Source organism: Lolium rigidum, chromosome 1, assembly GCF_022539505.1.
Source record: "Lolium rigidum isolate FL_2022 chromosome 1, APGP_CSIRO_Lrig_0.1, whole genome shotgun sequence".
Lineage (NCBI taxonomy): Eukaryota > Viridiplantae > Streptophyta > Magnoliopsida > Poales > Poaceae > Lolium > Lolium rigidum.
In genome coordinates, this window is record NC_061508.1 from 283,746,535 (window position 1) to 283,818,623 (window position 72,089).

Below are 72,089 nucleotides of genomic sequence, written 5' to 3' on the forward strand. Positions count from 1 at the left end.
GGGCGCCCCCTACTGTGTGGAGGCTCTGTGGCCCCTCCGACTCCGCATCTTCGCCTATTTAGGCCTCCCTGACCTAAAACATCGACACCGATTGACGAAACCCGAGAAAACCTTCCAGAGCCGCCGCCATCGCGAAACTCCAATTCGGGGGACGAAGTCTCTCGTTCCGCACCTGCTGGGACGGGGAATTGCCCCCGGAAGCCGTCTCCACCGCCATCTTCACCGCCATCGCTGTCTCCATGATGAGGAGGGAGTAATTCACCCCCGAGGCTGAGGGCTCCGCTGTAGCTATGTGGTTCATCTCTCTCTTTGTGATCTAGTTGAATATCATCTATGTGCTACTCTAGTGATGTTATTAAAGTAGTCTATTCCTCCTCCATGATGTAATGTTGACAGTGTGTGCATCATGAAGTACTTGGTATATGCTATGATTGTGATCTCTTGTAGATTATGAAGTTAACTATTACTATGATGGTATTGATGTGATCTATTCCTCCTTTCATAGCTTGTCGTTGACAGTGTGCATGCTATGTTAGTACTTGGTATAATTGTGTTGATCTATCATGCACTCTAAGGTTATTTAAATATGAATATCGAATGTTGTGGAGCTTGTTAACTCCGGCATTGAGGTGCTCTTGTAGCCCTACACAATTAGTGGTGTTCATCATCCAACAAGAGAGTGTAGAGTGGTTTTATTATGTGATCAATGGTTAGAGTGTCCACTAGTGAAAGTAGGATCCCTAGGCCTTGTTTCCAAACATCGAATCTCCGTTTGTTTATCGTTCCGTTGCATGTTTACTCGCTGCCATATTTTATTCAGATTGCTATTGCCACTCATATTCATCCATATCATTTGCATCTCACTATCTCTTCGCCGAACTAGTGCACCTATACATCCGACAAGTGTATTAGGTGTGTTGGGGACACAAGAGACTTCTTGCATTGTGATCGCAGGGTTGCTTGAGAGGGATATCTTTGACCTCTTCCTCCCCGAGTTCGATAAACCTTGGGTGATCCACTTAAGGGAAAACTTGCCGCCGTTCTGCAAACCTCTGCTCTTGGAGGCCCAACACTGTCTACAGGAAAAGGAGTGTGCGTAGACATCAAGCTATTTTCTGGCGCCGTTGCCGGGGAGGAAAGGTAAATGGTACTCACACTCCGGATCTCGGCTACTAAGCTATTTTCCGGCGCCGTTGTAAGTGCTCGAAGCTATTTCCTTTAGATCCTGCAATTGCATCTTTTTGTTTCTTGTTTATCACTAGTTAGGCATAATGGAAAACAACTATGAGCTTTTTAATTTATTTCCTAAGTTAAGACATGAATTATGTGATGCGAAAATTAAAGAACCTATGGAACCTCATTTGCATGCTAGTAGCAATGTTATTAGTATGAACGCAATCACTGCTAATGCTATGGAGAAGTCTAAGCTTGGGGAAGCTAGTTTTTATGATCTTTTTAGCTTCCCATCTTTAGGGGAGAAAATTTGCTGTGATAATTCTTTATCTCCCATATGCGATAACTCTAATGATGCTTGTGATATTTTAAATCCACCAACTGCAAGTACTGCATTCGAGATACCCATGAAAATTATTGAACGTGTTATTGATAACCGCTATGAAGGGGATGGAACTGTCCATCCTGGAGATCATTTACTGTTTTTGCATGAATTATGCGGGTTATTCAAGTGTGCAGGTATCTCTATGGATGAAGTGAGGAAGAAACTATTTTTCTATTTCGATGTCTGGTAAAGCGGCGCATTGGTATAAATTGCTGAAGAATAGTCATTCTCTTGGTTGGGAGGGAATTGTATCTCTCTTTTATTCTAAATTTTATCCTCCTCATGAAGTGCATATTGATAGGAATTACATTTATAACTTTTATCCTCGTGATGGAGAGAGTATTTCTCAAGCATGGGGGAGATTGAAGTCACTAATGCTCAAATGTCCCATTCATGAGCTTCCCGTAATGTTATTATTAATAATTTTTATGCAAGGCTTTCAGGACATCACAAGGACTATCTAGATGCCTGTTCGGAGGGATCTTTCACAAGCAAGGAGGTTGAAGCTAGGTGGGATCTTCTTGATCGGATTGAGGAGAATGCTGAAGATTGGGAGAACAACAGGGGTAAAGATTTAGGTATAAATTATGATTATGACTGCATTGAAGCTTTTATGGATACTGATAAATTTCGAAATATGAGCGCTACTTATGGTCTTGACTCTCAAGTTCTGCAAATCTTTATAAAGCCTTTGCTTCTCATTTCGAATTGCCTAAGAAGAATTTTGATAAGTATCATGAACCTTTTAAAGATGCTTGCATGAAGGATGAAATTGTTGTTAATGATTGCAATAAACATGCTCAAACTCCTAAGAATGCTATTTCCTATAAGCATGTTAATTTTTGTGGAATGAATAGACCTTGTGGAATCAATAAAATCAAAGATGAATATTGTATCCATCATATTAATGAAAAAACTAGAAAGTGGTCTAGGGCTCTAGATGATCTTGGTAAAAAAGTTTGTGCCCTCTATCCTTTTATTTGTGAACTTTGCCATGGAGTGGGTCATTTTAATTTTCAATGCTCCTCCAATGATAATTTGAACTCCATGAGTGCTACAAATTTGTATTGTGATGATAAAATTACTCCTAATCAGCATGATGAACTTACTTTATTTTTGTGGTGTGAAGAGTTATCAAGAAAAATCTCTTTGTTACATATGAGTGATCTTGATATTGATGATGTCCTGCATGGGTATTTTTCTTATTGCATTGATAATTGCCATACAAATACTTACATACAAAATATTTTAGAAGATGACACCTTGCCAAAATATGATAGGACCGCTGTGTGTTTTGAACTTATTAATGAAAAGGAGGAATCCTCCCAAGTTTCTTCTATTGTTTCTAGAAATAAATCAGGTTATGTGGAAAAGCCTCCCTTCAAGCCTCTTCCTCCTAAAGAAGGGAACGAGGAGAAGGAAGAGAAGAAGAAAAAGAAGAAGGGAGCGAAGAAGAAGCGAACGAAGAAGGAGAAGAAGAAGGGAAATAAAGAGAAAAAGGTAACAGCATATCCCCGCGTGAATGAGATAACGATAGGTAACCGTAAGTATGTTGCTCCTAATGACTATTATGATAATGAATCTGAATACAATGATCTTCCTATGCCCTTTACATACATTAGTGATCATGATTTGAAAGAGCACACTACTTTTGATATTGCAAATCTCTGGGAAACTAATTCTGAAAATGATGATGTTAATAATTGCCATAGTATCAGTACTATCCATGCTTCCTCCCATAATGATATAGAAAGCTCTAAGCTTGGGGATGAGGTGTTTGAGAATCCTTTTGCTACTGATCATTATATGCTTGATACATCTCCTTCTAGTAATAATGATGGTATGGTCGCAGATGAACATACTGTGAAAGATAACTATTCTATTTCTTATGATGATACTATGCCTCCAATCTTTGATGATTATTATAAAGAATGCTATGATATAGGTTATAACTATCCTTATGAAACTTGTCATAGTTATGATTGGATTGCCAAAAACAATTCCCTTAATATGCAACTTGTTTACCATGTTCAAATTCTTGATAATAATCTTGCTCCAATTACTATTAATGAGAAGAACTCTTCTTATGCCAAAATTAATGATACTTTTATACATATGAACCATGATAAGAATGTTTTAAGTGATGGGTATATTGTGGATTTCATCAATGATGCTACTGAAAGTTATTATGAGAGAGGGAAAAATGGTTATATGCATCTTAATAATATTAAGTTTCCCCTCTTTGTGTTGAGAATCTTGAAGTTGCGCTTGTGCTGTCTTTCTATGCTTGTCACTTTGTTCTTCATGAATTCATTTGTGTACAAGATTCCTTTGCATAGGAAGTGGGTTAGACTTAAATGTGTTTTGAATTTGCTTCTTGATGCTCTCTTTCGCTTCAACTCTTATTTCTTGTGAGTGCATCATTAAAACTGCTGAGCCCATCTTAATGGCTATAAAGAAAGAACTTCTTGGGAGATAACCCATGTGTTTATTTTACTACAGCAATTTTGTTTTATATTTGAGTCTTGGAAGTTGTTACTACTGTAGCAACCTCTCCTTATCTTTATTTTATTGCATTGTTGTGCCAAGTGAAGTCTTTGATAGTAAGGTTGATACTAGATTTGGATTACTGGCGTGTAAACAGATTTCACTCCGTCACGAATTTGGGTAGGGTTCTCTCGTAGATAACTCGAAAAATCTGCCAATTTACGTGAGTGATCCTCAGATATGTACGCAACTTTCATTCAATTTGAGCATTTTCATCTGAGCAAGTCTGGTGCCTCTAAGAAATTCGTCTTTACGGACCGTTCTGTTTTGACAGATTCTGCCTTTTATTTCGCATTGCCTCTTTTGCTATGTTGAATGGATTTCTTTGTTCCATTGACTTCCAGTAGCTTTGTGCAATGTCTAGAAGTGCTAAGAATGATTGTGTCAGCTCTGAACATGTGAAATTTTGATTCTGCACTAACCCTCTAATGAGTTTGTATCGAGTTTGGTGTGGAGGAAGTTTTCAAGGGTCAAGAGAGGAGGATGATACAATATGATCAAGAAGAGTGAAAGCTCTAAGCTTGGGGATGCCCCGGTGGTTCATCCCTGCATATTTCAAGAAGACTCAAGCATCTAAGCATGGGGATGCCCAAGGCATCCCCTTCTTCATCGACAAATTATCAGGTTCCTCCCTTGAAACTATATTTTTATTCGGTCACATCTTATGTACTTTACTTGGAGCGTCTGTGTGCTTTTATTTTCGTTTTGTTATTTTCATTCTCTCGAATAAATGCTTGTGTGGGAGAGAGACACGCTCCGCTGGTTCATATGAACACATGTGTTCTTAGCTTTTAGTGTTCATGGCGAAGGTTGAAACTGCTTCGTTCATTGTTATATGGTTGGAAACAGAAAATGCTACATGTAGTAATTGGTATGATGTCTTGAATAATTTGATACTTGGCAATTTTTGTGCTCATATAGATTATGTTTAAGCTCTTGCATCATATACCTTGCACCTATTAGTGAAGAAATACATAGAGCTTGCTAAAATTTGGTTTGCATGATTGGTCTCTCTAAGGTCTAGATATTTTCTGGTAAAGGTGTTTGAACAACAAGGAAGACAATGTAGAGTCTTATAATGCTTGCAATATGTTCTTATGTAAGTTTTGCTGTACCGATTCATACTTGTGTTTGTTTCAAACAACCTTGCTAGCCTAAGCCTTGTATTGAGAGGGAATACTTCTCATGCATCCAAATCCTTGAGCCAAAAACTATGCCACTTGTGTCCACCATACCTACCTACTACATGGTATTTCTCCGCCATTCCAAAGTAAATTGCTTGAGTGCTATCTTTAAACACTTCAAAAGTTATTACCTCTTATTTGTGTCAATGTTTTATAGCTCATGAGGAAGTATGTGGTGTTTATCTTTCAATCTTGTTGGGCAACTTTCACCAATGGACTAGTGGCTTCATCCGCTTATCCAATAATTTTGCAAAAAGAGCTGGCAATGGGGTTCTCAGCCCCAATTAATTAACTTTCATGATTTTACAAAAAAAAGACACTCCTTCATGGTATGAGATTGTTGGCAGGCACCCGAGGATTCGGTTAGCCATGGTTTGTGAAAGTAAAGGTTGGAAGGAGTGCCACCCAAAAATAAAAATGTTTCATGGGAGCCGCTCTTTGAAGGTCTGTCTGGCAAGGGGGTTAGAGTGCCCACTACCCTTCGTTGACAACAAAAAACACCTCTCAAAACTTTACTTTTATGCTCTCTTTATGTTTTCAAAATAAAAGCTCTAGCACAAATATAGCAATCAATGTTTCCCTCTTCGAAGGGCCTTTCTTCTACTTTTATGTTGAGTCAGTTCACCTACTTCTTTCTGTCTTAGAAGCAAACACTTGTGTTAACTGTGCATTGATTCTTACATACTTGCTTATTGCACTTATTATTTTACTTTATGTTGACAATTATCCATGAGATAAACATGTTGAAGTTGAAAGCAACCGTTGAAACTTAATCTTCCTTTGTGTTGCTCCAATGCCTTTACTTTGAATTTATTGCTTTATGAGTTAACTCTTATGCAAGACTTATTGATGCTTGTCTTGAAAGTACTATTCATGAAAAGTCTTTGCTATATGGTTCAGTTGTTTAATCATTGTCTTTACCATTGCTTTGAATCACTTCATTCATCTCATATGCTTTACAATAGTATGATTAAGATCATGTTGGTAGCATGTCACTTCAAAAATTATCTTTGTTATCGTTTACCTACTCGAGGACGAGTAGGAACTAAGCTTGGGGATGCTGATACGTCTCCAACGTATCTATAATTTCTGATGTTCCATGCTTGTCTTATGACAATACCTACATGTTTTGTTCACACTTTATGATGATTTTATGCATTTTCCGGAACTAACCTATTGACGAGATGCCGAAGGGCCAGTTGGTGCTTTCTGTTGTTTTTGGTTTCAGAAATCCTACAAAGGAAATATTCTCGGAATCGGACGAAATCAATGCCCAACATCTTATTTTTCCCGGAAGCTTCCAGAAAGTCAAAGGGGGACCCGAGGGGGGCCCTGGAGGCCCCACACGTGGCGGCGGCGCGCCCCCTACTGTGTGGAGGCTCCGTGGCCCCTCCGACTCCACCTCTTCGCCTATTTAGGCCTCCCTGACCTAAAACATCGACACCGATTGACGAAACCAGAGAAAACCTTCCAGAGCCGCCGCCATCGCGAAACTCCAATTCGGGGGACAGAAGTCTCTGTTCCGGCACCCTGCCGGGACGGGGAATTGCCCCCGGAAGCCGTCTCCACCGCCATCTTCACCGCCATCGCTGTCTCCATGATGAGGAGGGAGTAATTCACCCCCGAGGCTGAGGGCTCCGCTGTAGCTATGTGGTTCATCTCTCTCTCTCTCTCTTTGTGATCTAGTTGAATATCATCTATGTGCTACTCTAGTGATGTTATTAAAGTAGTCTATTCCTCCTCCATGATGTAATGTTGACAGTGTGTGCATCATGAAGTACTTGGTATATGCTATGATTGTGATCTCTTGTAGATTATGAAGTTAACTATTACTATGATGGTATTGATGTGATCTATTCCTCCTTTCATAGCTTGTCGTTGACAGTGTGCATGCTATGTTAGTACTTGGTATAATTGTGTTGATCTATCATGCACTCTAAGGTTATTTAAATATGAATATCGAATGTTGTGGAGCTTGTTAACTCCGGCATTGAGGTGCTCTTGTAGCCCTACACAATTAGTGGTGTTCATCATCCAACAAGAGAGTGTAGAGTGGTTTTATTATGTGATCAATGGTTAGAGTGTCCACTAGTGAAAGTAGGATCCCTAGGCCTTGTTTCCAAACATCGAATCTCCGTTTGTTTACTGTTCCGTTGCATGTTTACTCGCTGCCATATTTTATTCAGATTGCTATTGCCACTCATATTCATCCATATCATTTGCATCTCACTATCTCTTCGCCGAACTAGTGCACCTATACATCTGACAAGTGTATTAGGTGTGTTGGGGACACAAGAGACTTCTTGCATTGTGATCGCAGTGGTTGCTTGAGAGGGATATCTTTGACCTCTTCCTCCCTGAGTTCGATAAACCTTGGGTGATCCACTTAAGGGAAAACTTGCTGCTGTTCTGCAAACCTCTGCTCTTGGAGGCCCAACACTGTCTACAGGAAAAGGAGTGTGCGTAGACATCAGTTGACCCTACTTGATTATCTAGGTCTGATGAAGATGAGCACATGGGATACCCATATATTAGTGATAGGTCGTCTACATTTTATGTGGACATGACAAGTATCTAGGTTCTATATGGTTCTATGATTTAAAAGAAAGTAGGATGATCACATGGTATAACCTAGGGTTTAGGTTTAGGACCAATTAGGGTTCATATGGATTAATGGAGCTAGAGTTCCTAATGGCATTAGGGTTTTAAAATCTCACATAAAATTATGAACTACTATTTTATGTGTAATGAAACCAGGGTTTCCTAATTACTATTTAGTTCATAGGGTAATAACTTCATTATGAACTGAAGTTATTAATAACTTTAAAATTAAAACAATGTTTGATTTGTCTTTTTATTATTTTTAACTATTTTAATAATTAAGATAATTATTAATTAGGATTTATTTTCTAATAATAAGGATTTAATAAGTTATAAATAAAGAAAATTAGTTTTAATGTTTTCTTTATTTACTTTATTGGTTTTTATTTATTTTAGAAAATTTTCTTAATTTCTAAAATTTAAGCTCAATTAAGAATAATAGAAAATGCTTAAATAACAAGTATTAAATACTTAAATTTTGTTTACAAATAAAAATTTCATATTATATTTTTATTGGATAGATTTTTCTTTTCTAAGAATTTTGATATCTTATTTTCATTTTTCTGAGTTATTATGAATTTTATAAATTCATTTGAAGTTTCTGGAATAATGGGATTTAAATAAAAAGTAAATCTACTAAACCTACCCGGACAGAACACACCCACAGTCTATGACTGGTGGGGTCTGTCCACCTCATCCGCCACGGGGCATTTGACTAGGTCAAAATCGCCACTGTGGCGACGAGGCTGCTGGCCGGTGGCCAGGTGAGGTCGACGCCGGCGATTTGGGGCTCGCGCGGATGGGATACTAGATGGGCTCGACTCGGGGTGACTCAGTGAGTGACTTGGTGGCGGCGCCGCTCCGGTTTGGTCACCGGAGCGTGCTCGACGGCAAGGCCGAGTGGCAGCGCACACGGGGCTACGGTGCGAGCGCGGTACGGGGCACTAGAGAGGATGCTGGGATGCTCGGGAGGATCGCCGGCTCGCCGTGAGCACGTAGGGCGTGTCGGCGAGGCCGATGGAGGCTTGCATCGCCGGATTTAATGTCGCCGGCCGTCGAAGAGGCGAGCTCGACGGAGAAGCTCCGGGGCACTTCGGCTCAATTCCTTGTGCAGGAAGAGCAAGGAGAGGATGGCGATGAAGATGGCATCCTCGGCGAAGCTCGGGGAGGTCCCTACCGGCGGCGATAGTCGGAGACCGTACGGCTAGGGTTTCGGTTTGGGCGGAAATTGAGAAGAGAGAGAGGGAAACGGAGCTAGGGTTCGTCATTTAGGGGTTTTATACGGCTCCAGAAGCGAGCCTTGTCACACCGTCGAGCAAGGGGAGGCTGCCAGCGCGAGGGAGAAGATGATCACGGCGTCGTGCTGCTCTCCAGCTCACGGAGAGGATGAGGACGAGCTGGTTCTGAGATATTTCGGCGAAGGGGTATCTGGGCTAGGTTGGGCTGGTGCTATTGGGCCAATTGTTGGGCTGCTTGGTGGGCTACACGGCCAGGTAAGGTCCAGGTGAGATTTTCTCCTCTCTTTTCTTTTTCCATTTCTGTTTTTATTTTCTGTTTTCCTTTCCTAATTTGCATTCTGTTTTAAATTCAAATTTGAATCCTTTTCTATTTTGCAGGTGTTTGATAACTGAAATTTCTTGAGGACTAATAAGAAAATCATTATATTACTGCATTGTTCTTGAATAAACATTAATATATATATGTGGTCTTGCTACAATTTTTAATTAAGCAAGAATTTAGGTATTGATTTTAATTTCCTTTCTCATTTATGGTATAACTCCCTGTTGAATAATTAGAGTTGTTTATTCCTCTTCCAATTGTTTTGGAAGTTTTTATTAGGGCTTGATTTCATATTGGAGGAATTGGTCAATTGCACATGATTTTATGTGAGCTCCAATGTATGAGGGTTTTATAGTTTCTATCATAACCCCTCTTATTAAGGTTAATACTATCATTATATTTGTATCTAAGTAGGTATTGTTTCCATCATGGTTTATCTTGGTTACAAAGTTAAATGGTTGTTAACCACACAGGGGTTTAATTAAAGGACTTAGCATTAGGTGGCTCTTTTGTTTTATAATTGAAGCATAGAATTTGATTAATGAACCATTAGGGTTCAAATGCTCTTTACCTATTAACACATGGTTTAAACTTAAGTGTGGTTTAGGTTTTAGTTGTGATCACCCAAATGATTCACAAACTAGGGTTGAGATATAAGTCTAGGTTGTGGAGATAAGATGTCACCCTAATGCATGGACTAGGGTTTAATCTCCCCTATCCATGATAATATGATTACTTTCTTAATATTTTATGTTCTCCTCTAGTTACTAAGAACTTGAGAATTGGTTTAGTTTTATACAAATAGACTTCTAGTATTATCTTTAATCTATCATTAAAGTAACTATAATAGCTATGGTTCTTTTTATAGTTAACTTTGGTTATAATGATGAATGGTTTCTCACCATATAAAGCATAGAGTTTGACTCTAATGTTACTTATATTCTTTAGTTGGGGACTAAGTGAGATATAGATGTGGTAGGATTCTACTTGTAATCACCAAGTGATTCACAAGTTAGGATTGAGATATAAGCCTAAGGTTGATTACTAGTGATCTCCCTATAATTTCATGTGGTGAATGATATCTACTTATCATATAGGGTTCAACTTAGGGCTTATTCTTCTATTTCTCCTAAGCCTGATCATGGTATTGGCTTAAGAAATTTATTTTCAATGACTTCTACTCTCAATTCTTAGCTTATATGATTATTACCCAGTTTGTAATAATCAAAGGTTTGGCTTCCTAATTTATCTCCCATGAATTGGTTTCTCACTTCTAATATCAAATCTTTTCTTGATCAACTAGATATAGTACTTCTGTTACACTTTCTGGATGGACATGGCTATGGTTACCTCAATAGTTTATATCTCAGGAAAATGCCTGAGATAATTACTTAGAGTTCTTTTCAAGGAATGATGATTTATTCTTCTGGTTATATGGATAGTTCTCTCCCTTCAATTTCAAGTGTTGCCTCAACTATCTGGAGTATAACACCAAAGCTTGAGCTCTCTCATATAGGGATAGTTATTCTAAGGTTTATGGTTACTCACATGATCTCATTAGGTATGAAAGGGTTAAGTCTCCACCTGGATAACTTAGTTCAAAGGTTGTCCTGGATTCTTAGATAGGTAAAACTAGAATTGATATGGATGGTCTCTTATTTGGAAAGGACTTTAGTTCTAACCTAAGGTTAGGCTCCATAGGTAATGATGTGATCATCAACATCTATGTTTAACATAACTAGATCCTCTCTCTAGGAATTGTCTTGAATAATACCCTAGGGTTCTTCTTAAAGATAAGGATTTGGAGGCATGGATGTATATCCAAGGTTTAGCTCAAGGTTTGTTACTGCTTCTCTAATAATTATTATAGAACTCTCACCTCTCTAGGTTTTATGTATAATAATATGGAATAGAGAAGGATATATATTTCTAGAGTTGATCTCCTTGTTATGTTTACAAGAATGGAGTAAAATGAATACCATGAGGCTCATGGTAGGATCATGGATTAGTTTAAGACATGGAAAAGATAAGTCAAGAATGATTTCTCCATTTTATTGTTACTTGATTTTCAATTGAATTGGTGTTCATATGTTGTGACAAGGATAACCATATTATAATATTTTATAAGATCAAGCAATTGATCATTGAGTAAAGTGTTGTTGTGTTGATTATTAGTTCCATTTGATCTAACCCTTTAGATCAAATCATCTCTACCCAAAACAAGGTTTTAAACAAAGTCACATTGAGGTTTATAGCGCTTGACTTGATGTCCTACTATAGGGTCTCAACTTAGCAGTTGATGCATCTGTATAAGAGAGGGTTTGGCTAAAGCAACCACTCAAAGACGATTAGTCGTCAGGCTTTTCATGCATGCATCCGGGTAAAACCTGGGTATAACGCACACACGAATCAACTCTATAGAGATCTTACAAGGGACCAAGGTAAACAAGATGAAAGATCCATCAAGTTGCTTACTTTTTGCATCCATAAATATATGGCCATTATAAATTTGCTGAGAAGTCAAAACTTACTATACTCCTACAAAAGGGAATATCAAGTTGGTGCAGGTATGATCTTGCGTGACTCTCCGGGAGGGATCGTCTTCTCTTCTTGTATCTCTCTGAAGCATTGTCATTCAGTGCTGGAAACAGAGGCTTATGTGTGCATGAGAGTGTTGCTTTGGCGCTGTAGTGGAGTAGAGACCCGACAATGCGTATTTGGTGCGGTTGGTGGCTAGCCAACAGAAACATAGCTCCAAAGTGGGCCATTTCATCTCCAAGATTAAGACCTTGTTGCAATCTGATCGTCTCATAAGTGTTGTCAAAATTCCAGATCCCAGAATAAGGCTACTGATGCTCTAGCTTGTTTTAGCAGAACCTCTGATAAAAAAAGCCATGTGGTTGGGTCCTGGGTCAAATGGGACAATCAATTTCACCCTTACGGATTGTAATACTCATGTTTAAGTAATGCAATTCCTTTTCTCCCGCGAAAAAAATTGGTTGACGCTGGGATTCCACCTTGGGTGAGAGTTGCATACTTGCAATTCTCTTTCTCTACGGTTTTGTTTCGCTCGTAGCAAGGAAGAAAGCGCAGGAAATATGGAAGTGGCATTGCTCGCTAGATTGCTCGCTCCTAATTTGGTCGCCAACTTTTTGATGAACGATTTTTGCCTTGTTGTTCCGCCCACGTCTAAGCAAAAAGCAAGTAGGTGCACGAGTCCCCGCAGGTCGAGACAAAATCGGTGGCTAACCAAACGATACCTAAGAAACGTTGGCATGACCAGTATTCTAGGAGTGCTAACTTTGATGATGTCTCAAACGTAGCTTCTTACTTCTACACATGCAACCTCTATTCCCGATCCCTCTCACTCCTACCTACGTGACTTAAACTTTATTTCTCTTATTTTTCTCTCTCGTATTTCCGCTAGCTACATTTCTTGTATGAATGTGAAAGCATGGAAAGTGATTGGGGAAAGTTAGCAATGGTACATTGTTTTATATCATGATTTAATAGCAAGTGCAGCATGGTATACCATGCAAAAAAAGAAAATATCTAATGTATGATGTCAATTGAAAGCTAGATATCTTAGTATCTACTGAAGTAGATGGTAATAAAGTGTGGAGTAGCCACTCGTTTTAGATAATATTAGTTGTGACAGGGGAGGAGAGGGCAAAAATCTGTTTAAGCAATTAATCGGAATATTCAACATCAACGCCATAATATTTATGTATCCCTAAGAAATATGTATGAGTCAAGGCACTATATTGTGAGAGAGGAAGAAATTAGTTTGGTACCCAGAGCATGTATGAATTACAGTACTACACACTACTCCTTGATTTCACAAGAGAGCATGCCCATGTATCCTCCCACTGAAGCCTTTTTTAATGGGCCGCATTGGCAACACTGTTTTTTAATGGGCCTCGCTCACGAAAAGGTGGGCGTGGATCTAATAGCAGACCACCAAGTTCAACACCGTCTACGAGAAAATGAAGAAGCATAAAGTGAGTGGTTTTGGCGTCGTCGACTTGATGACCCAATCTTTGGGCCAATTCGAGATGTCCAATGAGCAAAAGAACTTCAACTTGGTCCACTGTTGGAGGGCGCTCAAGTATTGCCCCAAGTTGCACAACCTATATGTGTCCTACGATGCCAACGCGCATGGTCAATCCAATATCATCGATGTTGATTGTGAGGCTCCAAGTTCACCCATGAAGAGGCCGAGGGGGCGGACGAGTTCTAAGGTGGAGGCCAAGCGAAAGGCTTCCTAGCAAGCGATGATGGAGACGATCAAGACGCTCATTGTTGATAAGGAGGTGTCAAGTGAGAAGAGGGATGAGAGGAAGCGGCGGGAAAAGGAAGAGGTTGTCAAGAACTACTTCGAGATACAAACCAAGAAGCTCGACATTGAAGAGATCAATGCTCGTGCGGCCGCAAAGGAGGTGCGACAACAAGCAGAAGGAGCTGGAGATTGCCCTGCTCCGCGACAAGGCCAAGATCATGGCTGTTATAATCGAGATGAACAATAAATGAAGAACGAAAAGTAAAACACTGCAGGGGACACGAGATTTTAACGTGGAAAACCCTTGCAACACACAAGGGAAAACCACGGCGCCGACCATCAAAACTTCACTATTTCGGTGGTGTTTACAAACGCCGTGGGTGTACAATGATGCGACAAAACCCTAGCGGCGGCTTACAGGGAATATATATAGACGCTTCGGCCCAAGCCTCCGGCGACGGGCCTCGCTCCGCTCGTCAGAAGTTAGCCTCCCTTTAGTATATGAATTTGGATCACAATATAACAAACTCCACCTTGAGACAAATTCCTTGTAGCATGAACTTCAACAATCACCCGAATCAACAAAGAAAACACTTGTCGGCGCCAATAGCCACTTGGGCTAAACAATTATACCAACCAATCTTGAGCAAAGCTCAAACTTGGACACAGGGACAAAGCTTAGTCATCATATCGCCAGGATTGTCATGAGTACTAATCTTGCATACCTTCACTTTACCTTTTGCAACCACATCTCTCGATTGCGTGGTACTTAATATCAATGTGCTTTGTCCTCTCATGGAACATCTCGATCTTTAGTAAGATAAATAGCACTTTGACCGTCACCGAACAACTTAATGCAAGAATTATCTCCACAAAGCTCAAGCATATAAACCTTTCAGCCAAACAGACCTCTTTACCTCGCCTCAAGCAATAGCCATGTACTCAGCCTCGTAGTAGATTGTGCAACAACGATCCTACAAAGTAGCCTTCCAACTAACAAGACATCCACCAACAAGAAACACATAACCTCGTGAGGGACCTTCTCTTATCCAAATCGCCAAGCATAATCTGAATCCACATATCCGGCGAGCCCCTCACCAATCCTCGCCAAACCTCAAGCAAGCTTTTGATGTGCCGCGAAGGTACCGAAAATCCACCGAACAGACTTTCCAATGTTCTTTACCGGGATTAGCCATGTATCGACCGACCAAACTCATAGCATATGACATATCGGACGTGAACAAACCATGGCATACATCAAGGAACCAACGAGCACTAGAATAGGGAACTCGAGACATGTACTCAATATCATCTTCGTAGCTAGGACATTGCAAAGTCGACAACTTGAAATGAGAAGCAATAGGAGTAGTAACTCGACTTTGCATCATGCATATTAAAACGATGAAGAACTTTCTCAATGTACTTTTCCTGACTAAGAAACAACAAACTAGACTTTCTGTCCCTTTTAATTTCCATGCCTAGTATTTTCTTAGCAGGACCAAGATCCTTCATCTCAAACTCACTACTTAATTGATTCTTTAAAATAGCGATCTCTTTCATGCTCTTGGCAGCAATCAACATATCATCAACATATAGCAGCAAATAAATAGGTGATCCATTAACAAACTTGATATACACACAACTATCATACCGAGATCTCTCAAAACCATGTGTAAGCATAAATGAATCAAACCTTTTATACCACTCGTCGTGGCGACCGCTTTCTGACCATAAAGGGACCTCTTTAATTTGCAAACAAGATCCTCCTTACCAGTGCACAACATAACCTTCAAAGTTGGTCCATATATATCTCCTCCTCCAACTCACCATGCGAAAGCAGCTCTTTACATCTAGCTGCTCAAGCTCAAGATCATGCATAGCAACAATACCAAAGAAAGCACGAATAGAACTATGCTTCACAACCGGGGAGAATACATCATTATAATCAACACCTGGAATTTGATCGAAACCTTTTGCTACTAACCTTGCCTTAAACCGTGGAGGCTCATTAGGAGACAAACCTTCCTTTCTTTTAAATATCCACTTGCAACGTGACAGCCTTCTTTTCTTTAGGCAAGTGCACAACATCCCATGTGCCATTCTTCTCAAGCGATTGCATCTCTTCTTGCATCGCACCTACCCACTTCTCTTTATCAACCGAAGCAATGGCTTCAGTATATGTAGCTGGTTCAATATCATGCTCCACCTGTTCAACACAACTCAAAGCATAATCAACAATATCACATTCTTGAATTAATCGGGTAGGAGGTGTAATATTTCTCTTAGGGCGATCAGCAGCAATAGACCGTCCTTGTCGCTGAACAAAAAGGTGGTGAAGGTGGAACATCATTATCATCATTGTTGGTTTCAGGAACCACATTTTCATTCTCCTTTGCGTGCTCCACCTGCACGCCAATCTCGTGCCGCTCATCATCGAAACATTAGGAGAATCAATAGCATCGTAAATATCGTAGACGGACTATCATTAAACATAACCGCCTCATTAAAAACGACATTCCCGCTCAACACAATTTTCTTAGTTTCAAGATTCCATAATCTATATGCCTTAACTCCCCGAACCATAACCAAGGAAGATGCACTTAACAGCACTCTTGGCTCCAACTTTCCATTATCAACATGAGCGTAAGCAAGGCAACCAAAAACTCTCAAATCTGAATAATCAGCAGGCGAACTGCACCATACCTCAATTGGAGTTTTCTTATCAAGTGGAACGTAAGGTGACCTCGTTGATGAGATAACATGCGGTGGAGGCCGCTTCAGCCCAAAACTTCTATGCATCTTTGCATTAGACAACATGCAACGAGCCCTCGAAATAATGGTCCCTGTTCATGCGTTCAGCCACGCCATTCTCGTTGATGGGTGTACGGAATGGTATGATGTCTTACCATCCCATCATTGCTGCAAAACTCATCAAATTCATTTGAACAAAATTCCATACCATTGTCAGTACGGAGTATCTTAACCTTCTTTTCAGTTTGGGTTTCTACCATAATTTTCCACTTCTTGAAAGCATTAAAAACATCAGATTTATGTTTCAGGAAATATGGCCACACTTTTCTTGAGTAATCATCAATAATAGTAAGCATGTAATTAGCACCACCATTAGAAGTTCTACGGGACGGACCCCAAACATCAGCGTGTACATAATTTAAAATGCCTTTGGTGGTATGAACGGAAGCATTGAATTTTACTCTTTTATGCTTACTAAAGATGCAGTGCTCACAGAACTCAAGATTACCTAAATCGCAGCCATCAATTAGCTCTCTCTTTGCCAATTCTGCCATGCCAAGCTCACTCATATGTCCAAGACGCTTATGCCAAAGGTTAGTCTTACTAGTTTCATCGTAACTAACAGCAGACAGCAATACCGTGCAAAGTGCTACCTCTAAGGACATATAATTTCGCAGAATTCATATCACCAATCATAATAATGAGAGAACCCGATGATACCTTCAAAAGTTTGTTCCCACCTTTGTACTTGTACCCGTCACAATCAAGGGTACTCAAAGAGATCAAATTCCTCGCCATGGAGGGTATGTGTTTCACTCCCGTCAACATGCGTGTCATCCCATCATGGGTCTTGATCTCGAACAGTAACCAATGCTAACAATGCCGCACCGGTTGTCATTCCCCACACGCACAAAATCTCCACTCGCACGTACTCATAAGAACCGAACCAATCTTTGTTACAAGCAAATATGAAACGAACATGCAGTATCAAGAATCCATTCATCATCACGTGAAACACATGCAGCCAAGACAGCTAAGCAATCTCCATCGTAACTATTACTACCAAGAACAACAACAGCAACCTCACCCTTACCGGTGACAACGGCAGCCTTACCATTACCATCATTATTTTTCGGTTGGTAAGTTCCGTTCCTTTTCTCCTTGTTCTCGCAGCCTTCCAACAATCATCAATATTGTGGTTAGATTTCTTACAATACCTGCAGAACTTGTCACGTCCTTTGGACTTTGAGCGACCTCTGTCGCCCTTGCTCTTATCTCTGTTATTGTGGTAGTAGTTATCTCGCTGCTCAGGCCTGCCACGGACCTCTAATGCCTCCGCTTTGGAGGACGAACATTCAGCCTGCACCGTAGATTTCATTTTCTCCTTTTGTTGGAGAGCATCATAAACTTCCGCGAGAGTTAGTTTGTCGCGGCTCAATAATATGGTGTCACGAAAATTACTGAAAGAATTAGGCAACGAGCATAAAAGAAGAAGACCTAAATCCTCATCCTCATACTTAACTTCTATAGACTGCAAATCAGAAACAATCTCTTTCCAGGAAGATAGGTGATTCATTACCGAACCTCCCTCTTGCAACTAATGCGAGAACAGCTTCATCTTCACGTGCAATCTGCCCGTGAGATCCTTGGACAAACAGATCTCCTCTACTTTGACCCATAACTCGGCGGTGGTTTTCTCCTGCAGCACTTCCTGCAGAATATTATTGGACAGATGAAGTTGAATCAACGATAAAGCCTTACGGTCTTTCCGCTTCTCCGCATCGGTCCAGGTATCCTTCGCTTTCTCGCCAAAAGCATCGATCGCTTCATCCAGTATTCGAAGATTGGGCGAGAATCGCCCTCATCTTCACTTGCCACAAAGCAAATCTCGTGGTGTAGTCCAACTCGTCGTAGATCGAACTTCAGTGACGACATCTCGTAAACCCTAGATCCAAAGAACACGGGCTCTGATACCACTTGTTATAATCGAGATGAACAATAAATGAAGAACGAAAAGTAAAACACTGCAGGGGACACGAGATTTTAACGTGGAAAACCCTTGCAACACACAAGGGAAAAACCACGGGCGCCAGCCAGCAAAACTTCACTATTTCGGTGGTGTTTACAAACGCCGTGGGTGTACAATGATGCGACAAAACCCTAGCGGCGGCTTACAGGGAATATATATAGACGCTTCGGCCCAAGCCTCCGGCGACGGGCCTCGCTCCGCTCGTCAGAAGTTAGCCCTTTAGTATATGAATTTGGATCACAATATAACAATGGCGACCCCCTTTACCGACGACATGGACCCTACTCAGGGGGCATGGCTTGAAAAGAAGAAGAATATCATTTTAGCTCGAGAAATGTGATTTGTGTATCATGCTTTTAAAACTCTGGTGTGCGGGCTAGTTGTATCTGGACTTACGTATGTTGCAACTTTAATTTCTATCTTTTTAGCAAATTATTTGCTCAATATTCGTGGCCGGTAATGGCAACTATATATTTTAAAAAAAAAATCATATTGTGGCCACGGACATTTGGGGGCCACCATTGGAGCCACTGTCACCCGCATCAGGACTGCGGCCTTTTTCCTCTCCGTAGGCCGGCGCATCTGGACCTAGGCGGACCAAAAAGCGGTCCGGATTGTGACCCTCAGTTGGACATGGCCTAACCAAACAATGTCTAAGAAACATTGGCGCGACCAGTCTTCCGGGAGTGATAACCTTGGTGCTCATCCAAACGGACGGACGCTTCTCACTTCCAGACATGCAACCACTGTTTCCGATCCCTCTCACTCCTACCTACATGATTTTGAACTTTATTTCTCTTATTTTTCTCTCTCGTGTTTCCGCTGGCTAAATTTCTTGTATGATGTGAAAGCATGAAAAATGATTGGGGAAAGTAAGCAAGGCCACCCTAACTTATATCATGACCTAATAGTAAGCGCAACATATACCATGCAAACAAAAGAAAATATCTATTGTACTGTACGATGTCAATTGAAAGCTAGATATGCCATCCCAGCTTTCACGAGTACTGTACCATTGAACACCTATTGGTTGCTCATTTGTTGGAAGAATTAAGGATTTATGTACCATGCCATCCCAGCTTTATTATCACGCAAATGTTACTACTACCTTCTACAGAAGTATTCACAGAGTAGCCATAGGAATGATATTGATGCCACGATTTATTGTAGTAAGATAGGGAACACCGGGAGAACACGCTGCGATCTTGTTGATCCAATCCCTCTGCTTGTGACAAACAGAAGCCTAGATAGTGAGACAGATCCTTTTTAAAATGAATCATCCAGCCTCTTTATTAAATTGTTAAAGTGCATGGATACAAACACCCTCAAACGGATCAACAAATCAAACATATCGTCCAACCTGGGACGACAGCACAAGTCTAGATATTATGGGGGTTCTTTGTTGGATGATCGATTGTCATGCACAAAGGTCGCATTAGCAAGACCCTTTGCACCTGTCTTGCCTTTCTGAAGGATGTGGCAGTAACTCCCCGTGTTCTGCCCCTTAGTTTCCTTGATCACGAATATGCGGTCGCTAGCAAACAATGTCCTAGAAATATTGAGATCTTCTGATACGTTCAAGCTCTCTCTAACTGCGATTGCTTCCAAACCTTTCGGTGCATTAGACCTTCAAAAAGAACTAGGAACACCCCCAAATACGTGCCACTATGTATCTGACATGACCACCACGGCAACCGTGCCGGTCTATCAGTTCCCACCACGACAAAATCCTAGGGTGGGCTAAGATCCACAGTGATCACCTTCTAGATCCGCCCTACGAGTCAACACATAGAAAGCCGAGCTGCGGTAGCATCTACATAGTCGAAATTTGTTCCCGATTTCTCTAATTTCCATCAGCAAGACTCTAAACATGAATTATTCTCTTGTAGCCCAGCTAGCAAGATTTTCTATGAAAGTGAGAGGAAAAGTTACTACAAATTCAATGCAAGATTTCTGCTCTATCCCCTACTATTTATTATTTTGAATGGGTGTTAACCAGTACTACTACTAAAGAACATTTGTTGGAAGAACTAAGAACGTGATTGGTAGGCCGCGTATGGAGACCGGCCAGATCATGGCGATGCAAATTCTCGGTGATTGGATCTCCGCATGAGTTCCTAGACCAGACAACTATACGCATGAAGCTTAAAACACCTCTCAGCAAAGTTCAGTGAAAACTGCCGAATCAACCTTTTCGGTGGAGTGATTAAGTGGGAACAAGATCTGCGAGGCGAATGATTTCCCTTCTTTGCAGCAGGTTAGTCTGAATAATCTCATTCATGACCTAATTTTGTCATTGCACGTCACTAGTGATGCATTCCATGAAAGCTCTCAGATTATGATCTGACGAGCCATCTTTCCCAAGAGCCTCCACGACCGCACGCTTCCACTCCACCGCCGCGACCCGCACGTCCCCCTGCATCACCTCCTCTACTCGTCGCCTCACCTCCGCCGCGCGCAGCACGCCGTGGCTCCCCACCTCCGCGCGCGCTCCGATGCGCCACTCGCACTCGACGAGCCACGCGTTCATCCGCTGGTCGGACATCTGGGGCACGCACACCATGGGCACGCCGCACGCGACGGCCTCCAGCGCCGAGTTCCAGCCGCAGTGCGTGACGAAGCAGCCCACCGCCGCGTGCGAGAGCACGCGCACCTGGTCGCACCACTCCACCACCATGCCGTTCTTGATCCGCACCTCAGCCTCGGCGAGCTCCGCCTTGTTGTCCTTCCGGACGACGCAGAGGTACGGCCTCCCGCTCTCCTCGAGGCCCTGCAGCAGCTCGTCGAGCTGCTCCTTGGCCATCCTGGCCAGGCTCCCGAACGAGACGTACACCACGGAGCTGGCCGACTTGGCGTCCAGCCACTTGATGTATTTGGCGTCGTCCTGCTTGAAGAGGCCGGTCTCGTCGCCGGCGGGGAGCACCGGGCCGATCGGGAGCACGTCGTACGCTCCCAAGGCGGCGAGCGTGCAGGCCTCGAGTTCTTCGCATGTGTTTGCAAGAACCGTCGCTTTGGGGGTTTCACGGTCGAGGTCGTCGAACAGGTCGCGGGTGGTGGTGTAGATGGAGTGGAAGAAGTCGGAGGGGTCGGTGGAGTCGGTGATGAAGGACGGTAAGTCCCGGACGGCCAGCGGCGGGAGGCCCGGGAGCCGCACGAGGAAGGACGGGTCGTGGCGGTGGTCGGCCACGATGCCGGCGTGGCCGTGGAAGTAGTGGTAGTAGACGGCGAGCACGGCGGCAGGCTGGATCCAGTAGAGTGCGGACGGGACGCCCCGCTCGCGCGCGACGTCGGCGGCCCACGGCAGGAGCATCGTGTAGACGACCCGGGTCACGGGGCGGCCGCGCGCCGCGAGCGCGTCCACGAGCTCCCCGACGCTGCGCGCGCCCGCGACATGGAAGCCCGCCACGTAGGCGTTGAACGCGGCGTGGTCGCTGCTCGGCACGTACCCGGTCTCCGTGCCGTCGGAGAACGGGAGGAGCTCGAGGCGGCCGTCGTCGGCGCCGTCCGGCGCGTCCGCTGGGAACATGCGGCGGTGGGCGGCTTCGGTGGTGGAGAAGGTGACGAGCGCGTCGGGGGCGGCAGCGAGCAGGCGCCTGGCGAGGCGCAGCGCCGGCGCGATGTGGCCCTGGAGCGGGTAGGTGAGCACGAGGAAGTGCGGCCGCGGAGACATGGCCGGCTTCTCTTCTTGACCTGACCTGCGATGGAGTTCGTATGGCCGGCCTTCGCTGTAGCTCGAGATGGACAATCTCGATCAGAGATCGACACTCGATCAGCCTCTTCTCCTGGCCTGTTTGACTTGGAGTGTGGCTTTAGCTAGCTCGACATCGGCGCTCGATCAGCGACGACGGCAAGCAAGCCACTTGTGTGGAGGCGAGAGAGTGAGGTCCCGTCCGTGCTCGTGAGCAAGCAACTTATGTGGTCACTGCATACGACATCAGCTCACGTTGGCACGTGCTTACAGCCCACCAGTCTAGAGTACAGAAGATAACAAAGGAATTTGCTAGTTCTTATCTAGCTGATAACTAACTTTCGTGTTTAGTTAGGTTTTACACTATTTAATTTTTATCGTGATTCGTGTTAGTTATGGATTGCAACATAAGTTGTAACTGAAATTTGATGATATTATCTGACTTAGTCGACGGAGAAATAATCACACCTGATAACAAAACCAGCAGAAGGTTTGCTTGGTTGCGTTTCGTCCATTTATTCGTAGAGTCCAATTGTTACCGGGCGAAGTCAACATGCAATCAGGCACGACAAGGAGAAGGGACGGCGCCACGGCGGCCAGCCTGTTCGGCGATTGGTACTTGGTAGTGTTTTTTTTTTTACAAATCTGGCCCTAGATGAAACTAATTTCTCAGCTAATCCCTTGGCACTTCGGAGTCTGCCCCCTAGGTTCGGGGTAATCGAATGAACCAAGTCGGCGCCAAGCCAAATGACGCCGAGGTAAGGTTGATCCCAATTGCAATGACGATGAGCTACTAGGGGTGATTTTTTTGCTATTTTTCGTTGGCGCCGGCCTGCACAATTTCGGCTATGTTCTTGATGCCGTTGAACGCAGGGTCATATTTCGAAATAGATCCGTCAAGGGAGCAGACAAGGTATCGCCCAGGGGTTAGTGCATCTCCAACGGAGGCTCGCAAACGGATAGATGGTGTTCGAAGCTATCCATGTGGCCTAATGGGAAGGCCCAACGACGAAATTGGCCCCCCATTCCGAACCAAAAATTGGGATGGCTTTGTGGTGGACAGCGCGTGTCCTCCCTTGGTCTACCCGGGCTAGAGCGTCAGTGACCGAGGGAGAAGAAGCGACGCGGGTCTACGCGGTCTCCCACCTCCTGGTCCTTCTGAATGGGGACCCTTCATGCTCCCGAGGCCCCATTCACTTCCCATCTCCAATCCATCGAGGCCCACCTAGAGGGCCTCGACAACGACAACTTCGAGCGGTATGCGGAGCCATCGGAGCCGGAGGAGATGACGACAGAGAAGAAGGAGGAGCCAAAGTAGCTGTCGATGATGGAGTGGGCGGGGGTAAGCATTCCCTACCCCATAATGCAGGCAGCCCGATTGGTCGCAGTACCACGACGCGTTAATGCAATACGTGGACCTGCCGCTGCTGCTGCCGCCATGCCAGCACTAGATGGCGGTGGTGGACTAGTCGGAGGATGGCGGCGATTATGAGCCGAAGAAGGAGGACATCCAACGCACCATTGAGTTTTCCAGATAGGAGGAGCTCACAAAATGGGAGGGCCTTGATGAGCCCATCAAGCTGTCCATGATGCAGGCCGCGGCACCATCGGCTGCTCCCACCTCCACCCCAGCAGCGAATGTGGCCGCCACCGCATGCCTATATCGTCGTCAACGATGACTAGGGCCTAGTCGGCCAGAACCGCCCCCGCTGCCATTCTCCTATCTTTTTTCTAGTGTAATGTGGCCTTTTTGTGGCTCTATATATAAATTAATTTAACTGTTTTATTCCGTGCTTTTCTTTGCGGGCTACCGTTGGGTGCACGGCCACCCCAAATGCACATGGCATTTAAACTATCAACAGATCACCATGAATATAGCACCCGGGGGTGGCGTTTCGAATCTTGGGTCATGGCATTTAAACTCACTAGTAGAAAAAGGGGCAATAGGCCCGGTCCATTTGGGCCTTCAGTCCCGGTTCCCGAACCGGGACCAATTAGGCGGGACTAAAGGGGGTACCCTTTAGTCCCGGTTCAAAGATTAACCGGGCCTATAGGCCTCGACACGTGGTGCGGCCAGGGAGCTCGCGGTGGAAGGCCTTTGGTCCCGGTTCGTGGTACGAACCGGGCCTAGGTTTCTCTGTCGCGGCAGAGAATTGCTATTTCTCTGCCGCGGCACGGATTTAGGGCTGTACCAGCGTTTCTCGCCGCGGCGGATAAACAGGGAGTTTCTCTGCCGCGGCAGAGTTTCAGCAATGCATATATATCATTCAAGAAACCACAAAAAATCGTCATGAATATATATAGACATCGTCAACAGTACACGACATAGTCAACACAGTACACGTAATGCATGCAATTTACAATACAACATCTCCTCGACGAATATCCTCCCCCGTCACGATCTGCCGATAGTGCTCTCCACCTGGGGTAAGGGCCTCGGTAATAAAGAATCCCGCGATTTCCTCTTGAATTGCTTTTGTTTGATCCGCTGTTATGAGAGTGTCCCGCAGGCGTGTCATCTATATTTAAAAAAGGAGATCAATATATGAATGGAACTCAATACAATAGATGGTACTAATTAAGATTAATTGTGAAATTTTGTTATCGTACACGAGTGTGGTGTATACGGGCATCCCCACCCTTGGGACAGGCCATGTCACGCATGAAGGTGCAGACGTAGTATCCACATAAGTTATTCCCTTGTTCCTGCCTCATACACTTTACGAAAAAATAGTTCGATCAAACTAATAATCAAGCATCGTATTGAAAGTAAATATCATATATAAAGTTTCACGGACATAGCTATATATATAGTACTACTTACAGGGTAATCTTCAAATGTAAGCTCCGGTTTCCATTTACCCGGAACAGTATTGATGAACCGTTTCCAAGCCCTGCCCGGCAAAAAATAATGAGTAAATGAGTAATTGATTAGTTGATGATATCTTCGAATTAGAGCAGATGAAGATGCCAATACGAAATTGATTGAAACTACCTCTAGAGGATGGCAGCCATGTCCGCCCATTCCGCATATTCTTTACGTTTTGAGTCCATGACTTTTACGACTCCAAGGTGAAGATCAATGATTAGGAGAATAAAGTGGAAACTGCACAAGCATAGCTCAATGATTACGAGAATAAAGTGGAAGGTGCACAAGCATAATGTATGTTATATATAACACTCACTTGAAGTTGTAGGGAAAGAATATATCCTCTTTGTCTACTTGCTTCTCTAAAAACATTACGATGTTGTCCTCTCGTGTCCTTGGCGAAGTCTCGAACCGTAACTTCATGAACTGTGTTTGGGTCTATGAACCCCAGCGGTAGGAGCTTGCCTCTTTTGTATTCCAGCTTCTTCATTCCGCATAATTAAATGTATAGCGTACACAAAGAATATAATGAGGATAATTGTTAGTGCAAATGAATGAGCTACAAACTTAATTACACAAAAAAATCACTTACAGAGCAGTAGCAATCGATGACAGACTTTGTCGAGGGCGTCTTGATTAAATAACCGAAACGAGCTTCTTCTAACTCAAGGTTTATCTCGTCTTTCCCTGAAGTAATGCTCATCTCTAAGATACACCGTGAGGTAGGCATCACCTCTTCGACAGGCTTTCAGTACCATTCATGCAACCTTCGCATCCGAGTCCCTAGACGCGCGAGCTCGCCGGGTTTGACGAGATCAGATCCGTATCTATACTTGTTTACCACTTGAGCCGTTGGATAGTAATCTTCGTACTCAACCGATGCTCCCCGAGCTCTAGCCGCCCGTTCGATCATCGATGCCGTCTCCGGATCATGATAGGGCTCCACGATGAAGTGGGGTACGGCCTCGAATGTCCCGTCTGTCCAAGCCGGGCGACTTTTTTGCTTCTTTGCTCGCTCTAGAGGACTGTCCAAGAGAGCGGTCATAATCAGCTCTCAGCTCAGGTCTCTTCATTCTCGTCTCGGCAAAGTGCTTCACCGTCCGCGGTGGAATAAACATCTTCCTCGGCGCAAGAAACGCCTTTTGCTCTTCGGCCTGCTCATGTGGTAACAACTCCGGAGTCTCGTGCCCTCATTGGAGTTGATGATCTCTTTGGAGCTGTAGGAGGTGCCGCGGACCGCTTCCTCTTTTGCTTAGGTGGAGGTGGCGGAGTCTCCCGACGAGGAGGAGGAGGCGGCGGAGTATTTTCACGCGGAGGAGACCGGTCATGGATAGGGGAATCATCATCGCGCTGAGAGGAGAATCATCACGCGGAGGAGACCGCACGAGTGGCGGAGGAGGCGGAGGTGGCTCGCTTGTTGGCTTCTCACTCGGAAACACAATGTTCTCCTTCCGCCATTGCACGGTGGTTCTACGGGCTTCTCCCAGCTTCTTTGATTTCCCCATCTTCACCCGCAGCGGTGCTTGAAGCACCAACCCCTCATAATCTCTCAACACTTCATCCACCATCACAACAAAGCAAAGTCGTCTTGGACCGGATGGCAATGGTAAGACCTTGTAGGTAAGAGGATGCCGACCGCCGCCTTGAAGGATAGGTTGAAAACTTTAACATGCAGCTCACAAGGACGGCTCTCGGTGAGATCATCCACGGGGGGTAGCGAGGAGGCTCGACCACCCGGTCATCATCATCATCATTATCCACCTGCCGAGAGGAAGCCACGCCGCTTTTCCGGTGTGGTTGAGATTGCAGCGGGGCGAGGGCATTGAGCAATGCAGGATCTACAGCCTGCCCCCGAGCCATCCGAGATGTAAGTACTTGGGTTACCATGGTTAATTGGGCTTTCATGGTGCTCATACCCTCCTCTAAGTTAGCCGAGCGGTCCGTTTCCCTTGCCTTCCTCCTCTCATGGCTTTTATCGGAAATCTCTTCCTTTCCGCAGAAAGCCATACTTCCACGGAACGGAGCCTTCTGTGCCTCGTGTTCGTCCGGCGTGTTCTTTGTTCCCAAGGGCGCGTGTCAGCTCATCGTTCTCTCTTTCGGGCTGGAACAACCCCGCCTCCACGTCCCTATGTGCTCTTTCCAGGGCATCAATGGGAACCTTCAGATGAGCTTTCTTATAGATGCACTTCCCTGTTTCTGGATCCAACGTTCCCCCAATCCCGTAGAACCACTCCTTGCACCGTTCGATCCAACCGTGTGTCCCTAATCTGATCCCTTTACTCGGTCGGTTCCGCCTCAGCCGCTCGCCACTTAGGACGGTTAGCCCTGTATCCACCTGGACCCAGAATTTGGTGATATAGCTTCAACGCAGCATTTGCCTTATTTATTTCCGACCTTCTCTTAAATTCTTCTGACTCCGTGCTGTACTTCACGAATTCGTCCCAGTGATTTTTTACCTTCTCACTGTCCGGAGTCTTCTTTACCTTGATAAGGCGGCGCAATCTTTTCTTGTGGTGCTTGAATAGTTCAGTCATCTTCTTCTTGCCAAACTCGCGGAGGGCCTGCTCCATCTTGGCCTTTTCAGCGTCACCCCCCTCTTCGGGTACTATGTTGAAATGTGACATGAGCTTGTTCATAATGCTGTTTTTGGCTACATCATCGATATAAAGACCTTGAGCTTCTTCCTCTGCGTAGACGAGCACTAGTCCCTTCGGCTTGTGCCATTCTCGAACGGTGATCGGGACGTGGTCCCTAACAAGCACTCCGCATTGAGCTATAAATGCATTTGCACCTTTCTTCGGAGCAATCGGTTTACCATCCTTTTCGATGTGGGTGATGTCGTGCCTAACACCGTCATCCAACTTTTGGCCGGGCCTCGCTTCCTCGACTTTACGGAAGAAGTGCTCGATCCGGAGGGCTAAAAAAGAAATAATTCATAGTCGAGTACAATTTAATTAGTTAATGCATCTAGTCGATCAACGGCGGCTTAATTAATTTATATACCTCGGTGATAACTACGGTTCGGGAGCCATTATGATGATCTTGTTCCTCACCGGCGCCACTAGGATCTTCTTCCTCAATATTCTCCGCTCCCTCACCGGAGTCATTCAAATAAGTTGCGGTGACATCGTCACCGCCATCATCTGGAATAACTTCGTCGTCGCGATCATCCAGAGTACCGTTTGCTATGAGTTCCTTCATGAAATTTTCTTGAATTTCATCTCTGTCCATGCTTTCTACAACGACCTGCAAGCTATACATAGGAACCATCATATGATCAAATTAAGGATAATGCGTAAAACTGAAAATGGAGTTACATATGTAGTTCTTAACTAAGGATCGATAATATAGTGCTGAAAGCAGATACTGCAGTTACATGCATACATAGATAGGGTTCATGTTTATTTAACCCTAATACATATCTATCACTACTACAACCACTCAACCGCGCAGACCGGGTCCTAGAGGGCGCCGACCGGGTCCTGAGCCGCGCTGGGTGTACTCCCAAGCCACGGAACAACAACGGGAGCATAGCTAACATGAGATCCCCGCATAACGCTCCATCCGGTCCTATACATGTTGTCTAACGCGTACATGTAACGGCGAACGTGCTGGTCCTCCGCTTCAATGCGCTGAGCTACCTCCTCCGGCGGGGCCGGCTCCCTCTGAAACGACCGTGGCCCATAAGACCTCCACCAAAGAATATCCGGGTCGACAACGGAACCCGGATTCCGCACCAAGGTGCGCGACCCGGAAGCTAAGACCTCCCAGTGCCACCCCGGCGGAGCCCAGGTCCCGACCTCCCCATCTCGCTCCATCTCCTCTAGAAGAGTCGACCACGGCGCGGCGGCCGTCGCGGCATCGTAGCTACGAAAACAAATCATATATGTACTAATATAAATAAAAAACATGATATTGTGCTAAATAAAAAACTTCACTACTTTTGTACTAACGCCGCGTTCCACGACCCCGGATCGATCGATCCGGATCGGGGGTCGGAAACGACAGCGGGAGCGGTAGCGGGAATTGAATGACCTTGTTTTGGGGGCGTCGGCAGGGGCGCCGGCAGTACCGGCACCGCCACGGACTCGGCGCTCCTCCTCGCTCGCTCTTTCTCTATTTCGCGACCCTAAGTCTATGTCGCGGCGGCACCGCTACGGACTCGGCACCGCCACGGTCTAAGTCGTCGGCGCGCGCGGGGGGCGGCGCCGACATAAATGAATCTATTTTGTTAATTTTTTTGTAACTAATTTACTAACTATTTTTGTAACTAATTTACTAACTATTTTTGTAACTAATTTAAATCAAATTATGTACTAATTTACAATCATCTATTTTGTAACTAAACTAATTAACTATTTTACTAACTAATTTTCTAACTATTGTTTTAACTAATTTTTCTAACTTAACTATTGTTTCTAATTTTACTAACTAATTTTTCTAACTATATTGTTTCTAACTAATTAACCTAACAAACTAATCTAAAAAAATGACTAAAAAAGAAAAAAAAAGGGCCGGGTGGGGCGGCGGCTCTTACCGGCGGAGATGGCCGGCGCGGCGAGAGGAGGCGCGGTGGCGGGGCGCAGCCGGTGGCGCAAGCGGCGGCGGAGGCGACGTGCGCGGCGGCGGGACACGCAGGCGTGCGCGCGGCGGTGGAGGCCGGAAGAGGCGCGCGCGGTGGCGGCAGAGACGGCGCGCGGGCGCGGCAGAGACGGCGCGCGGGCGCGTGGGGAAGGAGGCGGAGGGCGGCGGCGCACGGCAACGGCGGAGACGGCGGGCGCGGGCGCGCGGTGGCGACGGCGACAGCGGCGGCGGCGATTTCGCGTGGGCTTGGCGGTTGGGCAGCCTGGCGGCGCTCGGCGCTTCGTCTCCGCGGGATTGATCGCCGCGGAGACGAAGTCCTTTCTTTATACTCCCTCTTTGGTCCCGGTTCAGTATTACAAACCGGGACCAAAGGCCCTTTGTCCCGGTTTGTAATACAAACCGGACTAAAGGCCATTTTTGCTCGCGTTTTCGCTGCGCGCGCAAAAGCGTTTTAGTCCCGGTTTGTAATACAAACCGGGTCCAAAGGCCACTTTTTTAAAAAGTTTCATTCCCGCCTTATTTCAAATGAAAAAAAGCCACCGCACCGCCACACGTGTCCACCGCCGCCACCGCCATGCATGTACTGTGCCACCGTCGCCACCGCCGTGTACCGGCCACCGTCGCCACCGCCACCTCCCGGCCACCACCGTCACCGCCATGTTCGGGCCACCGCCGTGTACCGCCCACCACCGCCACCGCCATGTACAGGCCACCGTCGCCACCGCCACCGCCTGGCCACCACCGTCACCGCCATGTACGGGCCACCGCCGTGTACTGCCCACCACCGCCACCGCCATGTACAGGCCACTGTCGCCACCGCCATGTCCGAACGGTAGGTTCTACGCCGAGATGCGCGCCGGTGGCTTCCGGCTCACCCTCGGTGGGACGACATTTGGACCGAGACAACCTCCGACGACGAGTAGATCGACTAGACTAGTTGTTTATCTATTTTAATTGTATTTTCAATAAAGTCGTTGTGGCGTACGCCGATGATGAGAAAAGTTTCCCGCCAGATTACATGTGGAATTAAAGTACGTAACTCAACCGAAAATTAATTAAGATACATGGCCAGATAGTACTCGTGCCTAGCCCTATAGTACTGCGTGCCTAGCTCAACTGAAAATTAATTAAGATACATGGCCGGATTCGACTCGTTCGAGTCATTCAGCTCATACTCGTGCCTAGCCCTATAGTACTCGCCACCGTAGTCGTCGTAGTCGCCGTCATCGTCGCCGGCATCGGGGTCGCGGTAGTCAAACCTCGGCGGGAGAGCACGCGTGGGCTGGGACCGAGGGTAGCGCAGGCGGGGGCCACGGTGGGCCATGACGCCCTGGGAGAGTCCGGTCGCGCCACCACAGCCGACGGCCGGCCTCGTTGAAGTTCGAAGGAGGCGGGCCGCCCTCCTCGTGCCTCGGCGAGCGCCCTCTCACGCCGATTGATGAAGAAGCTTTCCCAAGTCGGGCCGTAGTCGGGATGCCACCGGGGATTCTTCCGCTCGCTCCGGCGTGAGCTCGAAGTAGTAGTGGTTCGTGATGGCCATCTCGCGCGCCACACCTAGAGGGACAGGAGGGACCGGTACCCCTCCGACGCTCAGCAACCAGCCGGTAGGGGACGCGGTAGCCCGGCGGGCAGGGGTAGTTCGACGCGCAAAGCGCCTCCGCCTCCCGAGGGTTAGAGATACGATGGAAGCCATGTGACCTCGGTGATGAGGTTTGGCGAGATATGAGTCTAGATGTGATATGTAAATGGAGGCCAAGCCAACATATATATAGTGAAAAAATGGCGGGAGGACTGAGGCGGGAAGCGATGGGAAAGCGCGGGAAGAAAAATAGGCGGGAACGCAGAGGGCGCCAAAACCGTCGGTGGGATAAGGACGTGTGGGTAACCTTTAGTCCCGACTGGTGGGTACAACCGGGACTAAAGATCCTTTTTTGTGTCATCTAACAAAACCGTCGGTGGGATAAGGACGTGTGGGTAACCTTTAGTCCCGGCTGGTGGGTACAACCGGGACTAAAGATGTCGGCAGGATAAGAACGCATGGGTGGACGCACCGCTCGATGAGATAAAGCATGTAGCGCACGACGCCCGTCGAAGGAACAAGACAAAGTAGAAGAGGTGCCGTGCCTATAAAAGGAGCATCGATACGCCTTGCCAAGCAGATCAACAAGCCAAGCAGAGTTTCATTCCCATGGATGAAGGGAAGGGTTGGGAAATCTCCCGTGGCGTGATACGCGTTCAACACGCGTCCGTTGGGAACCCCAAGAGGAAGGTGTGATGCGTACAGCGGCAAGTTTCCCTCAGTATGAAACCAAGGTTATCGAACCAGTAGGAGCCAAGAAGCACGTTGAAGGTTGATGGTGGCGGGATGTAGTGCGGCGCAACACCAGGATTCCGGCGCCAACGTGGAACCCGCACAACACAACCAAAGTACTTTGCCCCAACGAAACAAAGTGAGGTTGTCAATCTCACCGGCTTGCTGTAACAAAGGATTAACCGTATTGTGTGGAAGATGATTGTTTGCAGAAAACAAGTAGAACAAGTATTGCAAGAGATTGTATTTCAAGAAAGAGAATTGGACCGGGGTCCACAGCTCACTAGAGGTGTCTCTCCCATAAGATAAACAAGCATGTTGGGTGAACAAATTACAGCTTGGGCAATTGACAAATAAAGAGGGCATGACCATGCACATACATATCATGATGAGTATAGTGAGATTTAATTGGGCATTACGACAAAGTACATAGACCGCCATCCAACCGCATCTATGCCTAAAAATTCCACCTTCAGAGTTATCATCCGAACCCCTCCAGCATTAAGTTGCAAAGCAACAGACAATTGCATTAAGTATGGTGCGTAATGTAATCAACAACTACATCCTTAGACATAGCATCAATGTTTTATCCCTAGTGGCAACAAGACAACACAACCTTAGAACTTTCTCGTCACCGTCCTAGTGTCAATGAGCATGAACCCACTATCGAGCATAAATACTCCTCTTGGAGTTACAAGCATCTACTTGGCCGTAGCATCTACTAGTAACGGAGAGCATGCAAGATCATAAACAACACATAGATATAACTTTGATAATCAACATAACAAGTATTCTCTATTCATCGGATCCCAACAAACGCAACATATAGAATTACAGATAGATGATCTTGATCATGTTAGGCAGCTCACAAGATCCGACAATGATAGCACAATGGGGAGAAGACAACCATCTAGCTACTGCTATGGACCCATAGTCCAGGGGTAGACTACTCACACATCACTCCGGAGGCGACCATGGCGGCGTAGAGTCCTCCCGGGAGATGATTCCCCTCTCCGGCAGGGTGCCGGAGGCGATCTCCTGGATCCCCCGAGATGGGATCGGCGGCGGCGGCGTCTCCGGAAGGTTTTCCGTATCGTGGCTCTCGCATCGGGGGTTTCGCGACGGAGGCTATTTGTAGGCGGAAGGGCGGGTCAAGAGGCGGCACGGGGGCCCCACACCACGGGCCGCGCGGCCAAGGGGGCCGCGCCGCCCTAGGGTGTGGCCCCCTCGTGGCCCCTCTTCGTCTCCTCTTCGGACTTCCGGAAGCTTCGTGGCAAAATAGGACCCCGGGCGTTGATTTCGTCCAATTCCGAGAATATTTCGTTACTAGGATTTATGAAACCAAAAACAGCAGTAAAATAGCAACCGGCACTTCGGCATCTTGTTAATAGGTTAGTTCCGGAAAATGCACGAATATGACATAAAGTGTGCATAAAACATGTAGATAACATCAATAATGTGGCATGGAACATAAGAAATTATCGATACGTCGGAGACGTATCAGCATCCCCAAGCTTAGTTCTCGCTCGTCCCGAGCAGGTAAAACGATAACACAGATAATTTCTGGAGTGACATGCCATCATAATCTTGATCATACTATTTGTAAAGCATATGTAGTGAATGCAGCGATCAAAACAATGTATATGACATGAGTAAACAAATGAATCATAAAGCAAAGACTTTTCATGAATAGCACTTCAAGACAAGCATCAATAAGTCTTGCATAAGAGTTAACTCATAAAGCAATAATTCAAAGTAAAGGCATTGAAGCAACACAAAAGAAGATTAAGTTTCAGCGGTTGCTTTCAACTCATAACATGTATATCTCATGGATATTGTCAACATAGAGTAATATAATAAGTGCAATATGCAAGTATGTAGGAATCAATGCACAGTTCACACAAGTGTTTGCTTCTTGAGGTGGAGAGAAATAGGTGAACTGACTCAACATTGAAAGTAAAAGAATGGTCCTCCATAGAGGAAAAGCATCGATTGCTATATTTGTGCTAGAGCTTTGATTTTGAAAACATATAGAGAGCAATAAAAGTAAAATTTTGAGAGGTGTTTGTTGTTGTCAACGAATGGTAGTGGGCACTCTAACCCCCTTGCCAGACAAACCTTCAAAGAGCGGCTCCCATTTTATTTTATTTTTGTGTGGCACTCCTTCCAACCTTTCTTTCACAAACCATGGCTAACCGAATCCTTCGGGTGCCTGCCAACAATCTCATACCATGAAGGAGTGCCTTTTTATTTTAGTTTTATTATGATGACACTCCTCCCCACCTTTGCTTTCTCAAGCCATGGCTAACCGAATCCTTCGGGTGCCGTCCAATCAATCACATACCATGGATGAGTGTCTATTTTTATTAATTAATTTGGGACTCGGGAATCCCATTGCCAGCTCTTTTGCAAAATTATTGGATAAGCGGATGAAGCCACTAGTCCATTGGTGAAAGTTGCCCAACAAGATTGAAAGATAAACACCACATACTTCCTCATGAGCTATAAAACATTGACACAAATCAGAGGTAATAAATTTTGAATTGTTTAAAGGTAGCACTCAAGCAATTTACTTTGGAATGGCGGAGAAATACCATGTAGTAGGTAGGTATGGTGGACACAAATGGCATAGTGGTTGGCTCAAGTATTTTGGATGCATGAGAAGTATTCCCTCTCGATACAAGGTTTAGGCTAGCAAGGCTTATTTGAAACAAACACAAGGATGAACCGGTGCAGCAAAACTCACATAAAAGACATATTGAAAACATTATAAGACTCTACACCGTCTTCCTTGTTGTTCAAACTCAATACTAGAAATTATCTAGACCTTAGAGAAACCAAATATGCAAACCAAATTTTAGCATGCTCTATGTATTTCTTCATTAATGGGTGCAAAGCATATGATGCAAGAGCTTAATCATGAGCACAACAATTGCCAAGTATCACATTACCCAAGACATTAATAGCAATTACTACATGTATCATTTTCCAATTCCAACCATATAACAATTTAACGAAGGAAAAACTTCGCCATGAATACTATGAGTAGAAACCAAGGACATACTTGTCCATATGCTACAGCGGAGCGTGTCTCTCTCCCATAAAGTGAATGCTAGGATCCATTTTATTCAAACAAAACAAAAACAAAAACAAACCGACGCTCCAAGCAAAGCACATAAGATGTGATGGAATAAAAATATAGTTTCAGGGGAGGAACCTGATAATGTTGTCAATGAAGAAGGGGATGCCTTGGGCATCCCCAAGCTTAGACGCTTGAGTCTTCTTAGAATATGCAGGGGTGAACCACCGGGGCATCCCCAAGCTTAGAGCTTTCACTCTCCTTGATCATGTTGCATCATACTCCTCTCTTGATCCTTGAAAACTTCCTCCACACCAAACTCGAAACAACTCATTAGAGGGTTAGTGCACAATAAAAATTAACATATTCAGAGGTGACACAATCATTCTTAACACTTCTGGACATTGCATAAAGCTACTGGACATTAATGGATCAAAGAAATTCATCCAACATAGCAAAAGAGGCAATGCGAAATAAAAGGCAGAATCTGTCAAAACAGAACAGTTCGTATTGACGAATTTTAAAATGGCACCAGACTTGCTCAAATGAAAATGTTCAAATTGAATGAAAGTTGCGTACATATCTGAGGATCATGCACGTAAATTGTCTTAATTTTCTGAGCTACCTACAGGGAGGTAGACCCAGATTCGTGACAGCAAAGAAATCTGGAACTGCGCAGTAATCCAAATCTAGTACTTACTTTTCTATCAAAGACTTTACTTGGCACAACAAAACACTAAACTAAGATAAGGAGAGGTTGCTACAGTAGTAAACAACTTCCAAGACACAAAATAAAAACAAAGTACTGTAGGTAAAAACATGGGTTGTCTCCCATAAGCGCTTTTCTTTAACGCCTTTCAGCTAGGCGCGTAAAGTGTGTATCAAGTATTATCGAGAGACGAAGTGTCAACATCATAATTTGTTCTCATAATAGAATCAAAAGGTAACTTCATTCTCTTTCTAGGGAAGTGTTCCATACCTTTCTTGAGAGGAAATTGATATTTTATATTACCTTCCTTCATATCAATGATAGCACCAACAGTTCGAAGAAAAGGTCTTCCCAATATAATGGGACAAGATGCATTGCATTCAATATCCAAGACAACAAAATCAACGGGGACAAGGTTATTGTTAACGGTAATGCGAACATTATCAACTTTCCCCAAAGGTTTCTTTGTAGAATGATCAGCAAGATTAACATCCAAATAACAATTTTTTAGCGGTGGCAAGTCAAGAATATTATAAATTTTCTTAGGCATAACGGAAATACTTGCACCAAGATCACATAAAGCATTACAATCAAAATCTTTAACCTTCATCTTAATGATGGGCTCCCAACCATCCTCTAGCTTTTTAGGAATAGAGGCTTCGCGCTCTAGTTTCTCTTCTCTAGCTTTTATGAGAGCATTTGTAATATGTTGCGTGAAAGCCAAATTTATAGCGCTAGCATTAGGACTTTTAGCAAGTTTTTGCAAGAACTTTATAACTTCAGAGATGTGGCAATCATCAAAATTCAAACCATTATAATCTAAAGCAATGGGATCATCATCCCCAATGTTGGAAAAAATTTCAGCAGCTTTATCACAGGTAGTTTCAGCAGTTTTAGCAGTTTCAGGCAGTTTCTCGCGCTTTGCATTAGAAGTGGAAACATTGCTAACACCAATTCTTTTATTATTAATAGTAGGAGGTGCAGCAACATGTGTAGCATTAGCATTACTAGTGGTGGTAATGGTCCAAACTTTAGCTACATTCTTCTCTTTAGCTAATTTTTCATTTTCTTCTCTATCCCACCTAGCACGCAGTTCAGCCATTAATCTTATATTCTCATTAATTCTAACTTGAATGGCATTTGCTGTAGTAGTAATTTTATCATGATGATTTTCATTAGGCAAAACTTTCGATTTCAAAAGATCAACATCAGCAGCAAGACTATCGACTTTAGAAGCAAGTATATCAATTTTCCCAAGCTTTTCTTCAACAGATTTGTTAAAAGCAGTTTGTGTATTAATAAATTCTTTAAGCATGGCTTCAAGTCCAGGGGTGAATTCCTATTATTGTTGTAAGAATTCCCATAAGAATTACCATAGCCGTTGCCATTATTATAAGGATATGGCCTATAGTTGTTACTAGAATTGTTCCGGTAAGCATTGTTGTTGAAATTATTATTTTTAATGAAGTTCACATCAACATGTTCTTCTTGTGCAACCAATGAAGCTAATGGAACATTATTAGGATCAATATTAGTCCTATCATTCACAAGCATAGACATAATAGCATCAATCTTATCACTCAAGGAAGAGGTTTCTTCGACGAATTTACCTTCTTACCTTGTGGAGCTCTTTCCGTGTGCCATTCAGAGTAGTTGATCATCATATTATCAAGAAGCTTTGTTGCTTCACCAAGAGTGATGGACATAAAGGTACCTCCAGCAGCTGAATCCAATAAATTCCGTGAAGAAAAATTTAGTCATGCATAGAAGGTTTGGATGATCATCCAAGTAGTCGATCCATGGGTTGGGCAATTTTTAACCAAAGATTTCATTCTTTCCCAAGCTTGAGCAACATGTTCAGTATCTAATTGTTTAAAATTCATTATGCTACTCCTCAAAGATATAATTTTAGCAGGGGGATAATATCTACCAATAAAAGCATCCTTGCATTTAGTCCATGAATCAATACTATTCTTAGGCGAGAGATAGCAACCAATCTTTAGCTCTTCCTCTTAATGAGAAAGGGAACAATTTTAATTTTATAATGTCACCATCTACATCCTTATACTTTTGCATTTCACATAATTCAACAAAATTATTGAGATGGGCAGCAGACATCATCGGAACTAACACCGGAAAATTGCTCTCGCATAACAAGATTCGATAAAGCGAGGTTTAATTTCAAAGAATTCTGCTCGTAGTAGCGGGTGGAGCAATAGGTGTGCATAAGAAATCATTATTATTTGTGGTTGTGAAATCACACAACTTAGTATTTTCAGGGTTGGCCATTTTAGCAACAGTAAATAAAGCAAACTAGATAAAGTAAATGCAAGTAACTAATTTTTTTTTTGTTTTTGATATAGTAAACAAGATAGCAAATAAAGTAAAACTAGCAACTAATTTTTTTGTATTTTGATTTAGTGCAGCAAACAAAGTAGTAAATAAAACTAAGCAAGACAAAAACAAAGTGAAGAGATTGAGAAGTGGAGACTCCCCTTGCAGCGTGTCTTGATCTCCCCGGCAACGGCGCCGAGAAAAAGCCGCTTGATACGCGTTCAACACGCGTCCGTTGGGAACCCCAAGAGGAAGGTGTGATGCGTACAGCGGCAAGTTTCCCTCAGTATGAAACCAAGGTTATCGAACCAGTAGGAGCCGAGAAGCACGTTGAAGGTTGATGGCGGCGGGATGTAGTGCGGCGCAACACCAGGGATTCCGGCGCCAACGTGGAACCTGCACAACACAACCAAAGTACTTTGCCCCAATGAAACAGTGAGGTTGTCAATCTCACCGGCTTGCTGTAACAAAGGATTAACCGTATTGTGTGGAAGATGATTGTTTGCGAGAAAACAGTAGAACAAGTATTGCGAGTAGATTGTATTTCGATAAAGAGAATTGGACCGGGGTCCACAGTTCACTAGAGGTGTCTCTCCCATAAGATAAACAGCATGTTGGGTGAACAAATTACAGTTGGGCAATTGACAAATAAAGAGGGCATGACCACGCACATACATATCATGATGAGTATAGTGAGATTTAATTGGGAATTACGACAAAGTACATAGACCGCCATCCAAGCTCGCATCTATGCCTAAAAAGTCCACCTTCGAGGTTATCATCCGAACCCCTCCAGTATTAAGTTGCAAAGCAACGGACAATTGCATTAAGTATGGTGCGTAATGTAATCAACAACTACATCCTTAGACATAGCATCAATGTTTTATCCCTAGTGGCAACAGACACAACACAACCTTAGAACTTTCGTCACATCGTCCCAGGTGTCAATGCAGGCATGAACCCACTATCGAGCATAAATACTCCCTCTTGGAGTTACAAGCATCTACTTGGCCAGAGCATCTACTAGTAACGGAGAGCATGCAAGATCATAAACAACACATAGATATAACTTTGATAATCAACATAACAAGTATTCTCTATTCATCGGATCCCAACAAACGCAACATATAGAATTACGGATAGATGATCTTGATCATGTTAGGCAGCTCACAAGATCCGACAATGATAGCACAATGGGGAGAAGACAACCATCTAGCTACTGCTATGGACCCATAGTCCAGGGGTAGACTACTCACACATCACTCCGGAGGCGACCATGGCGGCGTAGAGTCCTCCGGGAGATGATTCCCTCTCCGGCGGGGTGCCGGAGGCGATCTCTCGGATCCCCCGAGATGGGATCGGCGGCGGCGGCGTCTCCGGAAGGTTTTCCGTATCGTGGCTCTCGGTGCGGGGGTTTCGCGACGGAGGCTATTTGTAGGCGGAAGGGCAGGTCAAGAGGCGGCACGGGGGCCCCACACCACGGGGCTGCGCGGCCAAGGGGGGGCCGCGCCGCCTAGGGTGTGGCCCCTCGTGGCCCCTCTTCGTCTCCTCTTCGGACTTCCGGAAGCTTCGTGGCAAAATAGGACCCCGGGCGTTGATTTCATCCAATTCCGAGAATATTTCGTTACTAGGATTTCGAAACCAAAAACAGCAGAAAACAAGAATCGGCACTTCGGCATCTTGTTAATAGGTTAGTTCCGGAAAATGCACGAATATGACATAAAGTGTGCATAAAACATGTAGATAACATCAATAATGTGGCATGGAACATAAAAAATTATCGATACGTCGGAGACGTATCATGGCGCAGCTTCTCGAAGATGTCGTTGGTGCACACGCCCTACGACATCTTCGGAAGCTGCTCCTCGGAATTTTTCCCTGCAAGCCCCTAAACGACTACATCTCATCTAACAGTGTTGGGGAAAGGGTTGGGAAATCTCCCGTGGCGCATCTCCACTTTTAATATCTTACATACGGTTACATGATTACACAAAAATAAATGGGAAATTGATTGCCATGTTGAGATACTCATTTGTGCCATGAACATTCTTCAATTAACTTGATGATGGAGCATCTTCATCATTTAATTAATCTTCTTCGGCCGTAACCATGGAGCATCTTCATCATTTAACTTGATGCTTGGATCAATGTTCACTCTGAAGGGTGGAATTTCATCAAGCTGATTATAATCTTCTGACATGTCTGTCTTGTCCTCCACTCCCACGATGTTTCTTTTTCCAGAAAGAACTATGTGGCGCTTTGGCTCATCGTTTGATGTATTTGTTTTCTTATGTTTCCTTTTTCTTGGTTTGGTAGACATATCCTTCACATAGAAAACCTGGGCCACATCCTTGGCTAGGACGAATGGTTCGTCTCTATACCCAAGATTGTTGAGATCCACTGTTGTCATTCCATACAACTTGTCTACCTGAACCCCGCCTCCTGTTTTGTTGACCCATTTGCACCTAAACAAAGGGACCTTAAAAGAAGGTCCATAGTCAAGTTCCCATATATCCTCTATGTAACCATAATATGTGTCATTTGGGCCTTCATTCATTATTGCATCAAACCGGACACCACTTGTTTTGGTTGGTGCTCTTTTTATCTTGGGCGATCGTGTAAAATGTATTCCCATTTATCTCGTACCCTTGGAAAGTCACTACAGTCGAAGATGGTGTCCGGGCCGGCAAGTACAAGCTGATCTTCAATATCTTTGTTATTCGGGAGATGTTTTTGCAACCAACCGCCGAAAGTCGACATGTGTTCACGTCTAATCCAATCGGTCGACTGCCCCGGGTTCTGGGAGCGTAGAAAGTTCTTGTGGTCACCGATATACGGAGCCACCAAGGTGGAACTTTGTAGAACTGTGTAGTGTGCTTGAGTCAAAGAAATCCCGTCCCTACATATCATTGATTTCCTTCCTAGCGTGCCTTTTCCACTTAGTCTCCCTTCATGCCGCGATTCGGGAACACCAATCGGCTTAAGGTCGGGAATAAAGTCAACACGGAATTCAATGACCTCCTCTGTTCCATAGCCCTTGGAGATGCTTCCTTCGGCCTAGCACGGTTATGAACATATTTCTTTAAGACTCCCATGAACCTCTCGAAGGGGAACATATTGTGTAGAAACACGGGACCGAGAATGCAAATCTCATCGACCGAGTGAACGAGGAGATGTGTCATAATATTGAAGAAGGATGGTGGGAACACCGGCTCAAAACTAACGAGACATTGGACCACATCATTCTCGCAACCTCGGTAGAATTTCTGGATTTATTACCTTCGAGAAATTGCATTGAGGAATGCACATAGCTTCACAATGGGCGATCGAACATTTTCCGGTAGAAGCCCTCTCAATGCAATCGGAAGCAAGCTGTGTCATTATCACGTGACGGTCATGAGACTTCGGGTTCTGGAATGTTTTCTTCTCCATATTTATTATTCCCTTTATATTGGAGGAGAAGCCGGACGGGACCTTGATATCGCTCGGACATTCAAAAAATATTTCCTTCTCTCGCTTTTGTAAGAGCGTAGGCTGGAGTAATGACGTCCTTTAACTCTCTTATGCAGTTTTTTGGGGTCTTTCCTACGTTGTTGGTCCTCCTGTGCTTCTGGTGTATCTTTTGTCTTCCCGTACACGCCCAGAAAGCCTAGCAGGTTCACGCAAAGATTCTTCGTCACGTGCATCACATCGATTGAAGAGCGGACCTCTAAGACTTCCCAATAGGGTAGATCCCAAAATATAGATTTCTTCTTCCACATGGGCGCGTGTCCGGCATCGTCATTCGGAACAGTACCGTCCGCCGGGACCCTTTCCAAATATTACATCTAGATCCTTGACCATACCAAATATATCAACACCATCACGATGAAGAGGCTTCCTCCGGTGATCAGCCTCACCGTTGTAATGCTTGCCTTTCTTTCTTACGGGATGGGTAAGCCTAAGAAATCGACGATGCCCCAAGTACACGACCTTCTTACATTTTTCCAAATAATCACCTTCGAGCTCATGTAAACAGTGCGTGCATGCATTGTATCCCTTGTTTGACTCGATCTCGAAATGTTACCAAGAGCAGGCCAGTCATTGATGGTTATGAAAAGCAGCGCTCTTAGGTCAAATTCCTCCTGCTTGTGCTCGTCCCACACACGTACACCTGCTAGAGACCACAGCTGTAGAAGTTCTTCAACTAATGGCTTCGGTACACATCAATGTCGTTCCCGGGTTGCTTCGGGCCTTGTATGAGCACCGGCATCATAATGAACTTCCGCTTCATGCACAACCAAGGAGGAAGGTTATATATACAAAGAGTCACATGCCGAGTGCTATGGCTGCAGCTCTCGCTCTCCAAAAGGATTCATGCCATCTCGTACTTAGACCAAACCGTAAGTTTCTTGCATCCTGTGCAAAGTTTGGGAACTCTCTATCGATTTTTCTCCATTGGGAGCCATCGGCAGGGTGCCTCAACATCACGTCTTTCTTACGGTCTTCTTTGTGCCATCGCAACAACCTAGCATGCTCTTTATTTCCGAACAAGCGTTTCAGCCGTGGTATTATAGGAGCATACCACATAACCTTGGCAGGAACCCTCTTCTCGGGGCGCTCGCCCTCAACATCACCAGGGTCATCTCGTCCGATCTTATACCGCAATGCAAGGCACACCTGGACATGCATCCAAATTCTCGTACTCATCGCGGTAGAGGATGCAGTCATTAATGCATGCATGTATCTTTTGCACATCTAATCCTAGAGGGCAGACAATCTTCTTCGCTTCGTACGTATCGGCGGGCAATTCGTTACCCCTTGGAAGCTTCCTCTTAATTATTGTCGGCAACTTTCCAAATCCCGAGTCGGTGACACCGTTCTCTCGCCTTCCATTGCAACAATTCCAGTAGTGTCGCCTAGCTTTTTATGGCCATCTTCGCAAGTTGGGTATAACAATTTGTTGTGATCTTCTATCATCTTGTCGAAGGTCAACCTTTCCTTTTCGGTATCACATTCTCTCCTTGCATCGGCAATGGCCCGGCCAAGATCATCATCGACAGAGCTCATCCGGTGCCTCTTGATCTTCTACTTCATTGTCTTCATTGCCTTCTGCGGTATCATCGTATTCGGGGAAATTGGGATAACTGTCATCATCCTCTTCCTCTTCGTCATTGTCTTCCATCATAACCCCTCTTTCTCCGTGCTTGGTCCAACAATAGTAACTGGGCATGAAACCGGATCGCAGAAGGTGGCTGTGAATGGGACTCGAGTGAGCGTAATTTACGGTATTCTTGCAGTCCACACATGGACAATACATGAAGCCACCATATTTGTTTGCCTCCGCCACGGCCATAAAATTATCCAGGCCCGCAGTGAACTCGTCAAACCGTCGGTCAATGTACATCCATTGCCGATTCATCCGCATGATATAATTAAGTCTGATCAAAACCATTACGGAACATCACGATGTATATATACACATGCATTTTATCAATTGCGGATGAAAAGGATAAAGTTGTTAACCTCGATGAAGAAGAAAAAAGCAAGTTAAGTGTGGCTTGATTTGTGTAAACTCAAGTGGCAAATCCTCTTAAGCATTTCATCGAACACCTCTTGTGCATGTGAAGAAGAGAGGAAAGCAATACACCCCTCTTGTGAAGATAGTGAAAAAATGGCCAAGTGTGGCTCACACTTGGGCAGGGGCAAGGTTATATAGCCAGAGGCGGGGCCTTTGGACCCGGTTTGTATTACAAACCGGGACTAAAGGGTTCCCCCCGATCGACACGGCACTGCGGCGCCCTGCGGTGGACCCTTTAGTCCGGTTTGTAATACAAGCCGGGTCCAAAGGCCACTACGGGACGAGCGCCAGCGGCGTAGGGTCGTCCCAGGCGAACGAACCGGGACCAATGCCCCCATTGGACCCGGTTTGGTTCAATGACTGGGACATTTGCTTGGGACCAAAGGCCTCTTCTCCACTAGTGACTATCAACGGATCACCATGTGCCACCCCAAATGCACATGGCGTTTCGAATATTTTTGATGTTCAAAATGGAGCAGCCCATTAGAGAAGACAGATTTGTCAAAAAAAAAAAAAGTGGTGGTGGGCGCTACTCTTGCCGTCCTCGGACTGTCGCTCATGTTCCTGTCAACAGGTTGGGGTTATTCCGATCTTGGGTCTCGACGTCTCAATCTGAATGAACAAACACTCCCAGCCAGCCACATGTGGGTGAAATGACAACAGGACACGAGGTAGGAATTGGTCGGGATAGAGCTGAACCGCATGTTCCTAATTTAGAAGAGGGGAAACGGATCTAAAACACTAGGAAGAGAACAAAACAAATTTATTCTTGTCACCTTTTCAGAGGCACACTTGAGATGCTCTTAGAGCATCTCTAACAGAACCCGTAAATCCTGCTGGAATCGAATTTTTCCGGTGGATTTACGGATTTGGGCCGAATGTGTCGCAGATCAGCGACCGAATACATGGACCGGCCCGTAAAATAAGTTCGGGGGCTTGAATCGGTCCCCGAACGGCCCCTATTAAAAGGGTTCGCGGAGGGGAGTTCGGGTCGCAAATCCTACTCCCCTCCGCCGTTCCTCTCCCTCCGCCACCGCCCCTGACCATTTCCGGCGAGCAATCCAGCTCGCCCCAGCCACCGATTCAAAGCCCGCCGCCACGCGATGTCGTCCCGCCGAGGCTCCCAAGGCCGTGGCGCCAGATTGGGCGGCGGCGACTCGCCGCCACGCCCACCCATCTTCCGCACCGACACGGAGCGGCGGAAATGGAACCGGTCGGAGGGCGCGCGCAAACACAGCGTCCGTCGGTGGACGAACTTGGGGCTCACGCCCCCAGGGAAGCTCGCCAGGTACGGCAACGCTGGTGAGGGCTCGTCCTCCGGCCAGTCAAGCCGTGCACCGCGTCTCCCCGTCGCGGACAACAGCGACGACGAGGATCTCATCCTCGCGCGCTCGCCCACCTTCTCCGCCGGGGACTATGTCCACGACAGCGACGAGGAGGACACCGTCCTCGCGCAGACCATGGCCATCAGCGAGGCGGAGGCTCGCGCGCGCTTCCGCCGGGAGGAGGCGGAAGCCGTCCGCCAGGTCCGTGAATACGAGGCGGCCCGCCGGGAGGCCCGCGTCCGCCGCGTCAAGCTCGAAATAGTCGAGCTTGACGCCGACGACGCGTGAAGCTCGTCGACGACAGCGTCGGTGCCCTCTGCCGCCGAACCGCTCCGCCACCACCGGCATCGCCGCGCGCGTAGGTCAATATAGTGGCCGCATTTTGCTTTAGCTAACTAGCGCCCGCCGGTGAACCTGTAACGTAGATTTAATTTTATGAACAATGTATGTTTTGATGCTCAATCGGGGCATCAATTTGATGTCGAACTATGATCATCGCATAATTTACCCGCGCCATTTCAAATTCCGCTATTCAGTTTCACTTTTTTGGTTTCTAATTTGCGCCACTGCCAAATTCGACAAACTATCGTTTTCGGAAGACTGAAAACCAGTTTTTTTCGGGCTGTGTTAGAGATGCTCTTAGAACGTGTTTCGCTGACTGATGATTTGACGAAGATCATGAAGTAGACTCTTGTCCAAAATAGCACCAAACAGCCTCCATGGTTCCGTGATACATCCATGATCCGCATTGTTCCGATACATTTGGCGTTGTACTCAACATTAGTGATTTGTGATCTGAAAAGTTATTTTGGATCCTGGGCACCGGCGCTCTCATCGTACTCCCTCCAATCATTTTTAGTTGACTTGAATTTAGTACAAAAGTTAAGTCAATTAAAATGAATCGGAGGGAGTATTAAAAAATTCAAAAATTATATTTATATGTTTTAAAAATTATGTAACAAAATTCTAAAAGGAGTTAATGATGTATCCTACTAACCCACAAAATTTCAATTACAAATGTTTTGTTTTGTGAGCTGCACAAAAAATGACAATGTGTGGTTTTTATTTTTGTAGATTTGAATAACTATACCCAGATCCACACATCTGTTATTTTTGTGTAGCTTAAAATACACATTATTTCAGTTGAAAGTTTACACGTTTGTGAGATACAATACTGGCTACATCATGATTTATTCTAAGCTCCGCCGCCACCCTTTTCGTCTCTAGCACCAGTGACCATCATTAACACCCCTAAGGTTCTCCCCCGCCTTCGCTGGCGCCGCCGCTACCTCCTTATGTGTTGCTCCCAACGAGGTCATTGCTCCCGTCGCCATCTCCACTGCAGCCAGTCGCAACGTCACTGGCTCTAGCATAGTGGTCTCGCCTTCGACTTGGTTGTCTTTCCTCCGCCTCCTCTCACGATTGTTTGTTTGCACCGTACGATGGAAGAAGGGAAACATGAAGATATGATATGGAAAGTAGATAAGGTGGGCTAAGAGCACAAATGTTAGCGCACTGATCCAAGGGTGAAGGAGTCAGACCAAGCTCCAAGTAAGTTCTTGCTCAACTGAGAACTTATAAATGCTTACAAATTATAGAATCCATTCTTAGAGGAAGGCAATTTGATGCCCTAGTTGCAATATTTGGAAGTTGAAGTTGAAAATTGCAAACCAAAGTTTCCCACATTCCACTACAAAAAGTAGCCATAAACACGCAATCAGCTAGGTCATTTGTCGTTCTCTACTCTCCAAATCCTACACGGGATATTTTTTGGCTGCACCACACCCTACCCGTCCTCCACCGGCTCCATTTTATCAGAGTATGGGAGGTCCCAATCTATCAACTGGAGTTCTAGTTTATTTGAGTTGGGGATTTTAGTAGGGTTTTGGAGTGGCCCCTCGTTGGTGGTGGCGACGGTGTCAATCCGTTGAATATTTTTTCCCTCGAGCCTTTCCATCTCGACAGTGTAGTCTACAGGGACATCAATGGCTCGTTTTGTAGAATATATCCATCCACCCAATGTGGTTAGGGTTTGCAAGGTTTTGATTGAATGGTGGCAGCTACTATTTGCAGTTTAGTCCAAATGCATTCTCTTCGTCACATTAGCATGTTCAACTCTCTTTTTGGAGGTTGGAATCTTTAGGCGGTGACGACTTCCAAGGTTTCCTTCTATGGCGTTAATATGTTAGGACCATGCAAACCCGCAAAACATTTTTGACTCTTCGTCTCGTCTAAGGCGACAGGGGCGGCAACAAATCTCCCTCCCATCTCCACTGGCACCGTTGTGAAGCATCGCTGGGGTGGTGGGAGCAGCGCATAGGCTAATAAAGTTACCTCAACTCTACTCCCACACTGCCGACGACCTTCATGACAATGTATCGGAGTTGATATCTTTGTATGATTGTCTATCCTTCAGATCGGTAGCTTGGTCTCCTCGTCGTTCTTCAGATCTAGCGAGATCAGTTTCTCGACGTGTCGCTGTCGTTCGTTGTTATCCACGTGGCGTTGGAGGCCGAGGCGAGGTGAGTGAGGATGTTGGTCTAGAGGTGGTGGATCTGTTGTTATTGCCCGACTTCGTCAATGGGGTGCGATGGATTTTTGTCCAAGACAACACGGGACATCCCGATCGACGTGCCACAACGATATGTGTCTCGCTATATGCAGCGGGACTGTTTATCAACTCATAAAGCCACATTGGTGATGCTGCTTCTACGGATTTAGCAATAGTTGAGGCTCGATCGTCTCTTTCAACATGTGTTTATGCGATGTTGGAGTTTAATAGTGCTTTCGGTGAGTGCAGGAAAATGTAGGGATCGTTATGTATTTTTATCTTGCAATGTCCTATTGAAAAGTTTTCAGTAGTCTGTCTTTTAGTTTCAAAGTTTATTTTTCTTCATCTAACTTGATTTTCCACTAAATCAGTATTGCTCGGCTCAGTGCTTCATCGTCTCGCTCTCAGCCACGTCGCTATGCGAGCTCTCTTCTCTCGCATCCCGATCTCCACCGCCACTTCCTTCTTCTCCTCACCCGCGAAACCCCTAGCTCCTAGCCCTAGCCTCGTCCCCCTCCGCCTGGGCCGCCGATTCGCCGCCATGGCCGCCGCCGCCGCCGCGGAGGAGTTCGTCAAGGGCCGCGTCTTCCCCAACGGCGTCGCCGTCATCACCCTCGACCGCCCCAAGGCCCTCAACGCCATGAACCTCGGTGCGGACCGCTCTCCTCCTCCTCCTTCACCTGTCCGATTGGGTCTTCCTTGTGTTGTGATTTGTGCAGGAGTACCTCGATTTGCTTGCGCGAACCTTGCTAGTTGATTAGGTTGCGGAGAGAGTGAGTTGGTGAAATTCGTGTTGAGCGTTTGGTGAAGTTCTTGAAATTCTACTAGTGTTTAACTTGTGTACTGTACCGGATTCTAGTTCGATTTGCACATTCCAAAGTAGTGACTACTGAACTAGACAGCATCTGAAATACATTCACTGCTAAATAAGTACCATGAAGCTAAATGAAATTCAAGATCGGAGTGTTACACTTCAAGTTTCACCCCGACACTGACATGCGTCACAGAAACATCGGATCTTGCCATCCATTTTCTTCTTTTCGAGAAAGAGCAAACGCTTTGTGTCTCGATGCATTGATAGAAACTAGATGACTAGATGGATATTGTGATAGGCTCCTCAACTGCAACTACTAGTCTAGCAACCAATACATGTTGCCATTCTTTTCACATGACACCATGTGTTCTTTTGGCTGTCCATTACAAGCTGGCCTGCTGACATCATGGGCACACACACAAATGTTGGGCATTCTTGCGGCATGGTGACTGCTTGGCAGTTGATCGTGAAAATGCATGTTTGATTGAAGCAGGAGGTGTCCCTCTGTTTGTGACTTGTGCATCTGTTCCTGCCCGTGTTAACATGATGTCCAATTTTAGGTGGTTCAGTGCAGCACACACCTTTTGAGGTGGTGTGAAGCATATTACTACTCTCTCTGTTACAGAATAGATGGCGTCCTAGAGCAGTCAAACTCCTTTAACTTAGACTATTTAAATCTATAAAAAAGATTATTAAGATTGGTCAAGTAAGAAATAAGGTCAAAGTTGTATCTTGGAAAATATGTCCATGTCTAAAACTTTGCTTAACTTGGACCATAGCAGTACACAATATATCTCAAATTCGTCACCTAGTCTCACTTGTGTTTCCAGGTTAATATAAATAAATTGAATATACACTACTAAGGTTTGCGGTTGTGGGAGATATAATTTTACTATTGAGTTGAGCGAATTTGGAAGCAGAGGAGAGAGCGAAAGAGCTGGGGAGAAAGGTGAACTTCCAAAGGGGGAATAGGGGCATTTTGGCTAGTATTTGAAGTTGTGCTTGCCAGGTTTAAAAAAGCCCCTGTATGTTTGCAGTGGTACCAGAGTCATCTGGATGCTGAAAAGCCCAGCTGCACATATTAGCAGTGGTAGCCTGGTAAATATTCTGTTTTTCTTTAAATTCATGTTATAAAGTACTCCCTCCGTTTGGTAATATAAGATGTTTGAGTGAACTAAACTAGCTAGCTAAAACATCTTACATTCATAAACAGAGGGAGTATCTGGTCTGACTAAGGCATGTATATCATGCGTATGCTAAGCTGAAATTTTGAATATTGACACTCACAGTGATAAATTACTTGTATGTTTATGCTGTAAAATCATACCCCCTCTGTATATTGACACTAAGGCCTCGTTCGGCAGGCTAGGTTTCAACGGTTTTCTCGTGTATTTTTTCCAGGCCACCCCTATAAAACAGAGTGAAACACTTTGTGCATCGTTCGGTTGTCCGGTTTTCAACAGATTGAGTCCCGTCAATTCACGTCTATTCGATAAAATACTCGTCAGTTCCACGGGAGTTAAAACCACGCCACCTACCTCGCGTTTTTCTGTTCAAAATTTCTCGCTGCTTCATCGTATCAGAAGGTGATTGCTCCCGATTAAATTCCGCTCAGTTACCCGGCCTACCCAATCTACGGATCGGCTGTTAGGATCCGCTTCCCTTTTTTTTTGCCTTTCTGCTAGCCATTGACCGAGCGTACGTATGTAGAAATGCCCCAGTCACTCAAAACACGTCAATCCACGAGTCAATCACCAAAAACACGTTAGATAAAACTCTACAATACACGTCTGCCGAACAAGGCCTAAGGGAGTACTAGCATACACCAGAGTATTTAGTTATATACACTATGCTACAGTTATGGCATTCATCACTCGTGACGAATCACTTTGCATTTTCCTATGAGCAGAAAAGGATCATTTTGATCTAACATCCGTAGGTTTCTTAACCAGTCCGTTTTAGTGTCTTTGTTCATCACTAAGTAAACCTTATTTTTACACGAACTGACTTTCAAACATTTGAGTAGAGTGACACTAGCTCTCTTACCCCTAAAAAACATCAAACATCAAAGCCAGCAAGTTGGGGTAGGCTAGATATGAAACCCAACAGAAACATCAAACATCAAACTTTTGAGTAAATTGACATGTTATGAGGAAGAATAGGATTGAAACCAGATTAACTAATTCTTGCTTGTATAATAATGAGTACATTGATCCCTTTTATGGGGATGGCTTATATAACTAGTCCTATCTAAAGGAAACTAAGGTTACCAGGAGACATGGTTTGGTAGCTGCTACTGTGCACATGCATAGGATGGACACATCCATAAATGTTGTCTACTTACATCCTCCCCACAGATTGTTTGTCTGATACCTCATTGAGTTCCACTCACATATTCGTTACCTTAAATGGTTGCAGAAATGGACCTTAGATACAAGGCATTTCTTGATGATTGGGAAACAAATCCAAATGTGAAGTGCGTTCTTGTGGAAAGCAGTTCTTCACGTGCTTTCTCAGCTGGTATTTTCTCTCTCTATTTTGTCCCCCTTTTTTGTGGTGAATAAGCTATGCCTTTGAACATGTTGTATTGCCTTTGATATCCGGAGCATTGGAGATGTTTTCAAATAAAATTAATGGCCGATGCAGGGATGGATATTAAGGGTGTTGCAGCAGAAATTCAAAAGGACAAGAGCACATCACTTGTGCAAAAGGTCGTTATTCTCATGTTTTTTATTACCCAAGTTTATATTTAGAATTGATGGTTCTTTTGTCTCTCTTGTGAGAAATTTTATGCGGCAGTGGTATATGTTGTTGTCTCAACTCTCAAATGTTGCTCAAACTTGCAGAAGATAGTGACTACTGCTTAGTGTAAAATGCAGGTGGGGATGTGAAGAGACTTGCTAATGATTGCACAATGCCAGAGATAATAGAGGTCTAGTAATAAGACCTTGTTTGTATCTGAGAAATAAGTTGTCCTATTGCAAAAATATAGTCGAAACTATATATTCCAGTCTGAAGGGACAACTCAACAGACTTCTATTTTGAAATTCACAACTAACTCCAAAAAGTAATGCAATCTTTAAATAACTCTGCGACATTCTGAATTGAATTCAATACCTAACTCTTTGTATTAAGATTTATTTCATAATTGATTTTTTGCCACTGATTTGGCCATATAGCAAAACATATGAGTTCAAGTTCCTATGGAGATGGGAGAATCGAGGTACAGTTTTTGATACGGGCATGGAGGCCTATGTGGAGCCCAGATTCAGGACTCCACCAGCTTATTTACCCTAGTTTATGTAATGGTCATATGTGGGCCAATTAGGGTTTTTAATAATTTGAGTCAGTTTGGTGTCCAAACCAAGTTAGGTAGGCCCATAAGGGCTGGCCGGCCACCACTCCCCCTCATATAAGGAGGTGGGGCGGCTAGGGTTTAGGATAGTTCAAGTTTAGTCTCAAGATTAGGGTTTTCCACATTGCGTGTGTTCACGTGTATCATCCCTCCGGGGGTACGGCGCTGCCGTTTATCTATATTATCCGCTGCGAAGGTTCTTGTGTTCATCAAGGATTGTCTAGCTCAGGTTTGAGGCGTATCGATTCATCGATCCGTTGCTTGCTGGATTCGTTCCCTCTTCTCCAGGCTGCGTTCATCGCGTTGTTGGGAGGATTCATTACCCCAGGTTCTCGCTGTGAAAGATCGGGCATCAACCTAGGTGGATCTAGTGGGTCTCTCCCTTATCATCTGGTATTAGATTTCTGGGTTGCTCACGGCGAGGTTTTGTTGATCGATCTCTTTGGATCGGTTTGCATTGGAGAAGATTGGCTCTAGATCGGAGGAGTTTGACTCTCGGTCGAAGGAGGTTTGTTGGAGGAAGTTTGGCGTTGTTTGGTGCAGTTTGCAGGTCATCCATGGCTGTTTCGGAGGTCAAAATCGCGAAAAATCGCGACTGGAATCGGGAAGAAGACGAAATTTCGCGACCCGGGCTCTGGGCCAGCCGGGCCGGTCCAAACCGACCAATTTGCTCATGCCAACCGGCCTCATTACTGCGCAGCCCCGCCAAATTCCCGGTTGCCAGGCCGGTCCAACCGGGCCCTGGGCCGGCCAGGTGCCTGCTGCTGCGGTGTGTTCTCGGGTGATTTCCCCTGTTGCTGCGGTAATTTCTCCATTGGTTTTATCTGTTGATATTGTTGATGTTGTTGCTCCGGTATCCCGTGTTGAGTGCATATCATCTAGATGTGACGATGTTTATCATGACTATCTCGGTATGATGACGGGTACAAAGTTTGACGCATCTACAATCAAATGGAGGTTGGCTAGTTCCGCGACACCGACGGAATATCAACTTTGGGAATCACACATTGAAGGTGGATTTGCGCGATGCAAGGTGTTTCATAGTTCGTTTGGTGGCCAGACGGAATTTGCTATTGCATATCGGCGTGTTGATGATGTTGTGGCTGGTTGGTATCGTGATGCGCTGATAGTGAAGGGAATCATTGGTTTACGGTCAAGTTGGGCAGATTTCAAGCGGTTTCTGCGTCATAGCTTTAAGTTTGCGAGCTTGAGCAAGCCGATGGTGTGCTCTAACACTACCGTGGAGGCCAGTTCAGGCAGTCACTGAGGAGAGGAAACTTGGCTCTGATACCAAGAGCACTACTGTGACTGTTGAGGAGGATGTACCATTGAGCGGGCTGAATATGCAACTCAAGAGGGTACAAGATGATGCTTGCAAGACAGTTGACAAGGGTCAGCGGTGGAGTTTGTTTCAGACTCGGTGCTTTATCAAGGGCAAGGCTTGCAAGTTGATGATTGATGGTGGTAGCTGTACTAATGGCATTAGCAAGGCGATGATGGCAACATTGGGGTTGTCTACATGGCGTCTTCCTGAACATAAACGTCTTGAGTGGTTGAATAGTTGTGGTATGCTGAAGATTACTCATAAGGTGCGTGTGGTGCGTGTGCCATTTACAGTTGGTGACTATGTTGATGAGATCGATTGCGATGTGTTGCCATTGGAGGTGTGTGGATTGCTACTTGGGCGTCCTTGGCAGTATGATCGCAATGTGACACATGCTGGGCGAGCAAATACATATTCTTTTATGCATGGTGGCAAACAACGGACTTTGAAGCCTTTGGGTGATGATCATATCAAGTCCGATGTAGAGTTAGTGGTGCGTAAGGAGAAGTTGCACAAGCCTAATGTGCAGCAAGAGGTGCATGATGTTCCGAGCATCGATGTTGGTGATGTTTCAGCCATGCCTGTAGATGACAAGCCAGTTCTTGTTGGTGACAAGCCGGATGAAGCTACACTTGTTGTTGATGTGGATGTTGCAGCATGTGCAACGGTTCCGGTTTGTGTTGATGCTAGTATGCGGACCGATGATGTTTGTGCTGATGGTGTGTCGGTACATATGGCGCGGATGCGCGTGGGAGGAGTGGGAGGTGAGCGCGTCGGTGGAGATAGTGGGCAGCGAGCACTACCGTGCTAGGAGTACTCGCAGTCCAGTTTTCCGCGACACCGCGGATGCATCGAGGCAAGGATGGACGTGTGAGACATCTATGTGGCCCAGGAATTACACATCTTGTGCAGGGTCATGTGTAGCGACACAAGGGTCCATCAAAACCTCGCAAGAAGAAGGAATTGACGCCGAAGTCCAAGCTCGTGTGGAGAAGAAAGGAGGCGCCAAGTGCTGTATCAAGTCGAGAAGGCCGCGAGGGAGGATGTGGTGTGGAAGGCAAGCAAGACTTGAGGACGGCGAGGACGATGTTCATATCACGTCACCTTTTTCAGAAGACCCTCACGAGTTGGGGACAACGCTTTTTGAAGGGGGGAGGATGATACGGGCATGGAGGCCTATGTGGAGCTCAGATTCAGGACTCCACCAGCTTATTTATCCTAGTTTACGTAATGGTCATATGTGGGCCAATTAGGGTTTTTAATAATTTGAATCAGTTTGGTTTGGACCTGTCCAAACCAAGTTAGGGAGGCCCATAAGGGCTGGCCGGCCACCACTCCCCCTCATATAAGGAGGTGGGGCGGCTAGGGTTTAGGATAGTTCAAGTTTAGTCTCAAGATTAGGGTTTTTCCAATTGCATGTGTTCACGTGTATCATCCCTCCGGGGGTACGCCGCCGCCGTTTATCTATATTATCCGCTGCGAAGGTTCTTGTGTTCATCAAGGATTGTCTAGCTCAGGTTTGAGGCGTATCAATTCATCGATCGGTTGCTTGCTGGATTCGTTCCCTCTTCTCCAGGCTGCGTTCATCGCGTTGTTGGGAGGATTCATTACCCCAGGTTCTCGCTGTGAAAGATCGGGCATCAACCTAGGTGGATCCAGTATGAAAGATCGGGCATCGCGTTGTTTGAAGAACAATTTGAGGACAATTCCAAACAAAATATTAGCTCCAACAATTACTCGCTTGCTGATTTCTAAATAACTTTATAATGCTGGTTGTAATTTGTTTGCGGATTCATATCACATGATAAGTAGGAAACTGAGCCATTGCCATTTTATTGCTCGATTATCATAAATTGAAAAGAAAAAAGACAAAACTGAGCTACATCCTACATGCATTCTATTTGTTGATTCTGAATTTCTTATTGCAATTGAAAGAAGATAACGAGCAGTAGTTTTACCGGACTGGTATTTCATTTAGGTTTGTTTTCACTTTGAAGTTGTAGAATGTGCATATATATTTTTTTAAAGAGCATTCCGTTATATATCATCCGTAAGTCACTATCTATTGTTTTAACACTCTCTGCTTCTTTAACCCACTTACCATCTAACATTATATTGTCAATATCGATTTAAATATGGCCCATCTCTACAATGGCACAATACATCTATGTACTCACAGTACTAAGATTTTGAAATGCTTAGTTAGTTTGCAACGACCTTAACTGTTAGTACGTTGTTGAGAAGAACCCTATCTTATCTTATTTTTGAATAACTAATGTTTAATTGTCAATAATCTGCTTGTCTTGCTAGTAACTTGTCTTGCGCTCCTCGGTGTGTTCCTCTTTTGTTGCACTGTTAAATGTAAAATATGTGCAGTGCTAAGATTTTGTACACCAAGTATGTTTAATAGACATATTTCTGCATGCCTTGCACTCTTACTAGTATCTTAACTTGTCCTCCTTGGTTAGTTTCTTTTGTGTTGCATTGGTAAATAAAAATAGCTGATTGTGTTATGTTGTCCTTTGTCCAGTATATTGTTATCATATGCATCATTACAGGATACATTATTCCTTTTCAGGTCTTCACTGCCGAGTACTCTTTGATTTGTAAGATTCATGAGTATGCAAAACCTTATCTATGCTTGATGGATGGAGTGACCATGGGGTTTGGAATTGGATTGTCTGGACATGGCCGCTACCGCATTATTACCGAGGCAATTGTTTGCAACTCCATTTCTCTTCATTTTATTGAGTTTTGCTTTCAACTTTTGCAATTTGAAGACTGATCATGATTGTCCAATGTGCTATTATTACAGCGAACACTCATGGCCATGCCAGAAAATGCTATTGGCTTATTCCCAGATGTGGGGTTTGCTTACATTGGTGCAAAAGCGCCAGGAGGGGGTGCAATCGGTATGCTTCTGTATACCCCTCCATCATGCTTTTCTAGCTTTTTTTTTTATTCCATAGAAGTCATAACCACGCCCTCAGTCCCTACCTCGTGCACTCCTATGTGTCTTGATGTTTACACCTCTTTGTGTTTCTATGTTGTCTCCATTTTCTCTCTCGTCTCTAAGATGACCATTTTTAGTGAGCATAATCAAGTTAATGTTTAGTGGAAACTCCCTTTTCTTTTTATTATGGAAGAAGTTCGACAGTTCTAAATTCTGACTCTTGGAAGCTATGCAATTAATGTTCAATTATGCTGAATGTGCAGTATGCCAGATCATTACTTTATGGCGTTTTATCTCTATTTGATATATCCATTAATACTATGACATTGATGTGGCTTTCTCTATCCCCAAATGGGTAAACTGTTTTCAAATCATACAGCTTTCCTTCTTACTGTCCTTTTCACTAACGACATCTTCTTTCAGGAGCTTACCTTGGGATGACAGGAAAAAGGATATCTTCACCTGCTGATGCTCTGTTTATAGGTCTTGGAACCCATTATGTACCTTCTGGGGACTTGGGCTCACTTAAGGAATCCCTCTTGAGTACTAACTTGTATGTCAACTTACTTGGCAAAAACTTCGTAAACGCATTAATAGACAATTTTTGTAACTATTTTCTGTAGTTCTCTGTCTATGTATCCATGTGTAAGTTTCATGATACAATATGTGCTTGCTATATTACTGTACTATTTTGGTGGTATCTTGACATATGAAGCTTTCTTTATCTTGCAGCACTGATGATCCTCACAAAGATGTTGAGTCACTCCTGACTGGGTACAAGAAGGAACCTGAGTCAGTGCCCCAGATAGAAAAGCTTTTACCAGTTATCATTTCTTCTTTTGGTGCTGATAAATCAGCTGCTGAATCTGTCGAAGAGCTAAATAAGTGTAGTCAAAGTGGTGATACCGAAGGTAATCTTGTTAAGTTCTTTTAAGGCACCAAGACAATTCTTGTATGATAAAACAGTGTCCTGCATTTTTGTTTTAAAATGGCCTGTGCTATATACAAATTAAGTCTAGTGCAGTACTGATATGTATATGTAATTATTGTTTACTTTGTTGGCTGCAGTGGCAGAATGGGCCAATGATGCTTTAGCAGGACTTAAGAAAGGTGCTCCGTTTTCTCTTTGTTTAACACAGAAGCATTTCTCTCGAGTTGCATCATCACATGGGAATAGTGAAAACCATCTATCTAAGGTAGTCTCTGGTATTTTGTGCAGTTGGACATTTGTGTCTTCTATTTCTGTAATTTTGCTAATTCTGCTTCTCGGTTCATTCAGTTGGCTGGTGTTATGAAGTTGGAATACCGCATTGCCTTGAGATCGTCGGTTCGAGATGATTTTGTTGAAGGTGTACGTGCTGTCTTAGTTGACAAGGACCAGGCAAGTGACCCATATGGTTTTATTTTTCAGTCTCCAAATTTCTTAAATTGTCTGTCCAAAGAGGGTTTAGGTTCACCCGAGGCATAGACTCATACAGATAGATGTGTGTCATTGTGTGGTACATGTGTTAGTCACCACTTTCTCCATGGGCCTTCCTCTACTGATCTTTCCTCTAAAGCTATAAACCCAGCGGTTGGACCGTTGTTACCCTGTCCACTGTGCTTAATGAACCAGCCAAGGCTCTGGTTTTGGTTTTCGGTTTTTCTAGTAAAACTGGCGATCTGGTTCGGTTTTTAAAACTATGCTTGCAAGTGCAACTGGGCAAAAACGCTAATTACATTAACGTATAATGCAACTTGGACTGTTTTTTGTTTATCGTGCAAGATGAGGTAGCTTCATTTCCAAGCTAGGAATATGTACGTTTTTTCTGTACTCTCGAAAAAAACATATATTCTTCCTGGGGAAGGTTTTCAACATATAATGTGGTAGTGGGTCATTGAACTCGAAGAGATCAGTAGCATGCCGCTAACTTCCATTGTCACTTTGCAGAATCCAAAATGGAATCCAGCAACTCTGGAAGACGTAAACATGGATGATGTTGAATCAATTTTTGAACCATTAGGGGCCGATGCTGAGCTGAATGTATGATTTTTCTGTACAACCCAGAGTGTTATGACTACCTGAACATCCATTTTCCTTCAGTTTCGATGATGTAATTGGAAATTGAAAACGTAAGCGCGCTGTTCATTGAGCCAATAAATGCTTAAAATACATTATCTACAAGAAGTTAGTGTCGACATTTGTTTCAGTTATTGATTTTCCTGCTAGTGTTGAGCTGAAACATAAATAAGCTGGACGGAATGTACTTTTGATGTGGAGGTGACAGCTCGTAAGCGGGAGGTAATTCCTTGCGCTTGAGCTGATGTTGCTCCGTCAACACCAGACAGCACTGCGAGTAAGGAAGTTTGGCCTTCTAATACACATAAACTTTCCGATTCCTCTCATTTCCATCAACGGCTCCACACTCCTTATTTCTCTCATTCCAGTGAACTTCTGCTAGCTGGAATATATTCGGGTGCTCTGGGTGTAACAGAAAGCAATATATATGGCAGTTCCCTAGGAGACATTAATTAGGAGTGTGTGTTTTGTTTTTCTATATTGTCCCCCGCCCCCCAAAAAAAAAATAGTGCCGGCACGTAGGTAAGTTACGGACACACATGTGTACCTGCATAACTTTCCTTTTCCATGTGCCAACAATAAAAGGACATATTTGTGTCATCCATGATGATAGAGGTTGGGCCGCCCTCTATTCTCTGGAGAGATACAACAGCTAGAGTAGACCTCGGTGTAATGCACACAACCATACACTTGTCATAGTACATGAACATAGCGTATCATCATATGCACACAACTATACACATGACATAGTACAAAGAACACCACAAAGATGAAAGAAACCTATGGCCTTTAGCTTTTGCTTAGAAGAAGCAAGAGAACCTATGGCTTCTCATGTGTGGCATGTCACACATCTCCTCCCCTTTAGATAAAAGGGTATCCCTGATTTCATTAACGAAATCAAAAGTTACAATGAAAAAAGTCGCATTTTTCCTGATTGGGCAACTATTTCAAGACATTTGTAAGAGGGTTAATTTGATACATGCCACCATGAACTTCTCGAAATTGAAAAAAGTCACTATGTAAAATACCATTACAGCTTTCTGATACTTTAAAATATCGAATATGCGACCAATACCGACAGTTGATAGCATTTCCTCAAACAGGGAAAGACCATATCTTTTGTTATATTGATCTAGGGACAGTGGATACTTGTCGCTTGTAATGAGATGAAAAGTCAAGCCCAAAGGCCCAAGCATGCAATGAGCAAACCAGCCTAGTAATGGCCCAAGCTTAACTAGTTTTTGAACTATTGATTCAGATCCTGCTCTTTAATAGAATTCTCATCTGTAACTTTTAGTCAAATAAACTATGTCACTATCTAGAAAAATAGAAAACGAAAATGGTGTCACTGTCTGTTGTAGGAGCATAGCTTACCTACTCTCCAGTGGTGAGAACTAAAGATTGATTAAATTAGTAAGTCAACTATATTCTTTGTTCCTATATTCCTTAGTTTTCCAGAAAACAGACCGTCCGTCTCATGGCAAGGCATGCCGGAGCGCATGCAGCCCACCTGGGTTCGATCCTTGGGTTCGGCAAGTGCTCATGAGTTTTCTTCTTCTATAAAAAACATGCTAACAGGTGCTAGTGCCTTGGTTGGTCTTTTTTTTTTTTAGTTTTCCGAGCACTGCTGCATGCTTGAGGGTACATGTTTTCTGCTCCTCCTCCGAGGAAGCACAGCCATGGACCTGAACTATGGTGTATTGCAGCCGAACTGCTCGTGCTACTCCATATTTAATACTGTAATGAAGCATGGTTATCACCTTGCATTTCTTTTTTCATGAACCCGTAGATCTCGAAAAACAGGGATTGACCAACAGATTCTAACGTGTGCATAAATCAAGTACGAATGAAGTATCAAACTTATTTAAAACAGCTGTGGAAAGCTTGGCCATGCAAGGGTGGTGCTGAACTGCTAATAAAATCTGTCGGTCTGTCATGGGTGCTGGAACCCGCATGCAATGTATCTTAATTAACTCACATGACAGATGATAAGAACTATAGTCTTTAAAAGTAGGTAACTTGCAATGTCCGATCTCTCCGGAAATTCGTCTTGGCTCCCGGGAGCATTTGCTCCCGGATTTTTGGGGAGCAAATTTTGTTTTTCAAAACTTTTCAAAAAATTCCGAAAAAAATCATGCACGTACCAGACAATAGCTCGCACCACCTTGTGAAATTTCGCTGCGAAATGTCATCGTATGCGTCCTGGGAAAAAATGACAAATTTCCAGATCTGAGATTCAAATTTTTGTATCTCATTTCATGTCAGAAATTTGTCATTTTTGTTCAGGGCGCATACGATGACATTTTGCAACGAAATTTTACACGGTGGTGCGTGTCATGGTCAGGTACGTGCACGATTTTTTTTCGGAATTTTTTGAGAAGTTTTCGATTTATCCTAATTTTTCGAAAAAACCGGGAGCAAATGCTCCATTTACAGATTGAAACATTTCTTAAATAAATTATGTGCATGGACTATTTGTGATCCATTGCAAGAATTCAAGATTTTGAATTTCTTAATCGGAAACAGTAAGATATTTTTTTTGCGAGTAGGAAACAGTAAGATGTTAGATCATGGTATCATCTATGTCTTACAAACTTGGTGCAACTAGGCAAAAAGGGTAATTACACTAAATTATAACGCAACTTGGACTGATTTCTGTTTATATTGCAAGTTGAGGTAGAGAGGTAGCTTCATTTTCAAGCTAGCAATAATATGGGACAGTAGCACACATTAAATACGTGTGTTTTCTTGTAAATTTTACTCAAGATATGACATGAAATTTTTATAATTATTCTGAGCAAAGTTAGCTACATATAATGTGCTAGTGGTTGTGTGGTTGATTGAACTTAAATTGATTAGTAAGATGGGACACAAATTTTTGACACATGGGTGCAAAAGCACCCCATAGCCCCAAAATTTGTAATAATTTCAAAAATCAAAAAAGAATCGAATTCTATGAAAAAAAGCATCGATTTTGTAGCTTTCGGGTTGCAGTGTATTTTACGATCGACACCATTCCACTAAAGCAACTAAATCGAGCTTGTCCAAAAGTTGTAGTGTGTTAAGCTCTGGCTTTCACTTCCCGTTGGTTGTTGGAGCCGCTGCTAGCAGCCCAATTAAACAGACTGACGCAAAGTGTTCTAGCTCTATTCACCCTCCTTTGCCGTTGACATGACCAAGGTGTTGGTTTAATGTACGTATAAGCATCCCAGCTGTACGCACTGATGCGTTACTTGTAAGGTAGTTTGGGTATGTAGTACCCATAAAATTTTCGATTCCTCTCATTCTTATACACAGGTCTCTCCACACTCCTTATTTGTTTCTTTCTAATGAACACTACTAGGAAAAGCCTTATTGCCGGCGCACCAAAAACGGCTATTGCTGGCGCACCAGAGCCCGCCGGTGGGAACGGGCCGGTGGTAATGAGTTACCGCCGGCGCACTGCAGCAGTGCGCCGACGAGTAACATGAATTATCCCCGGCGAACCAGGTCAGGTGCGCCGGCGGTATGATTTTTCAATTTTTTTAAAAAAGGCCGATCTAGATCTAGATCTAGATCTAGCTCGGGTTCGTCCTCGAAAACCATGAAAGTGGGCATGTCGTTGTTGCGTCGAGGTAGGAGTAGGAGGAGGTGGAGGTGGAGGAGGAGGTGACCGGAGGTGGAGGAGGAGGTGACCGGAGGTAGAGGAGGAGGTGACCGGAGGTGGAGGAGGAGGTGACCGGAGGTGGTGGAAGAGGAGGAGGAGGTCACCGGAGGGTGGATGTCACCGGAGTAGGAGGAGGAGGTGGAGGAGGAGGAGGAGGAAGCCCGAGGTGTAGTATGAGGAGGAGGAGGAGGAGGAGTATGTCACCGGAGGGAGGATGTCACCGGAGTAGGAGGATGTCACCGGAGGAGGAGGCCCGAGGTTGAGGAGGAAGAGGCCCGCGGTTGAGGTAGCCGGAGGAGGCCCGAGGTTGAGGTAGCCGGAGGAGGCCCGAGGATGAGGTAGCCGGAGGAGGCCCGAGGTTGAGGTAGCCGGAGGAGGCCCGAGGTTGAGGTCGCCGGAGGAGGTCGTTGTCGTCATCGTCGGAGGAGAAGGAGTAGGAGTAGCCCGTCAGGGAGGAGAAGAGGAGGAGGAGGAGGAGGAGAAGTGGAAGAGGAGGAGGAGGAGGAGGGTAGTCTGCGCCTATATAGTAGAGGTTATTGCCGGCGCACCTAGTATGGTGGTGCGCCGGGGGTACTTTTTAATTTTTTTCATCCAAATCTAAAACCTCAAAAACTCTGTTTTCCTTTTTGAAATTTGGGAATCAAAAAAATCGGTAAACGGCCGTAGGCCATTGAATTCGGATAGGAAATTTCGCGTAGATCGATTTTGATATAAAAAAAGTTTTTCATCGGAGGTCGTATGAAACCAGAAATCCCGTTTTACCGAAAGATGACGCCATTTTGCATAATACATCGAAATTCAAATTTTCAAATTTTCACTAAAACTAGATCACATATTACATGGGCATTTCAAAGGATTTTATTTTTTGAATTTTCTATCATTTTCTATTATTTTTTCGAAAACTGAAAAGGCGATTCCCGGGGGGGGGGTGTGTGTGGAGAGAAAAATCTAGGCAACTTACCCCCGGCGCACCTCTATGGTGGTGCGCTGGTGGTAAATTGTCTACCACCGGCGCACCACCATAGAGGTGCGCCGGGGGTAAGGTGCCCAGAATTTTTGTTTCCGGCCAGATCTCTTCGAATTTTATCCTCGGCGCACTAATTTTTTTGTGAGCCGACAGTATAGGTTCTTCACCGGCGCGGCCTAATTTGGCCCGCCGGCGGTATTTGCCACCGGCACGCGTCAATGATGGTGCGTCGGCACTTTTCCGTGCAGCTATAGCCCTTTTCCTAGTAGTGGAACTTCTGCTAGGTGGAGAATATCCAGCGTGCTCTGGGTGCAACAAAAAGAAATATATATTTTATTATATAAGCTAGGAGGAATAAATTAGGAGCAAGTGTTTTGTCTGTCCATATCATCCCAAATTAATTACTCAGCACTCGTACATCTACATTTCTTGTCCTTTTCCATGTGCCAACAATAAAAGGACGTATATTTGCGTGATCATCCATGATGACAGAGGTTGGGTCGGCCTCTAGTCTCTGGAGAGATACAACAGCTAGAGAAGACCTCCGTCTGGTGCATACCAGTAATGCACACAACCATACACTTGTCATAGTACATTGAACACTGCATATCGTCATATGCACACAACTATACACATGACATAGTACAAAGAACACCACAAAGATGCAATAAACTAGTGGCCTTTAGCTTTTGCTTAGAAGAAACAAGAGAACATATGGCTTCTCATGTGTGGCATGTCACACATCGCCTCCCCTTTAGATAAAAGGGTATCCCTGATTTCATTAACGAAATCAGAAGCTACAATGAAAAAAGTCACAGTTTTTCATGATTAGGCTACTTTTTCAAGATATTTGTAAGAGGGTTAATTTGATACATGCCACCATGAACTTCTCGAAATTGAAGAAAACCACTATGAAAAATACCATCACAGCTTTCTGATATTTTGAAATATCGAATATGCGATCAATACCAGCATTTGACAGCATTTCCTCAAACAGGGAAATATCATATCTTTTGTTATATTGATCTAGGCACACTGGATACTTGTTGCTTGTAATGAGATGAAAAGTCAAGCCCAAGGAGTAGCACAGTGCAAACATGCGACGAGCAAACTAGCCCAGTAATGGTCCGAGCTTAATTAGTTTTTTAACTATTGATTCAGCTCCCGCTCTTTAATAGAATTCCCATCTAAAACTTTTAGTCAAATAAACGATGTCTCTACCCACAAAAATAGAAAACAGAAATGGTGCCACTGACTATTGTAGGAGCATATCTTACCTACTATGAAGTGGTGAGAACTAAAAAAATATTAAATTAGCAAGTCAACTATATTCTCTGTTTCTGTGTTGTTAGTTTTCCCACGATTTTTTTAAATAATATATATTTTTTCGTTATTTCCATAAATAATACTCGGTTTCAATCTTTGTCACGGATAATACACTGTCGGGACATGTACCCCGATTAGAAGGAATCGGGAACGACAACCCCAATTAGAAGTAGTCGGGATAGGCTACACCGAGTTCTTATGATTCTCTGCGTCGCGCGAGGCTGTCCTCAATTTTTTGCACTAATTAGGGTAGAGGAACCGATTTCTTCTAATTGGGGTAGAGAAACCCGATTTCTTCTAATTAGGGTAGAGGAACCCGATTTCTTCCCACTATTTGGGGTAGAGGAATCCAATTACTTTCAATTAAGGTGGAGAAACCCAACTACTTTTAATTGGGGCAGAGGAATCCAACTACTTTCAATCGGGGTGGCCTCCATGCAGATTCCCTGCTACTCAGGGTGCGTTACCCTGATACCTTCTAATCGGGGTACTAGTCCCCGACGGTTTATTATTTGTGTTTTTTTAAAAATCAAGTATTATTTTTGGAAATAAAGAAAAAAATGTATTATTTAAAAAAATCGCAGTTATCCCAGCCCTGATGCATGCTTGAGGGCACAGGTTTTCTGCCTCCTCCCAGGAAGCACAGCTATGGACCTAAACTATGGTGTATTGCAGCCGAACTACTGGCGCTGCTCCATTCAGTACTAACCAAGCATGGTGATCAACTTGTATTTCTTTTTTTTGAGAACCCGTACGTAGATCTCGAAAACAGGGTTGGCCAACAGATTCTAACATGTGTATATATCAAGTACGACTGAAGTATCAAACTTAATTAAAATAACTACGGAAAGCTTGGCCATGCAAGGGTGGTGCTGAACTGCTGATAAAATCTGCCGGTCTGTCATGGGTGCTGGAAGCCGCATGCAATGGATCTTTATTAACTCACATGATAGATTTTTCGAAAATGGGCACTTTATTACTTTAAGCAAGACCTGGCCTCTGCATAGCTAGGATGCACACAGCCGTACAAATATCTATTACAAAACACCAAACAATCCGACGACAAAAATCTAAAGTTCTCGATAAAAAAAACTAGCTAGGTGGATCCAGGCGAAGATCACGCTGCCATCCATGTTAGAAAAATATCCCTTGCCGTATCCTCCAACCGTGAAGACACCTCCATAAAGAGATCTTGACGCTCCATCCGCTGAAGAGGCACCCATGAGCGAAGCGTAGCTGTGCACCGGTATATGACCTGCATAAGAGAGGAAGAAATATTATCGAAAATCTTGTCATTTCTACATAGCCAGAGCGACCAAATAACGGTATCATCCTAATAAGACGCTTAAACCTAACAGCCACACCATTGAGCCAATTTCCAAATATATTGGCAACACTACGCGGTGGGTATAAGGTAGATCCTATTTGGACAACTGACCATATAAACCTAGCAAACTTACACTGAAAGAATACGTGTTTAGTAGTCTCATCTTGGTGACAGAAAACACGCTGTTTACTTCCATGCCAGTTGCGTTTGGAAAGTTTATATTTAGTGAGGATGACCCCACGATGAACATACGTACCATGCAAACACTTTAGTTTTGAGCGGTATCTTCTTCTTCCAAATTTTAGAATTATTATCAATTGGAATATCAGGCTAAATCAAAGCATCGCACATGGAAGCCACAGAGAATGAACCATTTCCAGTGAGGTTCCAGCGAAAAACATCTGACCACTGCGTCAATTGAACTAGTTCAAGACGTTGTAGCAATTCATGCCAGGAGATTTGTCTAGGTCCGATGAGGCTTCTTCTGAACATCACATTCGGTGGAAAAGTTTCCAACACCTTAGCGATAGTATCACTTCTCTGACGCACAATATTGTACAATGCAGGATATTATGCTCGGAGCGTGGCATTACCAAGCCATTTATCCTCCCAGAAACGAATTTCCGACCCATCCTTGATAGATAAAGATCTGTATGGAAATAAATACTTCTTTATATCCATAAGGCCTGCCCAAAAGTGCGAATCTCATGGTTTCCAAAGAACGTGAGATAGAGCCTTTGAGCCAATGTACTTCCTCTTGAGGAGTGTTTTCCAAACTCCCTCCTCGGTAAGTAGCTTAGAGAGACATTTACCAAGAAAGGCTCTATTCTTGACCTGTAGATCTTGGATGCCCAGTCCTCCATGGTCTTTTGGGCAGCAAAGCAAACTCCACTTAGCCAATCGATATTTACGCTTATCACTATCCCCTTGCTAGAAGAATCTAGATCGGAAATAATCCAATCATTTTAAGACACCTCTAGGAAGTTGAAAGAAACATATCATATAAAGTACCATATTACTTAATACCGCGTTTATGAGAACTAATCTTCCTCCCAATGATAGTAATTTGCCTTTCTAACTGCTTAATCTAATATGTTGTTTTTCCTCGACCATTTTCCATTCAACGACTTTAATTGATGACTCTACTCGATATTATTATGTGTATCTCCAGAAATCTAAAGATGAAGCTCTTAATCACTTCAAAATCTTTAAAGCTGAAGCAGAAAACCAACTTGATCGAAAGATAAAGTGGCTAAGGTCTGATCGTGGTGGAGAGTATTTTTCCAACGAGTTTGATTCTTTTTGTGCGGAACATGGTATTATCCATGAGAGGACGCCTCCCTACTCACCTCAGTCAAATGGGGTGGCCGAAAGAAAGAACCGTACTCTAACTGATTTGGTTAACGCCATGTTAGATACATTGGGTCTATCCAAGGCATGGTGGGGGAGGCGATATTGACTGCATGTCATGTCCTAAACCGTGTCCCCACAAAGAACAAAACCATTACCCCTTTTGAGGAATGGGAAAGGAAAAGGTTGAAACTCTCTTACCTACGAACTTGAGGCTGTATGGCGAAAGTAAATGTGCCGATACCCAAGAAGCGCAAGCTTGGACCAAAAACCGTGGATTGTGTTCTTCTGGGATATGCATTTCATAGCATTGGCTATAGATTTTTGATAGTAAAATCTGAGGTATCCGACATGCATGTTGGTACAATTATGGAGTCGAATGATGCGACTTTCTTTGAGGAGATCTTTCCTATGAAAGAAACGTCTAGCTCATCAATTCAGGAGATGCCCAGTTCATCTACTCAGGAATTATTTCCTGAACCTACCATGGCTATAGAACACTTTGATAATCTTGTGGAGGATGACAATGAAGCTCTCAAAAGGAGCAAGAGACAGAGGACTGCAAAGTCCTTTGGACATGATTTCATTGTGTACCTCGTGGATGACACTCCCACTTCTATTTCAGAAGCCTATGCATCTCTGGATGCTGAGTACTGGAAGGAAGCTGTCCGTAGCGAGATGGATTCCATCTTAGCCAATGAAACTTGGGAAATTACTGATCGTCCTTATGGGTGCAAACCTGTAAGATGTAAATGGGTGTTCAAGAAAAAGCTTAGGCCTGATGGTACTATTGAAAAGTACAAGGCACGTCTTGTGGCCAAGGGTTATACCCAGAAAGAAGGTGAAGATTTCTTTGATACATACTCACTCGTTGCCAGATTGACCACCATTCGAGTGCTACTATCCTTGGCTGCTTCACATGGTCTTCTCGTTCATCAAATGGATGTTAAGACTGCTTTCCTAAATGGAGAGCTTGAAGAGGAAATTTATATGGAGCAGCCTGATGGATTTGTAGTAGATGGTCAAGAAGGAAAGGTGTCTAAATTACTGAAGTCTTTGTATGGGCTTAAGCAAGCGCCTAAGCCGTGGCATGAAAAGTTTGAAAGAACTTTAACCGCTGAAGGCTTTGTTGTAAACGAAGCTGACAAGTGTGTATACTATCATCATGGTGGGGGCGAGGGAGTTATTCTTTGTCTCTATGTCGATGACATATTGATATTTGGGACCAACCTTACTGTCATTAAGGAGGTCAAGGAGTTCCTATCTCGTTGTTTTGAGATGAAGGACTTGGGAGTAGCCGATGTGATCTTAAACATCAAGCTGCCGAAGGATGACGATGGTGGGATTACATTGCTTCGAGTCCCACTATGTGGAAAAGATCCTGAGTCGCTTCGGGTATAGCGACTGCAAATCTTCTCCAACGCCTTATGATCCTAGTGTGATAATTCGTAAGAATAAAAGAATTGCTAGAGATCAATTGCGATATTCGCAAATCATTAGCTCGCATTTAGCCAGCGCCACGAGGCTTGACATCTCCTTTGATGTAAGTAAACTCAGCCGTTTTGTGCCTAGACCTGGAGATGTTCATTGGCATGCTCTGGAGAGAGTTTTGCGCTATTTGAAAGGCACCGCGAGTTATGGCATTCACTATACTGGGTATCCAAGGGTACTTGAGGGTTATAGTGATGCAAATTGGATATCTGATGCTGATGAGACTAAGGCCACAAGTGGTTATTTGTTTACACTTGGAGGTGGCGCTGTTTCCTGGAAGTCTTGCAAGCAGACCATCATTACGAGGTCAAATATGGAAGCAGAACTCACAGCATTAGACACAACCACTGTTGAAGCAGAGGGGCTTCGTGAGCTCTTGATAGATTTACCTGTGGTTGAGAAACCAATACCCGCTATTCCTATGAAATGTGATAATCAAACTGTGATCGTCGAAGTAAACAGTTCTAAGGATAATATGAAGTCATCAAGGCATGTGAAGAGGAGACTGAAAACTGTCGAGAAAATGAGAAACTCCGGAGTTATAGCGTTGGATTATATCCATACGTCTAGAAACCTGGCAGACCCCTTCACAAAGGGACTATCACGAAATGTGATAGAAACTGCATCGAGGGAGATGGGTATGAGACCCGCACTATGAGCTGCCCACGGTGGTAACCCACTCTATGTGATCGGAGATCCCGTGAATTAGAGCTGGGAGACAAGCTGTTGGTCAGGTGAGAGGAGAGTATATCCCTATAGCAATTTTACCACTCCGTAAGATGCAATACTCTCCTAATCTGCATGGCAGGATGATAATTATCTTAATGTGTTCTAAGTGGCTTATGTTAGCAGAGATGTTGTCCTGCAGAACATCTTTTGAAGAACACACCTATATGAGTCTGATTGTTAAACGTCGCAATCTATGAGAGTTGGGTGCTCTCTAGTAAACTCATGAAAGGCCCTGGAGTATGACGTATAAGCTCCAAACCGCAAGGAAGCCTCGCGGTAGCCTAGTATCGGTCTAGGTTTTGTATGAAGTTAGTGCGCAGAAAACTTGTAGTTCAAGGCATAGTCCACTATCCAAGTTGCAATCTAGTGTAATATGAAGCTTTAAGTGGAAGTTCAACTTAACAGTCTCCACGACATACCGGTATATAAAACAATGTTCTGGAAACTTATTGATGAGATGTGCCAATGAGAGTTTGTGGGGGATTGCTGGAATTTGGGGCATTTGACCTTTGGCCCATGGCCCATTATCAAAATCTGACACTTACATGGCCCATTCGAAAAATCAGTAGCAGCACTATTGGGGGCTAAAGTTTAGTCCCACATTGCTAGTTGGGAGAGAGTTGGAGTGGTATATAAGGTGGGTTGTTCTAGTCCAAGTAAGTGAGTGAGAAGAGAGAGAGCCCTCGCGCACTCCTCCTCCTCCGCCGCCCGCCTCGCCTCGCCTCGTCACAACACGTCACGACGCGCCGCGGGTTGCGGGAATCTCGCTGAGCCGAGCTTATCTTTTTGCTGTTTGGGAAATTAATTGTGTAATCAATTTTGAGTCATTAACGGACGCGTTACTCAGCCGTTTTGCCTTCCGGTTTTTCTGGATCGTGGCTGTGCCGACTCGGACGTGGGCTGCGCCCCACGACCTTCCCGAACCGCACTACATAAGACCTGGCGCAACCCTAGCCGCGACAACTAGACGCATAAGCGACTACCTGTTTCCAGTTCATTGCGCCGCCACCTTCGTCTTCCTCATCCCGTCCGTCGGCGTGCACCGACTACCGGGACATTAGGCCTCCGGAACTCTGCCTCTCGTGAACCTGTACGGGTGGGGGGCAATCAGGTTTTTGGGGAGCGCTCCAGCGCGACTACTGGCATCACGACGTCATCATCGGATGACGAGTTCCTCCACAATGATAACTTCTTCCCGGACCTCAGCGACCTCTTCGACAACCTCAACATGGGCGACAATGAAGCTATTGCGAAGTATGTGATCTTGTCGTTTCTCTTTTAGTCTCAGTTAGAGTTTCTTTTTCTAGTTTGTATGGTAGATGCGATCGATTTCTCTTGTTTAGATGTGATCTGTTCATCTACCTTACTAGTCTGCACGATTAGTTTATTTGTTATTTTCATAGTCATGATTTATCAATTACTTGTACGGATTATTTCATATGGATATTTGCTTATATTTCCAACAGAACCATGCCAAATATATGACCGTTTCGCACCGAAGACTAGTAGCTATTATTCCGAAGATGAGATTCGAAGAGGAAATGGACAAAACCCATGCTGACGAAGATCTTCACGACCGAACTGGCCATCATAGGTCATCGTCGCTGCTCGAGACACCCCGTTCGGTAGCTCTATCTTTGTAGGAGGTGAAGTGCAACAAGAAGACGAGTTGAACACGCTGGAACAAGAAGCCGACTAACAAGGTCTGGGCGCAACCAAACCATCAATCATCACCTTTATCGTTGCTGCGCTATCGCAACCACGCTGAACCATGCATCCACGGATCCATCCCGCCGATGGACAACTCCAAGGATAATGCCCGCAAGGGAAGAACGACGTACGAGCACCACCATCATCCAATCCACAGATCTAGAGTTTCACAGTGATGCATTACGAAACGCGCAAAACGTCGCCATCACTTGCTCCAGGCATTAGCCGAAAGGGAAGTTTTCACCCGCATCTGCCACATGAGACTTCCATCAGTTAGCATGTACATGAACGGACCAACCACAAAGCCTCATCATCGTCCATGCCCGCTCCATGCATGTTATCCAAGTAGGGCCCACACAAAAAAAAATTTATAGGTGCCCTCACCAATATGTGGCTCACGGGACCAGCCACCTTGCAGCCATGAAGCCCATGGTTGCGGGAGCCACGTTGGCACCACCGCTGAAGGAGCCTGACAGAAGAAGCGCTGCATGTGCCATCTCTTGAGCTAGATGGACGCGGACCTCGATAGGGTGCGGCGACGCACCATGTCGCTTGGAACCGCCGGCCTAAATGTCGAAGAGGTCCGCCACTACGCCTCCAGGTCACCTCACATGATTCATCGAGATGCCATCATGACATCAGGATGCCTCACTCACGCCTCAGGAAAGGCTTGCCACAGTGCTCGGGAGAAGAGGCCCTGCCATGTCACGGTGGCAAGAGAAGGGAGTCAAAAGGAGGGTGGCCAGTAGTGATTTAGGGTTAGCATCCCTGGTGCCTCTCAGGAGTGGCATGGGACATGGCGAAAAAGTTTTTTCAAGACAAGTGGGTTGATACACTAGTGGAAAATCGCTCATCAATACCGGTTCCAGAGAGACTTTTGTACCGGTTAAGCAACCGGTACAAAAGATTCGGTACAAAAGGCCCCCCCTTTGGTACCGGTTCCTTACGAACCGGTATTAAAGGCACCTCCACGTGGGCACGCAGGAGAGCGCAGGGCGAGGGAGCTTTGGTACCGGTTCGTAATATGAACCGGTACCAAAGGTTGGCAGCTGCGGCAGAGAAAATGCATAAATCTCTGTCGCGGCAGAGAATTCAGGGTTTAGGGTTTTAGGAGTGGTTTAGGGGTATCAGACCGTTTCATATCAGTCGATGCGCCTGCTACGCGTTTGGGTTTAGGTAGTACATGAAGATAAAGGTGATGCATAGCAACTTGGTGCATATAATATAACACATGTAATTGCATAAGATCGCAAATTAAGTAGTACATACTAATCTTCCTGCATATATAGTGGTAGTACATGCATGAAGATCGATCTTCATGCATATATAGTGGTACTCTCCGAGGCATACTATCTATTACATGTAGCATAGTGGTACTCTCCGAGTCAAACTATATGTTACATGTAGATCTTCATTCATAGTGGTACTCTCTGAATGGCGGTATGACGTGCCGAAGGAATAAAATCTCGCCAATTCATCGCCAATTGTTTTGAAGCGTTCCTCGATTGAGATCCTCTCC

The 72,089-nt window shown here is 44.4% G+C and overlaps 2 protein-coding genes across 5 annotated transcripts; one reads left to right on the plus strand and one right to left on the minus strand.

The window, feature by feature from the left end:
- Positions 1-20,733: 20,733 nt before the first annotated feature.
- On the minus strand, positions 20,734-22,273 carry LOC124683822 (crocetin glucosyltransferase, chloroplastic-like). The gene has a single exon (XM_047218264.1). The coding sequence runs from the start codon at positions 22,177-22,179 to the stop codon at positions 20,803-20,805; it is 1,377 nt and encodes a 458-aa protein (XP_047074220.1). The 5' UTR covers positions 22,180-22,273; the 3' UTR covers positions 20,734-20,802.
- Positions 22,274-47,904: 25,631 nt separating this feature from the next.
- Positions 47,905-58,125, plus strand: LOC124695091 (3-hydroxyisobutyryl-CoA hydrolase-like protein 3, mitochondrial). 4 transcript variants are annotated; one of them, XM_047228004.1, is made up of 11 exons: positions 47,906-48,169; positions 50,752-50,853; positions 50,980-51,024; positions 51,213-51,265; positions 55,591-55,725; positions 55,828-55,924; positions 56,389-56,518; positions 56,698-56,876; positions 57,034-57,161; positions 57,245-57,346; positions 57,896-58,125. In XM_047228004.1, the coding sequence occupies exons 1-11, from the start codon at positions 47,938-47,940 to the stop codon at positions 57,992-57,994; spliced, it is 1,302 nt and encodes a 433-aa protein (XP_047083960.1). In that variant the 5' UTR covers positions 47,906-47,937; the 3' UTR covers positions 57,995-58,125. The 4 variants fall into 4 exon arrangements, with proteins under 4 accessions (XP_047083944.1, XP_047083960.1, XP_047083936.1 ...); XM_047227988.1 differs by lacking the exon at positions 50,980-51,024 and having other exon boundaries at positions 47,905-48,169; XM_047227980.1 differs by lacking the exon at positions 51,213-51,265 and having other exon boundaries at positions 47,908-48,169; positions 50,980-51,044.
- The last annotated feature ends 13,964 nt before the right edge of the window (positions 58,126-72,089 follow it).

Coding starts and splice junctions, on each gene's coding strand:
- LOC124683822 (XM_047218264.1), bottom strand. CDS start 22,179: ATGTCTCCGCGGCCGCACTTCCTCGTGCTCACCTACCCGCTCCAGGGC.
- LOC124695091 (XM_047228004.1), top strand. CDS start 47,938: ATGCGAGCTCTCTTCTCTCGCATCCCGATCTCCACCGCCACTTCCTTC. Junction 51,266..55,590: donor CAATGCCAGAGATAATAGAG/GTCTAGTAATAA, acceptor ATTCCTTTTCAG/GTCTTCACTGCCGAGTACTC. Junction 56,877..57,033: donor TCAAAGTGGTGATACCGAAG/GTAATCTTGTTA, acceptor TGTTGGCTGCAG/TGGCAGAATGGGCCAATGAT.